Source organism: Tiliqua scincoides, chromosome 4 (assembly GCF_035046505.1).
Source record: "Tiliqua scincoides isolate rTilSci1 chromosome 4, rTilSci1.hap2, whole genome shotgun sequence".
In the NCBI taxonomy this organism is placed as follows: domain Eukaryota; kingdom Metazoa; phylum Chordata; class Lepidosauria; order Squamata; family Scincidae; genus Tiliqua; species Tiliqua scincoides.
The window spans coordinates 25,058,641-25,119,588 of record NC_089824.1 but is presented as its reverse complement, the minus strand read 5'-3'; the positions used below and the strand labels follow the sequence as shown (position 1 = coordinate 25,119,588).

Genomic DNA, 60,948 nt, shown 5'->3' with positions numbered 1-60,948 from the left:
TTATCACTCATGTACAAAGCAATGCACTGTTTGACTGGTTTTCATAAGTGATGTGTGCAGCTCATTTGTTCAGGAGAGACACTCCAACATGATTGCTAATGCAGCAACTAAGACTGCTCCCAACCACCTTCTTTCAAGTGTTGTGCCAGATGCTGCTGGCAGACATGCCTACCTGATCTCACAGGCTGATATTGCACATGCAAATAAGCACCACAAGTTTGCTCAGAATACCATGCCATCTTCAGATAAGTCTACTCCCCCCAAAAGGTTGCCAACATCATCAGCACAGAGAGTCCAACTCTCCTTAGTCCATTTGCTTGTAAATGGGGCTTCCAGCCCCAACCAGGTCAATCACCACAGCCTTAATGATTATATTTACATATCCACCTATAAAGGACCATTCATGACAAAAGGGCCCCCCCCCCAATGTGGAGAACAAAAACTGTTGTTTCATTTGGATGTCTTTGAGTATCTACTGAAATTTATACTACATGTCAGGTGAATTTATACTTCTGTGAAATTTCCAAAAGTCTCCCCAAAATTTTGTATGTGTGCTCTTTGTTCATACAAGTGCAGCATTCTTAAACAATGATCGGAACAATGCAAACTTAAATAATGGAAATACGAATAGAGCAGTTGAAATGGTAGTAGATGCTGGATACAGAAAGTTAGCTTCAGATATTAGACCTTAAGGCAGTGATTTTCAACCTTTTTCATCTCACAGCACACTGACAAAGTATTAAAATTATCAAGGCACACCATCAGTTTTTTGACAACTGACAAGGCACACCATTTTGTTGGTGGGGGGCTCACATCCCCCAATGGCCCCATCAGTTTTTTGACAACTGACAAGGCACACCATTTTGTTGGTGGGGGGCTCACATCCCCCAATGGCCCTACTAATAAATGACCTTCCTCCGAACTCCCATGGCATACCAGCAGAACATTTGCGACACACCAGTGTGCCAGTTCAAAATGGCTGCCTTAAAGAATTACACAAAAGGAAACACTGTCTGAACAGCAAGATATCCTGAAGAGGAACTCAGATGTACATGAAAACTACAGAGAAGGTAGTTGAAAAGTCCATTCATAAAACTTTTATTCCACTTACATCAACTTAATACACATGTTCTTAACAGTTATGCTTAGATTGTTCATGAAAATTTTTTCAGGAGACATTAAACAAAGCTAGCCATCATCTCAAGTTATTTCCCTGTTAACTATTTTTACAGCACATGCATGTTAGGCGAAGTATCAAAAAAAAATCACAAAAGCAAAACCCTAAAAAAGTTAAATACATGGGTTTTTGTTTTACTGCTGTGCTTGATATACAGTGTAATTATGGATATCAAGCATTTCATTTTTACTGCATCTTTACTTGTACATTTGTTCTTAGGTTGCCTAAACCATTTAAATACAAATAAATTGTGTAGCAAAAATAATGAAAGCAACAGCAGGTAACTTTACAAGTAATGGAATGTGAACCGTTTCTGCCCTTTCCTAGAGAAAGTTCATTGGGTTAGCAAACCACCTTAAGGAACACTTTTCTGCTGCAATCAGAGATGTATACTTGGACTGTAGATTCCACAGATTTACATGACTGACATGCAACATCCATGGGACATTATTCTCTTCTGCTGTGTGTTCCACTTTTGAAGTACCCACATTCACTATACCTGTGTGGTTGCAACCAATCATCCCTTTTTTTACCACTGTGACAGACCAATATGCAAGCAGTTTTCTCTTTGCTCAACATAGGAAGCTGTTTAACATTGGCTTTTGTGGGAAACCACGAAGTACCAAGAGTACTATGCCAAACATGTAAAACTTTTATAAAAATTCCACATCTCTATATTGGCCTCCTTGGATGAACAAAAATTCCCCAAATGTTAACTGGCTCTATTCCCCTAATATTAAACATAAAACCACATGGGAAATATAGAAATCCAAATAGAAGTAACATAAACCTGTCATAAATCGTAAACAAAACTATTTGTGGGACAGCATGGATGACAAATGGTCTACTGTGTAAATTTTAGAATGAGGCAGACAAAATTGGAAGGCTGGTTAATTCTCCCCTCCTTCTCCTGCTTCAGCTTCATCTCCTTGGGTATCCGATGTCCACAACTGTTTAAGAAAAATGCATCCTTGTGTTACTGATTAAACTTTTAGTTTTAGGAACATGTGTGAATAAGCAAGCACTCATCACCATTACCTCCAAGACAGCTAATTTCTCATTTCAAAGAGGATTTGTTAAAAGGACTACACAACTGAGGGAAGCAAACACACCATGTATTTTATTCCATAGATAGATTTTATAAAATCTTTTTATTTAATCCCTGGCTGCCCATGAGCCTAAAGAGTAGTCAATACCAAATACTTAGAATACAAACTTTGACAACTACCTTCCTCTTTGCTTGTATAAAGTGCTTTGCTTAGTACAAACTGTCTAAGTACTTACTGTCAAATTGTCTCTCAGTAACTGCATTATTAGCGTGCTGTCTTTGTATGACTCTTCGCTTAACGTATCAAGTTCAGCAATGGCTTCGTCAAAAGCCTATGATTAAAAAAAAGAAGAGTACATTTGTACATGTAAAACTTAATATAAGTTATATTTAGTGTAATAATCAGATTATTAACTCACAGTCTTTGCAAGGGAACAGGCTTTCTCTGGAGAATTCAGGATCTCATAATAGAACACGGAAAAGTTAAGAGCCAGACCTAATCTGATTGGATGTGTTGGCTGCATCTCTTTTTTGCTGATTTCAAAAGCTTCCTGATATGCCTGTTGTGATTGCTCCACTATCCCTTTAAAAAAAAACAAAGAGAACAATGCCCAAGTTAGCAGTTGCATTTGGGAATTTGTTAACACACAATGACTACTGCTTAGTTTCTAGAAATAAACCTCTATAGTTTCAGAAAGTGTTTTAGAAGCTATGGTATTTACCATGTTGAGAAATAATGCATTTATTGCATTTCAGATGCATATTTTCATGTACAGTGGTGCCTCGCAAGACGAAATTAATTCGTTCCGCAAGTTGTTTCGTATTGCGAAAATTTCGTCTTGCGAAGCGCGGTTTCCCATAGGAATGCATTGAAATTTAATTAATGCGTTCCTATGGGCAAAAAAAATCAGAACAAAGTCAAATTTGGTTTACAAAGTGTTTATTAAGTGCTCTTTAAAGGCATACATACTGTACAGAGGATTTCAAAAATTTCAAGCACAAAACTTCAACTTTTTAATTTTAAAAATTTGTCTTGCGAAGCACGGCCATAGAAAAATTTGTCTTGCGAAGCACCAGAAAAATCGCAAAAACGCTTTCGTCTTGCGAGTTTTTCGGTGTGCGAGGCATTCGTCTTGCAAGGCACCACTGTATATGCAAACTATTCAGGCAGAAAGGCACCAACCTGAAAACACTGACAGTGAACTTAAACTCATGTCATATAAGCCAATTATAGGGGATTTTAGAAATCTGATCAGCTTTACTATTATCATAAACCAAGGAATTTCTAGCACATCCCTGGTTTCCCTAGCCAGATTTTCGGGCTCAAACCTAGGAATAAGAGAAAGGAAACATCCTAACTTCAAAGTTTGGCAGTTAGACACACTCTCATACACTCATTAGAAAGACATAGGCCCGGAGGATTAGCTATCTACTTCTTGAAAACCATTTGGGTAGCAATATTAAGGCATAGTTCAAGTGTGCCAGAAATCCTGCTCTCACAAATTCTGAGAAACAGTAAGTAGGTTGCCCTTGCAATTGGTCCTTGCCCTTAAACATCTGCTTCTAAAAAGGCACAGAAGAAAAAAAATATACATAAGAACATATGAAGAACCCCGCTGGATCAGGCCAAAGGCCCATCTAGCCCAGCTTCCTGTATCTCACAGTGGCCCACCAAATGCCCCAGGGAGCACACAAGACAACAGACAGGAGTCCCAGTGCCCTCCCCTGCATCTGGCAATCAGAGGCAGCCTGCCTCTAAAACCAAGAGCTTGCACATATCTACTATGACTTGTAACCCATAACCAGAAATTTGTCCAATCCCCTCTTAAAGGCATCCAGGCAAGATGCCATCACTACTTCCTGTGGCAAAGAGTTCCACAAACTAATTACATGCTGGGTTAAGAAATGCACATGTAAGAGCCGGAGTACTTGTGTCTTCTTGTTTAAGAAACTGCTGTAAATCAAAATGCAAAAAGAAAAATGAAACGGAGGGGAAAAAACCACAAAAGGGTGGTTTTCTGACCACTATCAATACTGTTGAAGAGGACGATGTCAACTCCCCGACTTCCCTCTCAAAGGAGCAGCTCCACCTCCAAGAGGGTTTGAATAACCATGAGGGTAAGAGGAAATCAGACAAGCCCCTTCTCAATTCTAATCAGATTAGAATTTACTGGACAAGGTACAACAGAAAGAGGTAGGGCTTCCTGATTTCACCATCAGGCTAATTCACTTTCTTTTGCTATAGCCTTGAAGCCAGGTAGAGACTCTGCCTTGGAAACAGTCCAAAATAACACACTTACTGGCACACAGTCTTCCCCAGGTCTATGGCAAGGCTGGCTACAGTTTTGAGACTACCCTCTGGTCCACCCCAAGCTAGCAAGGGTTCAAGTGAACAGCTCTTGCCAACATCCCTGGCCATGCCTTTTCCTCTCTGACAGGTCTCTTAGGCCAGACTGACTTAGGCCAGTCTCTTAGATCCAATCTGATCTTCTAGCCTCCTTGTTCTTTCTGCCTTCCTCCTCTCAGTTGAATGTCCCACACTACACTTGGATAACTGCAATGCTGCAAACAAGTGAAACACTATACTGTAATTCACTAAAAGGAAGATAGCATCCAAGCCACATACTGGCAACTGTTCAACCATGACTGGTGTAAGATCCCAGTTTTGGCCACTGTTGTAACGACATCCAAGCACCTACAAGTTTAGTAAAGGATTTCGGGATACATATTTTGTGGAAACAGGCATGGCTAGCACAACTAGGGGGAAAGAAAAGAAGAGCTGGTAACAATCCAATAGTTCAAAAAATAGTACAATGGGAAAAAAATGAAAAGAAAAAAAGGGGGGGCTTGTTGAGCAAGATACAAAGGACACCCAAAAATACTTGGAACAAAAAAATGAAGCCATGAGTATTTACCTGAAAGAAAATGCACTCCAATATCAACAGAAATTAGCAGCTACTAGCAAGGTTTAGTTTGGGAACAGCGGTTTAAAAGCTCTTCTCTAGGTATGGGTAGTTGTGACAGATAAACTAGATTTCATGAGCTGAACTGGAATAAAATTGCATAGTAGTAACAGCACGCATTTGGATTACTCTTCAGCTCACATAGTTCCCCTTATCTTTTAAAAAGATTTAAGGTACAAAGAGTATAAAACAAGTTAACCACAGGACAATTTGACTGTAACAAAAATAAACTTAATTTCAAGATTAAGCAAGAGACATTTCAAGTAGCATTCAGGGAAACGCAACCTATACAAAGTACTACAGAGGAAAACTCAAATAGCATTCCTAAAATGAATTAGAAATTAAACAATAGAAGATCCATCACAGAATGAAAAATTAACAATGTTTAGGAGGTTCTCAGCCTGTTAGGATTAGAAAAAGATATCTGAACAGATGCAACAGCTATCTTTGAAGGGATAACGAGAGAAAATAATAAAGGTGGTTGGGACCAATGAAAACCAAAACATAACAATTTGCTAGAACCTAGTTTTGTTGATTCTTATCCATGAATTACGCCAATTGACAAGGTAATTCCTTATGCTATAGTTCAGCTTTATGCTAACATAATTATGCTGCGTTGTAACCTTGTCAGTGCAGCAGTTCGACCTGTAAAAGCATAAAGTGAAAAAAATGGAAAGAATCAGATACATCTAGTTAGAATCCTTATCCAGACTAAGCTGAGCCTCTCTTGTCAGTCCAAGGTTATGACAGTAAAAGTGAATATTATCCTGTAAGGGTTAGCAGATAACCCAGGACAACTGTTCCCTACTCATAAGAGAGTAAACTTCTATCTTAACAGCATATCATGGCACAATACCAGTAATATGTAGTCCAAGTAAGGGAACGCAAGGCACATGCCATGAAGCCACATCACTTTGCTCTCCTGTTTAGAGCTTGAGGTACATGACAGGAGATTTTGCAAGAAAGTGTGCTCCAAGCTCTAGACATAGGAGCACAAAGTTCCCTACTCCCTTATGGGGAGAAAGACAGAATAAGACCAAATAAAAGTATGGTAAATAAAATACTGTTAGCCAGCCAAGGAGAACAACAAATTTAGGAAGGTCATGTAAACCTAGTTACACAGAATCCTTATAGGTGCTCTTCCTCAAGGTCTGTTACACTGCAGCAACTACAGCTGTAGTAACAAAGCACCTATTCAGATAGGCAAAGGAAAAAGCAGCCATTTAGAGGGTTGAAGGCCATACCTAAAGCAGGAACCCCTCCCCGTTTAAAAAAATGGAATAAGTAGTGAGTTATTCAGAGTACAGCACTCAAATCTTTGTAATGACTTAATTCTTTCTTTTTCAAAAGTAGTTTCAATGTGTGGCAGGACACTTAAAGATGCTGTTTGCACAGTGGGAGCTGGGGTCTAGAGATTGTGTAAACTGAGGAGCATTCAGTTTGGTGGGGGTCCATTTGAGACACAGCCCCAACACAAGTTTATCACAGAGAGGTGATAAATCTGCAGAAGAACCTGGAGATATCAAATGAATCAAGCAGATTCTGAAGATGTTGCTTGCAATACTGTCTGATGGATGGAGAAGTATTGTCCTAACACATGAATCCTTCCACATAACCAGATCTCTCCAGACACTCACACAACACATGCACAGAAGGCAAGACTCCTTCACACCACACAGATCAGTAGAAAATCCAATTGCTCCTATGCAGAGTTGCTCCTTTTTGAGCTTAGCAGTTTCTAAAAGCTGCTCAATAGTTAATGCAACACATACAGCCATACCTAGAGCAGAAATGCAGTGATGAAGAAGCTGCATCCATGTTTCTACTACCTGTCACACATTTTTCAGCAATGAATCAATAATGCTAGAATAAGGTCCATTTCAACATTCTTCTATTCTGCTTTCAAAACTCCACTAGTGATGATGTTCAGTTAGAGGTTCAGCAGCATCAGCAGTGTCTGCACTGAGGGTTAGCAGACTGAACCCTCTCCCAACCCCACTTGTCACTCACCTTAGCAGTCTTCAAGATGAGACAAAGGGAGGAAAAAATCCAGGGTGTTCACCAACACTATAAGGCAGTGGTTCTCAAACTTGGAGGGAGCTTGACTTCCTCAGTAAGTCTTTGCGGGGGAGGGGCAAGGACAGGGAAGCAACCCCCAGGATCATATCCCTAAGGGGGGTGAATGAGCATGCTTTCACTTACTAGTAATCAGTGAGAGCTGCTGCGGGCTGCAGAGGGTATGGGGAGCCCAGCGCAGACCTTTGCAGGGCTAACTGAGGCTTGGAATCTTGAAATGAGGCAATAGCTTCAGTTTGAAGATCCGAAACCTCAGGAGCCCTGTGGAGGGCTGCGCTGGGCTCCCTGCACCTCCTGCAGCCCTCACTGACTACAAGTAAGTGAAAGCACCCCCCCCTTATCCCCCTTAGGGATGCAATCCTGGGGACTGCTTCCCTATCCTTCCTCTTCCTTAAAGGGACGGGGGAAGCATTACACAAACTGGTGGGTCATTACAGTGACTGGTGGGTCACTGCTCTAAGGTTTAGAGTCTGCATCATATTCAGTCTTGTCACTAGAGTCCCAGGCAAGGAAGAGTAGACAGGATCCAACAACCAGCTGTCCTCCTGAAACTTGCATTACTGTTCTGATAAGCCATGAGCTGGGTTGCATGGCACGGAGAAGGAATGGGGAAACAATACACTAGGTCCAAGTGTACACTGCCATTCACGCAGGCACAGTCTGTCTGATCTGGTGCTCACACACAGGCATGATAACACTGAGCCAGCTGTTTTGACTTCTGGACAAACCTCTGCAGTGGAACCAAGATGTAACTTACAAACTTAGTATAACCAGTAGAGGACTGGTGGGGAAAGGGAAGAAAGAGATTCCAAATGGAATTAAGTGGGCTGGGCAAAATAAAAGGGCTCTTGGAGCCCAGCTAAGGGAGACAACTACATGGAGTGAAGTCATTCATCTTTGCAGCTCTTCACTTGGATATACAGCATACACGGTATATTCAACGTTTTCAGTCTTCCTTCCTGACCATACATTGCTGTTTAAATACTGAGTCACTCCTCGTTGAGCCTGTGCTGTCCCACAGAGATACCATCTGATATACAGCCTGTTTAGTACCTCAGATGATACTGAACAATTTAAATGACAAGTATGGCAATAAAAACACCATGTACTAATTAACCATACATGGAAGGCACCAATATGGGGTAGTCAGCCAAGGCAAAGATGCAACTGCTGCTACAGTCTTTTATGAGAGAGCCTGTCATTGTCAGGTTGCCTCCCTCCTATGTTTTTGACATTGTTGCTGAACAGCACAGGATCATAACACAGGTATAAGCTTTAGTGTAGCTGTGGACATCATAGATGGATCACAGGACTGTTCTGCCTGCCCGGACATCAGGCAAGTGTCAACTATGTCAAAGCAAATGAGCCACCTTGAATGCCTTTAAGTGTGGGAGAAAGGATATAAATTGTTCAAATAAATAACCTCCCTGGTTTGATTCAAATGACACAAGAGTTATAGATTTACCAGATGCATAAATGGAAAACTATTAGCGGACCTACTATGTAAGTACCCACTGTTCTAAGCACAATTCAAGATAGACAAACCCGTTACCTTCTTCTGAAGCAAGCTTATCAAAAGGGAGGTTTCCCCTCACTCTCACATGGAATCCTTTTAAACAAAGCCAGTAACCTAGGAAGTTATTAGAAATTAACATAATCTGGGTATACAATAAGCTGAAGATCTATTACCATCCTTTACAGATGGTCACTTAGGGCCCAATCCTATATTTCTCAGCACTGGCAGAACACACGTACCACCAGCTCTGGGTATTGCAAGCATGCACATTTGCAGTATCCTGGGAGGAGGGAGTGCTGATGCTGAATCTTAGCACTGGGAGGATGCCTGCGCTGGTTAAGTAGCACCACCAGGTGGCAGTGTAGCTTTTCGGGGCATAGGGAGGAGTTCTGGGGCAGAGAGGAGGGTGGGATGAGGGGGACAGAGGTTCTACAAAAACTGCTCATAAGGCGAAAAATGTTTCCCCCATATGATCCCAAATTATAATTTCTAATTACTTCCTGAGCACAGAAGTCCTCCCCAAATATATATATTTCTACCCTATCTTTCCGTACTTAATGTTGATGCCCAAGGTGGCTTATATAAAAACAAGAACATGCCAATTACTGTGAAGTAATTATAGAAGTTAATTATAGAAGTACAATATGACAGCAGCTGCAAGCAAAAAGCTAAAAAGACTAAAAGCAACAGTACAAAATTTCACAAAAGCAGCAACAATAATTGTTAAAGCTATAGATATAACATACAGGTGCAAACAAACCAAATAAAAGCAGAACTAAACCAGCAGTAAAAAACCAAAGGTGGTAACAAAAGCAGGCATTAAAAATTCATCCAAATAGAGGAAAGAACAATGCAATTCTTGTTCTTATACATTTTGTCTCCATGCCATGGATTAAGAAGCGGCGGATGGCCAATAGGCAGAAGTAGATGGTCAAGAATCTAAAGGAGTAGTAGATTTCTTGGGACAAAGCAATGTGGACTTTTTTGTGGTTTTTTTATTGTACAGAATTCTTGGTAGTAGCCAAGGATGTCACGTAATGCATGCTTGAAACGAAAGCTTGAGTCATGTCTAGATGATTCTGTTATCTAGTACAGCTATTCTGAATATTTCATCTCATAACACACTAACAAAGCACTATAACTACCAAGGCACACCATCAGTTTTTTTGACAACTGCCAAGGCACACTATGCTGCTGGTGGGAGGTTCACACCCCCCAATTGCCCTACTAATAAATGACCCTCTTCCAAACTTCCACAGTACACCTCTAGACCATTTGTGCCACACCAGTAGGCCACTGCACAATGGTTGAAAACTGCTGATCAAGCACATCTGATTTGCCATTTTAATGTTGCTCTTTCACAAGTTCTTAATTGCTACATTTTTTCAGTTATCAAACCTTGTGAATATACTGCATCACTTGCTGTGCGTAAAGGACTTTGAAAGTAGCTATGACACATTGATCTATGGGTTGTAGGGTGGAGGTGGTATTAGGAGGCAAAAAAACTTCTCTTCAGTTTAATGCTACATCTTCCAATAGTCCTAGGATGTCTAGGGGCATTATGTATCCAAAACCAAAATTGCTTTAATTGCCTTGGCAAAATGTCCAGAGCCACCATCCTCAAATCTTGAAAACAAAGATATTTTCTTTTCTTGGATAATCTTAAAATGTAAGCATGAGTGATTATGAGTGTGGCTATCCAAAGTGGCTATCCAAAGTAGAGCTCTCCTCTACCTGCTCTAACATTGATTCAAATGAATGTGCTACATACTCAAAACATAAACCTCAAAGGATTGCACAACCCGCTTTAGTATTGCATAAAGAGCATTCTGACAATTGACAAAGACAAATTCATTTAAGAGATATCATCTGAATGGTTACCCTGATCCAGACATTTATGATATCCAATTTCTGTGCAGCACTTGATGGGCTTCTCGCTTTCTGCACTCCACTACCACTAGGAACAGGAATACATTTCCTGTTCATGGTGCTCACTGTATTCACATATGGTGCTACAGGTGTAGATGGACTGTGCATACTGAACGCTCACGCTGGCACTTGAGAAGATAAAGAAATGCAAGGAGAGTGGCTTGATCGTGTTAGGGAAGATCTATGCACCTTGGGTTGGCAGCAATTCAGGCAAGGCTTTCAGTCAGCCTGCCACCACTGTACAAGTGCAATCCTCTCCCCTCACCAGCTGTGGCATGCTCACCCCCACATGCACAGATGAGCAGATATACCACTCCAAGGAGGGAAAGGGATAGAAGGTGGTGATCCTGGCTGAACAAGTGAGGCAGTGAGCATGTGTTGTGAGATAGCAGCAACTAAGGCAAGGCACTAGAACAGGACCAAGTGCCTGCATCTCATGATCAAAAACTGCCCCTTTCCAGTCTCATATCTTCTCCAGTGCAAGTTTCTGGCAGCACAGCATAAACAGAAATCTCATGTAAATAGAAAATATGTTCATATACTGAATTACAACTTGATAAAACAAAATACCATAAAGCAATTGCTTGTGTAAAAGCAAGAGGGATCTGAAGGCCTTAGGGATGGACCTCAACAAGTGGGAAACCCTGGCCTCTGAGCGGCCCGCTTGAAGGCCTTTCCTGTGCAGCATGGCCTTTCCCAGTTTGAAGAGACACTTTGCCAACAGTCTGAGGCTAAGAGGCAAAGAAGGAAGGCCCATAGCCAGGGAGACAGACCAGGGACAGACTGCACTTGCTCCCGGTGTGGAAGGGATTGTCACTCCCGGATTGGCCTTTTCAGCCACACTAGACGCTGTGCCAGAACCACCTTTCAGAGCACGATACCATAGTCTTTCAAGACTGAAGGTTGCCAATACAAAATCTTCTCCAGTGCAAGTTTCTGGCAGCACAGCATAAACAGAAATCTCATGTAAATAGAAAATATGTTCATATACTGAATTACAACTTGATAAAACAAAATACCATAAAGCAATTGCTTGTGTAAAAGGGGATAACTGAGTAATTGAAATTGCACAATTTTATATACAGAGTTACAAATGATGCAGTTTAGACTTGATATGAAAAATTTGCATATATTTTAATTCCCCCATCTTTTGTTATTTTTGTGGCCTCATGCTTTTCAGAAATTGTATATCTCAACACTAAAATGTGTACAAGGGGCCCCTGTATCTGTGAATCAGGTTTGCCCCCCCAGCACGTGCACCCCTGGAGGGCTTCCCTGGCCTCCCAATGCTTTAAAAGGCATTAAAAACATCACTTCTGGTTTCTCTGTGAAACCAGAAGTCGCTTTTTTAAGCCTCAGAGCTCAGTCTGAGCTTGGCAGAGTTCGGGGATGGACAGCCTCTGCTGAGCGCAGAGGCCCCACTGGAGGCAAGGGGATGCACGCGCGGGGGGGGGGGGGGGTGACGGACCCAATCTGTACACAAGTGCATCTGCAGATACAGGATAAGCGGATATGGGGCCCCCCTGTAATGATATTCTCAGCATGCTCTGCTGTATCATAACACTTAAAAGATCAGGCATAACTTGCAACTAAATGCTGTTCTGTTTCTAAACTGAATTTTAGATGCTACTTGTTCAAAGCTTATTTATCAGTTTGAGATTAGCAGCTTCCATAGTTTTAAGAATAGCTGTCTTGATTGAAGGAACACTAGAGACATTGTACAAGCACTAGGAGCCTCAATCCACCACTTTACAAAGCTTTTAATTGCTTACAATTTAAATCCTTTATCCAGATGTCTTCAGTAAACCATCAAAGCAGTCAGACTACAGTAAAAATGACCGATGTAACACATTCCAAGAGCCAGATGCCTAAACACTATAGCTTAAATACCTAAACAGCAAATGTTTATTCATGTGTCAATATGAAAAATCTTATCCTTCGAACGAAGCTCTTATAGCAGTTGAATATATTGACTGCTTTAAAACTTAAAATGTGTCCTTAATTGAACTGAAGCTTAGGGCATAACACTTCAGAAATCATCCCACTCAACATGAGTTCACTGAAAAAATCAAACACTGTACCTTTCTTGTCATCACCAGCAGCAACCTCGGCCAAATAGCGGTAGTAATCTCCTTTCATTTTCAAATAGAAAACTTTGCTTTCCGCTTGCGAAGCATTAGGAATCAAGAACTTTTCCAACAGAGACTAAAAATGAAAAAGGGCATAATCAGTATAAACACTAACAATACCAGAGCATTTCATACGCGTTAGCATATGGGCATCATAGCTTGTTCTCCTCAAGGAACTCCACCACCCCCAATCAGTGGTAGTAGTCAAGTTACCAGGGTACTATGTCTTTGCTTCTACATTGTTGTTGTAAATACACATGCACCTACAATAATATCTAGCTAACTTTGTTAGACTGTCCATGCACACCAAAGATAAGACAAAGTCAATGTCTATGATCATCCAGATGCAATTCTTAGTATCCACAAATATGCAGGCTAGAGCAGCAATTCTCAAACTTTGGCACTGGGACCCACTTTTTAGAGTGACAATCTGTCAGGACCCACCGGAAGTGATGTCATTAACCTGGAAGTGATGTCATGCCAGAAGTGATATCAAGGAGAAGAATTTTCTAACACCTCCCAAATGACAAAATCAAATCCACTGTAGAAAAATTTATGCCTAAAAATAGAGCCCGAGATCCTGGGTTGACTTATACCCGGGTCAATGCAGTGAAGGAGGCAGGATTCTCTGGGGGCTTCTGGGAAGCTTATGGAAGCTCTGCAGCTGTCTGGTGAAGTGTGTGTGTGTGTGTGTGTGTGTGTGTGTGTGTGTGTGGAAATGGGCTAGGAAGCAGGTGGAGAAAAAGGAGAATTTTTACCAGTAATTACGGTATTCAGAGGCAGCTGTTTTAGCCTCTTCTCCAGACAGGAAGAGAAGGCGCTTCTGGGAATTGTAGTCTGTATGGCCTACTACTATGGAAGTGCAGCACATACTCCCACAAAGCCTCCCAACAATTCCCAGAAGCCCCTTTGTCTCCCTTCCAGTTTGGAGAAGGGAAATGCCTCCTTTTCTTCTTTTGCTGCTGCTCAGACATTCCTGGCAAGTCATTTGCAAAGAATTCCCCCCCCCCCCCCCAAGTTTAGGAGTCTGGTTTTTACAACCCCAGAATGTGATCCTTATTTCCATCTGAAACAAGGTCCCATAGTACAATGCACCATTACTTAAGAATAAGTAATGGAAAGCAGTGGGTCTGCTTCTGTGTAAAGAGGATTGCAACTGTGCGCAGCTCAGTCCTTGTCGCTTGGCTCCCTGCTGTGAACTGAACTGTACATTCCCAATTACATGTTTTATGTTGCATGTTATATGTAGAACCCCTGGTTTAACACACCAGGCACCTTAAAGATTTGCTTAATGGTTCTACTGGTATGTTGTTTACAGGCACTTACTCTGACAGTGTTTACACAAATGTTGTGAAGACCAGAATTTTAAAAGTAAATGAAAAAAATGCATCTTATGATCTTTTATTGTATTTTTAATAAATTAGAAACTGTACAGTTTTTAGGTAACAATTACTGGAAGGTTATTTTTCAGGATCTGGCTTCAGGAAAAATCAGACAAAATTATAGTCAGACCCCCCTAAGTTTAACCCCCGACTTATCTGAGGGTCATAGAAAATTCCATGATTTGGGGCTCAAAACCTGCCCTCGACTTATCTGTTAGATCGACTTATGGGCGGGTATCTACAGTAATTAAGAGTTTGCAATAAGTTTAAAAATTTAAAATAATGAAGAACCCTCCTAACTCTCCCAAGCAGTTGCTGATGAGTTAAAAAAATTCCCCAAATATCCCAAAGGCTTCGACCCTATCCACACTTACCTGGGAGTAAGCACCACTGATTATCACTGTTAAAAGCATATACCTAGTAGTTGTTAAAAAGTACAGTTCTGTAACATTTCCCCCAATGCAATCACATACCACATACATTAAAAATAAAATGCACATTGAAATGAATGGTAACCCACCTGAAATTGGCTCAGGACCCACAGTTTGAGAAACACTAGGCTAGAGGGTTTTTACACACTTGATTACATAGCCAAGGTCCCCTGCCAATCGATAAACCCCCCACTCCCCATACAATTAAGATAAAACAAGGGAAAGTTTGTTTTTCACATATTGTTTTACATACTATGAATAGCAATACCTATAACCAACCTGGCAGGCTGATCATATGATCCAGTAGCAGGGTGGGGAGATTTGCAAAACATCCATAATAATGGACTGTGATTCAATTTGCTGCCTAAAGTCCTAGAAGACTAGATTTACTACAGGTTAATAGTTCAGTGCTGAGCTGGCACTAGAACAAGTCTGCTGCAATCAGCTTCAGACTGCTGCAACACACCAGTGCCACACTAAAATATCATCTCAGAAAGAACTGCAAGTGCTACAAGTGACTCAGATTTGGTATGTGCCTCTTCAAGATGGGTTTTTCCTACTATTCTTAACCTATCGTAGTTCATTCAATTCCTTCTTCTCTTTCCCACTTCAGTAGACTTTCACCCCCTCAACATTTGTCAAGCCCTCTAATATCAGTACTATATACACTGAGGAACAAGATCTTTGATGCTGTTCTTCTCATCCCATACCTTTAAGTGACTGAGACCATGGTTTCACTCTCCAGACATTCAGTCAGTCCTAATGTTCCAACTAATCCATCTCAACAGGAAGCCAGTTAACAGCCCTTTGAATATTATGCAAGAGCTACTTTTCCATGAATGACTCCCTCACACCTAGAACAATGTTTAAGTAAGCCAACTGCACAGGTGGGTCCTGACCGCACAGATGAAATGGGCTCCCTCTTGGTGGATGCCAATTCCACCCATATATTTGGGTCATTAAGTATTAAAACAATTGTGCACAAGTAACACATGGAAACTCCCCACACAGCTAATGTTTACTCATCAGTCACAAATTAAGATAAAATGGAAGAGTCATGAACATTACTTCTAGCATTGTTATAGTCTCAGTACAGGTCGTGCATCAGTATCTACTGATTTAGTATCCACTGATTTGACTCACCACTGATACCTGGGTCACATTCAATTGCCATACAAGGAAAAAAAGCACAAAATCAAATTTCCTTTCTTCATACTATTAAATTGCACCAGTTGCAAGCTTCTTGGGGTTAAAGATAGCTTTAAAGACCCACTTCCAAGTTCCTTGCTCCTCCATTTTCACTCCAGAATGCATCGGTATAGACACTACACTGCATTCAGTCACTAGGATGGGGTGAATAATGGAATGAAATTATTCCATTAGGAGCAATGGAGGAGCAAGAAACCTGGAAGTGGGTCTTTAAAGTTATTTTTCCACTGATTTGGTATCCACTGGTTTTTTTTATCCACTGGGAGTTCTGGAATGCACAACCGGTAATATGATAAAGTTTTAAAACTATGTTGAGCAGAATCAAGATGTCATGGCTGGCTAGTCCAATAAATACCAGTATGCATTTCCAACTTCCTAATGTATGAACCTGGAAGTACTTCTGCATTAAGCAGGACAGTACATCTATCATGGATTTAATCTGAACAAAGTATGTTTGACCATCATTACATTTTTCCAACTTAGGCATTCAATTAATTTCAGCAAAGTTTGCCCCCAAGAATACACACCCAGTCGCACACCCAACTGCATACTGATTGGAACCAGAGTTTTCCTCACAGCAGGCACCCCAAGAACCTATAAATTAAAAATTTTAAAGCAATTTGACAGTCTTGAATAAGAGGTGCTACGAAAGGAAAACTGCTATAGCCCTGTCTTCATAAAGGTCACAAGCAACCCCTCACCCTCCCTAGCAGTGTGATCCTGGGGATTGTGTCACTGCCCTAGCCCCTCCCCCGCAAGAACTTACTGAGGGAGTAAAGCTCCTTCAAAGTTTGAGAACCACTGTAGTACAGTACCTCTGACACTTGAAATTGTAAAAATGCTCACTGAGATATGCTTTTCCTAAGTGATAGGTTTTAGAAGGTACCTAAGCCATTCAAATTTCAGGTACAAATGCAAACTCATGGAATTTTCACTACATGATGTTTGACACCTGAGCCCAGTAGAGGAACAAGAAATTACTCTTGCAGAACAATGTTTGCACTGCAAGAAGCAAAGTTACAAGGGACAAAAATGGTATGTGAGAATGAGAAAGGAACTGACAGAATCTGTAGTATGAAGCTTGGGGCAGGGGAGAGAGTGACAATGAAACTTAGCAAACACATCACGGATAGAGAAACATATTTCATAGAGACTCTTCCAATTCTAAACTGGATGCACAGACTTCTGCAAACTTTTTTTCTGGCCACCTATGTCTATTGCTTCTGTTATCTATGACAATACTAGTCTTTGTCTAGTTACAGAGTCAGAACTCATGAAGTTGTCATGTATATTAAAGACCTCAAAGGTGGATCAGCACCAACTATAAACAGATAGCACTCCATGCCATTTGCTGCCACTGCAATTAGAAAGGACAAATTCACTTACCAAAATTTTCTTCTCAGTAGTGAGAGTTCATCAAGGACTCTACACAACTGGAAGTAGACATGAGATCTTCAACCACATGTCAGTATTGTATGAAACAGCAAGAGTTATTTACAGGAAAATGGCATCTGTGCATAACCTTGCTCCTACTTGCTATCTTTCCTCAGCTTCACCCCACTTCACCCTCAGCTTTTCCCCTGCTTCACCCCACTGACTGACACTTCTCTGAATTGCTGGCTGGGAAAAGCAGCCAGAAAGAAGAGCTACATAATGAAAACTGAGTTTTCATTATATAAATAATGTCTCCTTGTCCCTAATATTGGAAATTCCATTTGCCACCACCAAATGTGTAATTCTGTTCTAAGTTACCCTCTTATGAATCTAAGCAAAACGCATGTACTCATCATGTGGCTTCAAGTTCACCTTTCCCTAACAAAATACACACACATATAGAATGGTGAGTGGCACAGCCATGGTTGTCATCAATTAAACTATATCATCTTTATCAGTGACTGAAACTCCAGAGTTTTCTGTCCAGAATTCTGTAACTGAGGGAGCCTAACATTGAGAACATAAGAACCAAAGACCCAAATCTCATTTCTGTGTCGCAGACACATGCCAATTAAAATTCTGGTTCTTGTGCTCAAATAAATAGGTTCCTTCAAGTATGCTTTCTTCCTCAATGATAACATCACATTACTATTAAACAAAAAGCTGATGCACTGCAGGCACATTTAAGAATTACATACCAGCTCATCAATATATCAGAATCATGTGAACATTACAGCTATAGAATAAACCACTAGCCATTCATTTTTATTTTTTTTTAAGAAAAGGAGCAAGAAATGTCCAACACAGGTGGGGATCACTTTATCTCCTCCATTTCAACTGATATTTTAGAATACTCAACATCTCTTGAGTTTTCAGTTCCTAGATTCTATGCAGAATCATCAGTAGTGTTGACTCAGTTCTGTTTTAATCTACATGTCAACTCGCATGTCAACTTCTAAGTCACGGATTTGTTTACTGCTACCACTCTTTTTTTCCTTTCTCCTCACCATCAAGACTCCAAATAGATACAGATAAAAAAACACTGCCCAATCACATTCTCAATTTAGAATACCAAGTTGTGTCCTTACTTTAGATAAGTTATTCCATTTTCCATAGATAAGTTATTCCATATTCAAAAAACTGAAATCCTATGAATACAGTTCAGTGGGTTATAGGAATACTTCACATTGCTACAGAGTTTTCTTCTTTGAGGCATATACCGTACAGGTAAGAATGAACTTTTTACAGTAGACTGCCTAAAAGTTTATTTGCAATGGTTTCAGCCTACCTGAAAAATTTAACTAGTCCTTTTAACATTCACTTTCCCATACACAGGTGCCAATAACGTGTTAAGTTATCAAGGGATTTCAGTAATTATACTATGGTAAACACCAATATTAGTGTTCCATTTCCCTTCTGACAAACTGAAATAGCTCACTTGTCCCAAAGAGATCAGATGCTCATTAACTGCAAGACACCTAAACTAAGTACAGTATAAAAATGCATAATGTTCTTTAAAGGTTATTGTTCCTTACACCAAAACAATAATCTATTAATGTTTAAAGCAATGTGGAACATTCTTTATACACTAGGAAAATACACACACATACAGAGAACTCCACTGAACCTAATTTGTTTTTAAAAGACTGGCATAGCTATCTTAAAGTAAAATGTTTGCAAAAAAAGTTAGAAGTGTATGTGATTATTAAGGTACCAAGGAAAAAAGCCAGGAGTCACAAAGTTGCCTGCCAGTGGGGAAACATCCCACCACTTCCCAAGCTGCCTCCTGCAACTGGAGTTTGAGAGGATAGGGGCTTGCTCCCTTACACTGGGCTTTGTCAGTTGGTCCAAGAAAATGCTTTGAGTGGCTACTACTTAGTGAAAAAAATTCTGCATCTTTGTCTTAAGTATTTTCCCCAACACTATACAGAAGCAGTGCTTAAACTCAAGTCAGTGGCTGCTACACAGCCTGTAGCCACATCCTGCCACTGCTAATCAAGTTCCTTGCACTTCATTCCATAGCAGAATGCAGTTATTGCAAAAACCACCACAAAATTACAGTTTCAACTGATCAACAATACAGAACTTTAGGAAAAAAAGATTCAAAATTTTATTTTTATATATGATAAGTGCGGTTAGAATACTTTATCCACAATATTGGAAAACTACAGAAACTGTCAATAGAAGAATGGTGGACGAAGGTTATGGACTTTGCAGAAGTGGACAAACTGTCGACCTTACTTAAAGAGAAATCAACAAAATTTAATGAAGAATTGGAAACCAATTATTGACTTTCTGCATGAAAGAGAACAATGAGTTAATGAGTTGTGGATCTGAAGATTAAACTTTAAAGGGAGATATAACGTATATATGGGTGGGAATTTAGATTAAGATTTAAAGATGTAAGTAATTAGAATATTCAACTTCGCTCATGCTACGTTATTAGAGATTTTCTTTATCGGCATAATTTTAAATGTTTATTTTTCTCTTCATTTTATTATGTTCTTTCTTTCATTATAATTAAGTTAAAAAATACAGAATTTTAATAGCTCTGGCAATGTTTTGCACTTGGAAATTTCGAGATTTCCTATTTTGAGAGAAGCTGTACAGGTAGGACCTTGGTATTCACCATTTGGTATCCACTAATCAGACTCAACATTGATAGCGAGGTCCACCTTTAAATGCCTTGTAACGAGGAAAAAAGCACCAAAATCTGATTTCCTACCTTCAACTGTTAAATTACAATTTCATTCCATTAGATTCCACTATTTACCCCATCTAGTAGCTGAATGTAGTATAGTGACTATACCAGTGGTTGTCACATTTTTAGCATCGGGGCCCACTTTTTAAAACGAGAATCTGTCAGGACCCACCAGAAGTGATGTCATGACCAGAAGTGACATCATCAATATTTAATTATCGTAGGCTGCAATCCTATCCACAAGTACCTAGGTGTAAGCCCCACTATCATTGTTAAAAGCATATGCATAGTAGCCTGTTAAAGGTACAGATGTGTAACATTTCCCCAAATGAAGTCACACAGCATGGTAGCATCAAGTCTAAAATATTAAAAATAAAATATTGAACTGAATGGGGACACACCAGAAATTGGTTCATGACCCACCTAGTGGGTCCTGACCCACAGTTTGAGAAACACTGGTCTATAACAATGCATTATGGGGTTACAACTGAGGAGCAACACATCTGGAAGTGGGTCTTTAAAGCAATTTTTCCACTGATTTGGTATCCACTGATTTTTTTATAATTTGGATCACCAAATGGCTTGTTCTCATAACACAGAGGATAACAAGGCACGACCAGTATAGGGAACCTTTTAATAAGGTTTGAGTACAATGATGTACTTGAGTCACTTTGGTTTATGCAATTAAGAAATATCCTGCCATGAAGCTTCCTTACATTATATTCTTTACATTCAAAGACTGCTCATCTAATCCATGTTTTTGATGCCCAAGATTATCTGTTTCATCTTACAATGTGGGTATTGGAAAAGAGCAATTTTACAAAAGTAACAATTAAACATCTAGTTTAGGAAATGCACTTTACAGGTTCAGAAGACCTGTGATTTTGTTTAAGAAAAAAGGTGGACTGACTGATTAGTTTTTCAAATAAAAAGTATCTGTCCGAAGGCCACACCATGAAGTCTGGCAAACCAAAACACATATTTCAATTCTGAGAACCACTTCAGCAGAATCATTTTTTTCCTTCCAGTTTAATTTTTCTATTATACTTTAGTTCAGTGTTTCTCAATCAGTGGTACTTGAGGTGGTGTCTGGTGATAAGTGCAAGGTCCCTGGCAGCAAGACCAGCAATGTAATGAGACAAGAAGCAGTAGGAGGTTCAGCAGGCAGAGCTGCAGCCTGCACTTTCAACATGCTTGAAAAAGTCCTTCCATCCATCCTGAGCTTCTTACTGGTGTTTGTCACATCACATCTGGTCTCCCAATAGGAAGTAACTGGTGACATCACCACCAGTTACTTCAGGTGGTACTTCCAATAAGTGAACCATGTGAAGCAGTACAGTGGGAGACAAATGCTGAGCTGCTCTAGTTTATTAAACAAGAGCCATCTTGAAAAGCTAAACTACTTTCACCACACAGCACAATCAATGTAGTTAATCACAATCAATATGGTCAGACAGTTAATGCTAAGAACTGCGAATACACTGATGCTTTAAAATTTCAACCACATCAATTCCTCTGCAACAAGGAATCTGCAAATGATGGCCACTGGACACAGTACAAGTATCTGATTCAAGACAGGACAGAGCTAAAACTTAGAACTGCTTTCAAGTACAAAGACTGAACGAATCCTAGCAATTACAGATTTTATTATTGTCAAGGGAAAAGTGAGCCTGATCTCTTGAGCTAGGCTCACAACAGGGCGAAAACATAGTTAACCCCGAATTCTTCCTAAAAAAACACATTGATTCATGCACATCTGGTGACTGCAGTACACAAAAGCTTACATGGAAACACAGGTCGTGACTCATTATCCACTGGGGTTTCATTCCAGAACCTCTAGTGCAGTGTTTCTCAAACTGTGGGTCAGGCCCCACTAGTTGGGTCGCAAGCCAATTTCAAGTGGGTCCCCATTCATTTCAATATTTTATTTTTAATAGATTAGACTTGATGCTACCATGGTATGTGACTGCATTTGGGGAATGTTGCAGCCCTGTACTTTTAACAAATTACTACGTATATTCTTTTAACAATGTTAGTAAATGTGGGTAGGATTGCAACCTGGGATTACAAAAAATTTTCCTGCTTGATGACATCACGTCCGGTCATGACATCACTTCTGGTGGTTCCTGACAAATTTTCATTCTAAAAAGTGGGTCCCAGTGCTAAATGTGCGAGAACCACTGCTCTAGTGGATAAAAAAGAGTGGAAAAATAAAGACCCACTTCCAGGTTTCCTGCCCCTCCACTGCTCCTAATAAGATCATGTCTCGACATTCATAGGGGTTTGATTCTGGGATTCCCTGCTGATACCATAAAATGTGTATCAGCAGCAATTTTTTAAAAAAAGCAATTTTTTAAAAATTAAAAAGTGCACCCCTTTACAATTGTTATTTAAAAATAGCTTTTCTTGCTGTTGGAGAGAGGTAGCCAGCAATTAGAAATACAAAGGACCCCCTCCCTTTGCCTGGCTCAGCTAAATAATAGAATGATTGACTGCATAACTGTCTTTCTACAACAGTAAGAAAAGCAGTTTTTTTTAAACTGTGATTTTAAAGAGACACATTTTTTCCCTTCTCCAGGGATTAGCACATTCCTTCTCATTTGCAGTGGCCATTCCTGTTAAGTCAAATCCATGTATAACAAGGTTGAACCTGTAGATGCATTTAATCCTGAAGAGGTACTATCATTTTTACTAACCAACACAGATATCCCTGTGGAATTCAAAGACTACTCATATAATTTACACTGAATCCACCTAAACAGATAGTGTTAGATATAAGCTTCCTGGTACATTTTAGTTAAACTACTTAGTGAATAGTAAGAACATGCTTTTCTCCCCCTTGCCACATAATGAATTGTATATTAAGAAGCCTTAGGTTTCAATTCTCATCTGAAGAAAAAATTAGGAAGTTGCCTAGTATGGCTGCAGGTTGATTGCAACAGGTTTAACTTGCTTAACAGTAACAGCTGGGTAAATTAAAATGCTTAACTACTGCAAGATGCATTTAAAGTTCTATCCAACTGGTATTCAGACCAGACTGCAATATAGTTTGAGGAAATATTTCTAAAAATTGAGCATGTTAAAGACATGTTTCTGCAGTTTAATCACCAAATGGCTTGTTCTCACAACACAGATAAAATTTGGGATAAAAAAAAAAAGATTATAAAAAATGAGTCAAAAATTGCAGTTTCATTGTCTCTTCAAATAAACTTAAGTTAAAATGAAATCTAAATACAGACATATTGATATCTACATATCCACTAGGACTCCTACCATTACCTTCCAGCACACAATTTAAGCTTTTTTCCTCCAAAAAAAGAAAAAAAAAACATGCCTTTTGCTGTGGCATAATAGGTCATGTTTGGTTATGACAAATCATGACAAGTCAAAAATTTATGACTTCTGATCCAAACAACACGAACATTTCTCCACAGTAGATACACAGTTCTGGACACTTATGACACTCTTTGCTGCATTGTGGCCATGTCCACTGGCTTCAGTGGGCTTTGGGTACACACATTTCTGCAAAAGGTTGATCCTTCAAGAACATGATCTGGCTTAATAAACTGTCCTTCCAAGTGCAAAGACAGAGCCAAACAAAAGCCCCATGATTCCCCAATGGCTCTCACATCTAAAGAGATATAATTCCATAGAGCAGGGCTCTCCAAACCCTGGCCCCTGGGCTGGATACAGGTTTTGGAAAAAGCCCCCCCCCCCACAAGCAGCACTTACTGCACTGCATTCCTGTGCCAAATCAACTTGATAAAAATGTGGCACCGCGATAGAGCAGCAAGTGCTGCTCCGGAGGGGGAGGGTTTTTTTGGGACACAGTGGTTTCTAGTTTGGAGACCTCTGCTACCAAGCAAAAGGATGTAGGCTATAGGTATCAAAGGTATCTTGGATTATGCTCCAAGATAAAGACTATTTGGTTGCAAACTGATTGTTGCTACAGCAACTGCTCATTATGTGTTCAGAAACATGAATCACACCATGGAAATCTGATTTTAAATCACACTGGGGAGGTTATTAATAAACCCTGCTACTCGTTCCCCTCTTTAAGCAAAATGCATACTTTTACACTTGTGTTGGCATCACATACAAGTATGGATTGTACATCTCCATGCAAGGCTACATAAGCAGCTGCCACATTCTACATGAGCAGAAGCTAAACTTCTGAACCAGGTTTATGGAATTAATGGCAGGGCTGAGTCACAGCTGCGTTCCACATGCACATAGTATTTTCAGCTTCCCCCTTCCTATAGCAGCCCTCATGCTTATCCAGTCAGGGCTCTTTTGAAGCGATACCAATGAAGCATAAGAGGCTGTCACACCAAAAGGAAAAATCCCCTCCCCCATGTGTGTGCATAAGTGCTTTCTACTGGCATACAGACCAGGTTTGGATTCCTGCCACTGTGAACAGGCTGTAATCTGGGATACAGTAGAGGAAGCAAAACCTGCTTTTTGCTCAGGAAGACACTGGCCCAAGGAACAGTCCAAACACATAAAATATGATTCAACTAAGGCACATCTAGCCTGATCAGCATCTGCATAGATCACCTGGAACCAAACACAAGCTGGTCCATCCAAGATCTTTGGAAGAACAACAGGGTATAAATATAACAAATGAATAAGGTACCAGAGGCAAGTGTTTCCTTCTCCGCAACCATGTCTTTGACTACACAGGTTTACTTTCTTCAAGATAAATGCATTGCTGACACTTTCCAATGGGAAGTAGTAACATAGTACATCAGCAATTCCCATTTTTATTGCACCATGACCCACCTTGTCCAACACAATGCTCGTAGTGGTGTTGGGGGATGCCCCAGAGATCTCTTCTGGATCGTGCCAAGTCAGCAATCCACTCTATAGGCCTCTGTGGGCCTCAGAATGGCCTGCAGAAGCCTCTGAAAGCTACTTCCAGTTTTCAGAGGCAAACCAGAAACTGTGTTCCAAAAACAGAAATAGCTCTCTTAGGCTTCTGCAGGCCATTCCGAGGCCTGCAGAGGGGGTCACCAGCATGACCCATGATTTGGAGGGTCCCAGATTTGGAGCCAAACAGACAAGGGTAGGTGGGAGGGCCCATGTTGCAACCCACCTGGCAAAAATTCATGAGCCTACAGTGGGTTGCACCAATACTTTGGGAAACCCTGTGCTATACTAAACGATAATACTACAAGGAGGGGAGTTAGCCTTCTCCTTGGCCACAAGGAACCCCCTTCCAATCATCTGAGATCACAAATATTACCTGAAAGAGGGACTGTGTCCTAAACCCTCCCCAACAAACACTTCACTACTATAGGTTGTGATGTAACAATTCTTATCTCATTCATAGCCTTGAAGTTATTTTGGTCTGTGAGAAAAAGAGAGAGAGGTTTGGGAAAGGCAACACTAATCTCAAGAAATGGGTGGACTGGATCAGGGGTGTCCAAAGTTTTTGGCAGGAGGGCCACATCATCTCTCTGACACTGTATCGGGGGCCGGGGAAATAAAGAATTAATTTACATTTCAAATTTGAATAAATTTACATAAGTTTACATAAATGAATATATTAAAGATGAACTTATATGGATGAATCAAGGTCTTGCAATAGCTCAAGGCTTATAAGAGGCCTTGCAAAAAGCAAGGCTGACCTTTCCTTAGCTGCCGCTGCTGCATCACAGATGTGAAAGAGCAAGCAGTGAAGGGAGCTCTCATCCCACAGCTCACATGAGAGGTCAAACAGTCGCCCTCACACTGAGAGAAGTTGCATTGGGCCAGTGTGGGCTTCAACAAATCTCCGGAGGGCCAGAAGCTCATTGGAGAATGGGGGCTCCCTGAGGGCCGCATTGAGAGGCCTTGAGGGCCGCAAGTGGCCCCCGGGCCGGGGTTTGGGCACCCCTGGACTGGATTGACAACATGTGTTGAAAAAAGACTTTCATACTTTCCCCACTCAAACCTAACAGGTTTATAGCTAATGTTTAGCTAATATCTAAAAATCAGTTGAGGGGTTTACTAGAATGTCCAAGAAGTGAAATCAGGAAGGATTATGCAGATAGGTGGACTCAATTGGTAAAAAGACAAAGAAAACTGACTAATGACACGATTGTCATGGCAGGCATTTAGGAACTGAATATAGCTTTTCATCCCAATAGTGTCCCAAAATATCCATTTATTTTCTCTTTCCACCTGACAAGTAACAGTTTTTTACACTCATACGGGAAAGAAAAGGATTCTAACATGGAGATACTATGGGAAGAACCTACCCATTCCCCAATGGAATTCCCACTTGGAAGGGAAGATTGCCATAGATAGCAACTCCAAGTAAAAAGAGAAAGACCAACACTCACTCAACAAATCGGCTATCCAGTGGCCCTCATCATCTATAGCAGGGATGGCCAAACTGTGGCTTGCGAGCCACATGTGGGTCTTTGACATATGCACAGCTCTCAGAAATGTGTTGGCTGAGCTCCATTTTGCATCGCACATATAAACGGTGAATAAGAAATTTTCAAGCTTTATAATTATTTTCTGGGTGTGAACTGAGAACCCATTGGATTAAAACATAAATTTAATGTTCATGCTGAGTAAATATATTATTTATGAGCTTCTTAAATACTGTGGCTCTCAAATATCTGAACTTTATCGTATGTGGCTCTTATGTTAAGCAAGTTTGGCCACCCCTTATTTGTAACATGAGATTTCAGAAACTAGAGGGAACTAGAGGTTTGTTGATGTTGCAGACCAAGTATTCATGACATTAATTCATGACAAAAATGAGCACTTTGCATCAATGTTTACAACTTTGAAATTCAATGACATAAGTCATCACCAAGAATTCAAAAAATGACAATGTAAACCGAAAGGGTCTTTCAAAAATCCAAGATACATATAAATCTTAGGCAAAGATTCTAAGGCATAGGTGCTACATTAGGTGCTGGTTTTAGCAAAAAAATTTTATAAATTCAATAAGACTATAGATATATGCAATTTTAACTGACTTATGCACATTTCTTCCCAGAACCTTTCCAGTAGAGTTCTGTAAGCTGTACAGTTACTGTAAAGTATTTTGTTGTACACCGAGTATAAGTTTTGATTCAAGATCCCCAATGAATCTCTCAAATGTTCTCTTAAGAATACTTGAAAACTTGTGCAAAATTTGAATATAGGATTGTGGCAAGTGTGGTAATTGCAAGCAGGATTCTTTTAGCAAGATCACAGAAGATCATCTGCCGTAACTTTAGAAAAGTAAACCCTGGAATTCTATGATAGGCTTATTAAAGAAAACTCAATGGAAATGGAAAATTAAGTAGGGATATTATGCATTTATACAATATTGGAACAGAACAATGACAACTGAGAATGTCAGTCAAATATTGACTGCAATCAGACTCACTGAAATTGACTGAGTAATATTTAATATATTGCTCATTTAAAAAACACAATTAAAATATCAACCCCACTAACATGTCAGGACCATAATAGTGGTGTTTGGCTAGCTTGAAACCAAGATTCACCAACATAACTATGTCTGCTAACCCAAGGTTTCAAATTCTTATGCATTCTACATTTCTTCTAAGCGGTTATCTCTCCAGTTTTTCAAATAGCTCTTATATATCCAAGCTAAATAACCTTCAAATGAAAGTTTTTTTTAAAGTTTGGTCTCAACTATGCTAGTCTTTGAAAACACTTCAGGTATTTGCACAGTTATTTTCACAAAATGCATGGTAATTATACTGACTTTACTGAGAACACTTTGAAGGATCAGCATTTAATATTAATGCTGAAACTCAGCTATTTGTAATATTGGACTTTTCATCATCCAGCAAAACTGAACACTAGCAAAGAGCAGACTAATGTATGAAGAGTGAACTACTAAAGCCAGTAAAAATAATTTTCTAGGGTTTCCTTGTTTAGGAAAATTTTTACAGGCGAAAACCATACTGCAAGCCATAAGCAGTGCAACTAGAGACTGCTCATTTTAGCAGTTTCAAACCATAGCAGCTTCAATATAAGGTAGGCCCCTAGCAATGTTGCTACTTCCTCCTCCCTCTTGCAGAGTGCTCTGCATGGGTGAGTCATAGCTAACATTACATCATCTTATCCAGGGAGGGGCCTGATTTCTATAGTGAGAGTTACAACCTCTCAGAAAAAGCACATATATAGCACCCTCTAGGCTATGCAGTTAGCACATTTCTTGCAAGAAAACTAGGCTGAAAATCCATTACTTCTTCCAACTGTGCCCTCCTTTAAACAAGCTAATAGAACACACCCCAAACTTCACTGTAAAAGAAAAATATCAATATAACTGAAACATCCTGTAAACCAACTTACAGATATAACATGTAAGAAAAGAAAATTACCCCGCTATACTATTTCCCAAAGCTGGAAAAGCAATTAATTTTAATGCTTTATAGAAACAGTCTCATGCTTTCAGTACACGTAAATGTAACATAGAACCATCTATCCTTGAACCTTCACACAAAAAAAAATTAGAAAGACTTAATTCTCACCAGCACATCATTGCAGATGTCCCGTAGTTCAGTTTCAATTTTTTCTCTGTATTCGCGGGCCATTTGCTGCTTTTTCTCAGCACCTTCCGTCTTTTGTTCAATGCTTGAGACAACCCTCCAAGAGGACCTACGTGCTCCTACAACATTTTTGTAAGCAACGGAGAGAAGATTCCTCTCCTCGTTGCTCAGTTCTGCCCCTTGCTCAGTCACAGACTTCATCGATGCTGCCATGTCATCATATCTCTCAGCCTGCTCAGCCAGTTTGGCCTTCTGCACCAGCTCGTTTTTATCCATGCTGATTTCTCTGAAGAATGAAAAATATCAAAGTATTATTTAAGCACTAACAGGCAAACGCATTAAACGCAGCTGCCTCTTATCATCATATGGGGGTGCTCTCTAACTACAATTCTGCATGCATTAACTTAGGTGGGAAAAAAACACATTTCATTGGCTTATTCCAAAGCAGGTGGTAGGACAGTTGCCTTACTTTCCACAGTTCTGTCAGGATGTGAATCAGAATAATTTGTGTTCAATTGTATTAAAAATTATATCCTAAGAAGAATATTTAGGATATCTACAACCTCCCCCCCCCACACAAAAAAAATCTGTCCAAGTGAACAACATGAACTATTTCAGATGTCTTGGGCATCTAATCTCTGGATACTCCTAGCTTTTCATTTCATGTATCTAGTACAGTACACTTCTATTTAGAGAAAAACTGCAAGCTGATTTAGAAGTTTCACAATATTAAAATTTCACCCTAAAGTTTGCTGCTACTATGAACTATTACATTTTCTTTTAAAAGCTACTCAAGTCTGCTATTACCATTTTCTGTCTCCAACTGTACACTTAAGCAATATGCTTAAATACACTTAAGTGAAACAATCAGTTTCAAAATCCGTTGGTTTGAAAGCAAACAACTTAAGAGTTACCTAGTTGGAGCAACAAGATTTACTCTCAAGGTACATTTCCTAAAATCATGTAAGTCACTGACTCCAATGGAACTTGTGTCCACTGAATTAGCTTAGAATTCAGATGTCACACTGTAATATGCAAGCCACTTATATGGAAGCAGCTTCATTACCCTTGTCTTGAACCACCAAAGTGAGGAAAGAAGACTTTGAACTCTGGCCTACAATCAAGACCTTCACCATACAAGACCAGGAAACACTTTCAATTGTTATTTTGACTTCTACAATTCTTCATCCATAACATAATTCAGAGACTGTACATTTAACATAAGAAAATGAAACTAAAAAAATTCTGCTCTGGCAACCAAATGCCACCAGATTTGCAAAGGCAGACATTGGTAAGTTGGGGAGGAGAGTCTCTGTTTTTCTGCAGAGAGGCAGTAAGCTCTGTGTGTGTGTAAGCTGGGGGGGGAGAGTCTGCTTTTTTGCAGAAAAGCAGCAAACTCCCTCTGTGTGTGCCTTAAGTTGGGGAGGGGTCTCTGCTTTTTTTGCAGAGAAAGAACAAGCTCCAGCACTCTTTCTCTTGCTGAGAAGTTGGGGAGGGGAGTCTGCTTTTTTTGCAGAGAAGTAGCAAGCGCTCGGGCGCTCTCTCTCTCTCTCTCTGTGTAAGTTGGGGATGAGAATCTCTGCTCTTCTACAGAGAAGCAGCAAGTCCTCCCCCCTCTATGTGTAAGTTGGGGAGGGGTCTCTTTTCTTGCAGAGAAGCAGCAAGCTCTCACTCTCTCACTCTGTGTGTGTGTGTGTGTGTAAGTTGGGAAGGGGAGTCTCTTTTCTTGCAGAGAAGCAATAAGCTCTCTCTCTGTGTAAGTTGGGGATGAGAATATCTGCTTTTCTACAGAGAAGCAGCAAGTCCTCCCCCTCTCTCTCTATGTGTAAGTTGGGGAGGGATCTCTTGTCTTGCAGAGAAGCAGCAAGCTCTCCCTCACTCTGTGTGTGTGTAAGTTGGGAAGGGGGGGTCTCTTTTCTTGCAGAGAAATAGTAAGTTCTCTCTCTCTGTGTAAGTTGGGGATGAGAATCCCTGCTTTTCTACAGAGAAGCAGCAAGTCCTTTCCCCCCTCTCTATGTGTAAGTTGGAGATGGGTCTCTTTTCTTGCAGAGAAGCAGCAAGCTCTCTCTCTCACTCTCTGAGTGTGTGAGTTGGGGAGGAGAGTCTGCTTCTTTGCAGAGAAGCAGCAAGCTGTGTGTGTGTGTAAGAAACAGCGGAGGAGTTTCCTGCACGGAGGCTGCGCCTCGGTGTCAAAATGGTGCTCCCTGCACGGCGGCCAGGGCGTGTTGCCGCAGCTGGCACAGCTGTCGAGGGCAGGGGCTGTGAGTGCGAAAGGGAGGGCGATCAGGTGCGGGGGAGGAAGCGAGGCGGAGGAGCGGGCCAGACTCTCCCTGCCCAGGCGCGTCCCCTCTCAGCGCCGCAGCCGCCCGCCCGCCCGGCTGGGAGACGCGAAGCGCCTTGCCTGGCTCTTTGTCATGGCGGCTCGTGTCAGAGCCCAGCCCACTTCAGTGCGCGTTCATCTCCCTCACCTCCGCCCAGCGCCGCGCCGGGAGGGGATGCAGCATCCCCGCCCCGACCGCCCAACGCTGCCCACGGAAAGGGAAAGCCCGGGCAGCGCCTCGCCTCGCCAAGACCGGGCTGGACACGCCCGCCCGCCCACCTGCCCGCCCTGCGGCTGCGGCGCCGGCGCCCCCGGGAGCCCCGCCGCCTCCGCCCCGCGGACCACCACTGCGGCGGCTCGCACCGGCTCGATGCGGGCGGGCGGGAAGCCACACCCTAAGCCGCCCGCACTCAGCCCGGCCGGGCGGCCATCCCGCTCCCCAACATGGCGCCCCTCAGCAGCCCCCAAGGGCTCGCCCCCTCCCGCCGGGGGAGAACGGCGCTCCCCTCCCCCACGCCGCCTCACAGGTGGGGCGCCCGCCTCTCCACCTCCCCCGCGCCCGCCTAGGCGCGCCTCACCTGCCCTCGCCCGGCCACACTGCCCGCGAGTACGCCCCGTCCAGTACAATGGGACGCTCCCGAGCAGGCGCGCCTGGGCCGGGGCTGTGCCGGGGTGCGTGGGGCAGCACCTGTGTGGGACCGGGCGCAGCCGCCGCCTCAACAGCGGGAGGGAGGCAGGCAGGGAATGAATGGCTCTCGCCCGCCCGCCCGCCAGCCACCTAGCGCGGGGAGGGAGCCGCCCTTCGGTTGTCCTCGGCCGGCAGGCGACCGCCGGAGCGCCGCTCCTTCCCTCTTCCCCGGAGGAACTCCTGCCGCGGCCGCCCGGGGGGAAGGGCACCGAGACCGTTACCTGCGGGGTCGGCGGCGCGACTGACTGTCTCTGGCGGGTGACCGGGGCGGGCGGGCGGCGACTGACTGAGCCTCTGCCTGCCTCTCGCTCCGCTGCAGCCTCGCGCTCGCTCTCCCAGCGCCGCTCGCACGGGGTCTCCGCCAATCACCGCGTCGCAACGCACGGGCAACAGAAAGCCCGTGACGTCAAGCGGCGCCACGGCAACCGCGCGTGCCCGCGCCCGCGCCCACACTTTCCCCTCCTCAGCCTCACCTACCTACGCCGGGGCTGCAGCACCAACCGTCGCAGGCGCGCGCCCGCGGCCCTGGGCACGCCTAGCCCCTCCCTCCCGCTCGTGCCCGGGCCACCCTCCCGCTACTGCAGAGCGTGCCCGCTCGCGCATGCGGGAGAGCCGCGCCTCCGGCCTCAGCCCCGCCGGCAGGGCGAGGCTGCGCGTCAGCCTGTGCTTCCGTCTTTCTGCCTCCGCTCCTCAGGCGCCTCACGCCCTCCCCCCGCGCCCCTGCACTGTCCCGGCGTGGGAGGCGCGGCGGCTGGCCCACCGCTCCCTCCACAGCGCTGGGGCGGGGGAGAGCCAGGCAGCCTCCCCGCCTCGCACCCCAGACCGAGGTCCCAGTCTTCTTTCCGGTCCCCAGCCCCTGCAGGCCTGAGCCAAGGCCCAGTCATTCAAGGCCGTGGAGGAGGAAGTTCTCGCAGCCTGGTGCAGGGACACGCGGAGTCCTTTGAAAAGCGCCGCCACCCGAGCACCCCCAACCCAGGGCAGAGCGGCGCTACTTTCCAAAGGACTCCTGTGGGGAGGCTGTCCCTCACCTGCCTCCCTCCCACTGGAGTTCTCTGGCTTGGTGCCAAAGCTGAGGCATCCTGGTGCAGGGACGTGCAGAGGGTGGGGAGGCAGGTGAGGCACAGCCTTCCCACAGGAGTCCTTCAAAAAGCACTACTGCTCTGCTTATGGGTTGTGGGTGCTTGGTGACTCACACAGCAGAGGTGCTTTTCAAAAGACTCCTGTGGGGATGCTCTGCCTCACCTGTCTCCCCACCAACTGCAAGTCTATGGCCTGGTGCCAAATCTGAGGTGCCAAACCTGAGTTGCCAAATCTTCGGTGCTGAGGTGCCAGATCTGAAGTGCCAAAGCTGAGGTGCTGCATGGCTTTCTAAAAAGTGCTTTTCTAATGGCCCCTTACTTTGGGGAGACTGTACACACCGGTTTTACTATCTGTTTGAGGTGCGGAGCTTTTCTGGAAAACCCTCTGATTCCAATATGGCACCCACATTCAGGAGGTGATGTTTGTCATTTTTCATATGTAAGTCTTTTCTGTAGCATGTGAGAATGTGGATGGTGTCACTTGTGTGGTATTTGTAGTTTATTGAAATGCTGCAACTTAGACTGCAATCCTATACACACTTGCTCGGGAGTAAGCCCCATTGATTATAATGGGACTGACTTCTGAGTAGACATGCATAGGATTGGTTTCTTGGACTGCAATCCTATGCACTCTTGTTTTCTCAACCAGTAGTATAGGTACCACCAGTGCTACTTGGAGGTGGTGCCTGGTTGTCCTCACGGCCACCTGGCGGTGTGACGGAATGTGACACAACAAACAGTGGTAGAAGGCTCAGTGCTGTGGGCAGAGCTCTGAAGCATGTTTTTCCACGCTCACAAAAGCCTTCCTGTCCACCTTGATCCTCTTACTGGTGTTTATTGTGTTGCATCTGGCCTCCCAACCCAGAAGTAACTGGCGATGATGTCATCACCAGTTGCTTCCGGTGGTACTTTGAATAGGTGGACCATGTGAAGTGGTACAGTGGAAGACAAATGTTGAGAAACACTCCTATACACCAATGACCACCCCTGTCTCGCCCACCCCCCACCCCCGTAACGAATGGGCAGCCAATGTAGCCCCCGGAGAAGCGGACTGACAGAGTCAAACCACCTAGCTCCAGTGACCACACGGGCCGCCGCATTCTGCACTGATTGCAGTTTCCGAACCATCTTCAGGGGCAGCCCCACATGAAGCGCGTTACAATAATCTAACCTCGATGTCACCGTAGCATGGATCACTGTGGCCAGGTCTGCACGATCCAAGTACGGCCGCAGCTGGCGCACCAGCCGAAGCTGAGCGAAGGCCCCCCTAGCCACAGCCGCCACCTGGGAATCCAGGAGCAGCTGCGAGTCCAGGTGGACCCTCAAGCTGCAGACCTGCTCCTTCAGATTGCACAGTGCTCCTACTATGATATTGCACAGTGAAGCTACTATGAAGCTGCTCCTACTATGATATTGCACAGTGGTAGATCGGGCAGGGTGGGTCAAAGGCCCATATTCATCAGAGGGCCTATGTAGCTGGCCTGCCCCCAATTCAGGCAATAGTACTCAATGTGTCATTAGGGAATGGCTTTGGGGGTCCCCTGAAGGGCCTTGGTCCAGAACCCCCAGCAATTTAGCACTGGGATGCTAGGTACTGTGCTTTCTGTGTCAAAATCTGTGTGACAGCATTTTGTGCTTCCCTGCAAATAACACTAGTGCAAATTGCATCATGAAGTTATTGTTACTTTTTATGTATAGTTGGATTGGCTAACCATCTCAGAAAGTTTAATACACTGAAGTGCTACATAAAGAGCACTTTATTTACATAAATCTGGATAATTGTTTTGAAAGCTCTGATGGAATAAAGCAAACACTTCTTCAAAGAAGGGTTAGGCAGCACAAAAATATCTTAAAATTGGAGAGAGCAAGAAAAAGAAAATGGATAGAAGAGGAAGGTAAATAACTGACTTCAACAAATGATCATAAATCAGTCAATCCACATTCCCAAGCACTACTTGGTATGTTGAAGATAATTCTTTGTGGTTTTTAAATAGAAAATGGCAGATTATTACTCAGCCAGCTCTCACCAATTAAAAATGCATGTGTTGTCCTACAAATGTTTAGCTTTACCTCATGATCCATTATTTAATGTTACAACTTTTGATGCTGACAAGAAAATCCAAAAATGCTTACTTGAACAATTTCTTTCCTAGTTAAGCTCTGGTGACACAATAGCACTAGAAATTAAGCATTTGCGATTGGGCTGTATAACAAATCCAAGTCAAATAACTCTGAGACAAAAGGGAAGAGCAGTTCAGCAATGTGTTTGCTGAATTAATATGTAATATGGAAGATATTATAAAAAAAGATGTAGCCAGTATTCAAAGTAATTGAAAAGCGTGGTGTTCTTATCGCAATGGACTAACAGCCCAATCCTGAGCTGCCCGGTGCCAAAATGGCTGCCACTGCATCCTATGGACATTGGGCAGCCAGAGACGGCTCCTCCGGGGGGGGGGGGGGACATTCATCCTTTTCCCCCAGGGAAGGTAAGAAGTCCTGCAGTGGAACTACTTCTCTGCGCTTCTGTATAATTGAACATAGAGGGCCACATAGACCTTTTGTCTGTAAGGAAGACCCTTGGTCAAAACACTTTGGGTATTCTTCACAAGCAAAATCACTGCTTTTTGCACCTGCTTGAATCCTGCCTCTCCATTGTTTGTTTTGTGGGGCTGCCCCCATGTTCTTTGTTGATTTTCTGTCATCTAGTGCACAAAGCTCAGTTGCTGGAAAAATATTCTCCCAGCAAATAATAGCACTCTTCATCAGTGACTGCCATTCTGATTCTGACTACACAAATTTCACTGGCACCTACTGGATATCTGGCTTGTCAAGCAACTATTGACACCCCCTTACCATCTTCACCATGTACTCAGCAAAATTTTGCTTGTTCTCTTCATTTTCTTTACTGTTTAGCACTTCCTTTCTGTCCACCTTCATCAGAACACTCTTTTAGCAAGCTCTTCCTGTATTATATTGAGGAAAATGAGGAAAGCAGTATTGAATTAGGAGAGCTACAGAGATAGCCTTGCTGTACGAATACAACCAGGCAGTGACTACTTTTTAAACAAAATGTGGGACTATATGGAATAAAAGATAGTGGAATAAAAGATAGTTAAGGAAGAGCTTGTTCTTCAGTTAGCATGTGTGCATAATGTACGTCTGAGTTACTATTTTCTAATTTCAAAATTGTTAAATTCAGCAGCTTTTTGATAGCTATAGTCAGTCATATTCAGTGGATAATGTCTGTATGAGGAACAAATGCAGATAATGCTTCATGTAAAATAATATGCCTCCTATCATTTTTATCTTCATTATGGCTTGCAGGAGGCTAGCCACTGGATGTGCCTTGTAGCCCAAGGCAGAGGACAGCACACTATGGCCATTATAGTTCCTTTAGATCACCAACAATGTCTGATGCAACAACAAGGTGTTTTATCCTTATATGTTGTGTACTGCTCCATTGACTGTTACAAGAAAAGTCAAATAGTTAATGATTGCCTTCTCAGTTAAGCATTCATTCTTATTTTAATGTTTTAAAATTGTGATGCTAGGATTGTATTTCATTAAATCATTAAATCATTAGAATAAATAATGAGCATATATGCTCTTCTGCTGATTAGTATACAGTATAGCAGATAATGAGACTAGGAAATAAGTGATCAGAGTCAATATGAATTATGCTATTACACACAGCAGCTTGTCAGAGATTCATTGAGAAGTGTCTGCAGTATACAGGAAGGTTTGTGGCATAGTGTTCATACCAAAGGGATTGCCTAATGATTCATAGCCAATAGCTTGGCACATATACAAATACAAGCAATTTATATGGGTAGCAATGTAACAGACTTAAGGAGAGAGCAAAGACCAAGGTTCAGAGCAGATAGTTGATTCTAAGGAAGCTGGAAATCTCAAAGACCATTTGTTTATTTTTGCTGAAACTACTTTGGAGTTATAGTTACTTCAAAGACAGGGAAGCCTTTTATTTGTATGAGACCCTTGCAAATTCTCTCCCCCCCCCCCATGCATCTGCAGACTCACAGAGGCATGTGCATTTGTAGACTTTCCTCCTTCCAAGGTGAAAGCTCTGTTAAGCATGGGAGGGTGTGCTTTCCTTTGGTCCCCTTGCTTTTCTAAAGAAAGTAACTGAGCTAGTAACTTTGGTCTTCACTGAGCTAGGCATTTAGGCATTCCATTTGTGGCTGACATGGGGCGCTTGACATGTTTGACAGTTCCTAGACAGAAGGTAGCTCTGGAAGAATGAGTGTGAAATTTGTGTGTAGAACATATCTGCTGAACATATGCGTGGGTTTTTATACCATATGTAAATGTACTGGGAACCTGTGGATTGGGTGAGGTTGTTAAATGTGATTATTATTTACATGTGGTTTTCACACTGAACATGTGAAGTAGCCCTGAAGTGGTTCTGAGGCTAGATCAAAAGCACTGAAGAGGTAAGATTACGTGGGACTGTGCAGTAATTGACATGAGGAGAAGGCCATATGGATAGAAGTTTCACTTGTTTTCTGCATATAGGAGCATCTTAACAGAGACTGTTAATGTTTCAGCAGTTCAGTAGTTACTAATTTTGTAATAGTACTCACAAAACAAGAAAATCTCAGAATTTGTAATGAAAAGATAGAGTAGCAAACAGGTAAATAACACTTGCAAGAACTCAAAAGATATTCTGCTTAGCTCAAGATAAGGCAGATATTGATGGTTTAGGGGGTAGGGAGTCCTGAAAAGCCAGCTGAGACATTGGCCAAGGGCCCACCTGGCCAGGCTGACTCCTCAGCACTGGTGGCAGTGGAAACCCCTAACGCACCATCAGAGAATAAGGTATGGGCTTTGCTCCAGGGCTTCCAGCCATCTGGTGTGAACATGGGGGTGGTAATTTTGTGGCCAAAGGGTTGGCCATATCTGCATTCAAATTCTGTCTCAGCTATGGAATGTTTTATACATAACAACTATATTAAGATTCAAGATTGGAGTAGGTGGATAAAGGCATATGTGAAAAGTAGGTCCAAACATAAGAAGAACCTGTTATTCCTGGCTGCAGCTTTAATAGATAAGGCAGATTAAAAGCTTGAACAAATTAATGTCAAATAAGTAGCAAAATCAGACTTTCTCCTAGATTGCATTTGGCAGCTTCCCACTGTTTTATTTTTATTTCCACTTCTCATTTTCCACTTTGAGGTTCTCATTCTCTAAACTTCATCAAACCACATTTTAGAGACAGAAGATTGCCTGCTTTGCCATACATAGGTATTGCAGATGGAAAAATTAGACTATGTATGTTATATTAATGGATGACAAACTTGTGATATTAAGGGATGGTGAACATCTTGCCACATTTTGGAGTTCTTTGTAAAGCTCACTAAAGCTGTAGGTACACAGCATTCTGCAAAGAAGGGTGCTTGATGAAATATTAAACCACTTGCATCAGAATTCCTCTTTGCATTCTTCAGAATTAGTTAACCAGCTGTTTTGAGGGACTTTAATGTTCAAGAAACTTGCTGGATCAGCTGCTTAGGAGACTAAAGTCCTTTATTTAGCTACAAGGCATATGAAGCATTTGTTGAAGTGAAAGGCAATTTTTGTATCCATGATTACCCCATACACCAAACATTTCTTAGTGTCTGTCTGGTTATGCTGCTAGTATTAGTGTTTGTTAACAGTGGTCTCACCTTTTTGTCATTATCTTTAGAAAGGAAGACCAGAAGGTAGTAATAAAATCAAGTAATAGTCCCTGAGCAAAGCAAAGGGCCTAATGGGTTTCAGCAGGAGATTGTGTGGCATGTACTAGAAGTCTGCAAAGTGGAGACGGCTGTGCACAGGTAAAACCATTCCCAGTGCAAACAGAGCTTACCATTCTGCTTGGGGGTCTCCCATTCGTGTTGCAGATTGCCCCCAACCTTCACATCAGCCAGCTACATGTGTCCAGAAATCCAAGCACAACACCTGCTGGGGTGAAAGACCCCAGAAGTGGCTGGTGAGTGCGAAGATTGGGGGTGATCTATGGCGCAAAAAGGAGGCTCCCCTGCAGAAGAGTAAGTGCTGTTCATGTGAGAGAGGGATTATGCAGGACGCTGGTTCTGGCCTGCAGGCTGGAGTCTGTGGGTGACAAAAGAGAACTAATCAGAAGGGATTATAACCAAAGAAAGCCATGACTAAATCTCATTGAATTTGATGATACTTAAGTTAGTCATAACTAGTATGTCTTTTTGATTTCCATAGTGCTTAATTAGGATTCATTTTCACTTTCTTAGGATACAAGCCATTGTGATCAAAGTTGAAATCTGGCACGAGCTGCAAGCTGAACAGCAAGTTTTCAGGTAGTATTTTTCAGCACCAAGTAAGGGAGCATTTGAGTTTCCTGTTTTTATCTCTGGGCTTTATATATGTTATAGCTTACCATATTGCCCTACCTATTAACAACTCTTTAGTCATCTCTTCAAAACAAACCCACTCCCCTTACCCCAGAGAAAGTTGACAAAGAAAGTTACTGCCACTTAAGGAAAGTCTAGTATCATTTTTATGCAAGGGTGATCACCTTCTAATATATCAGAGGTTCTCAAACCTTTTCAACTGGTGGCTCCCTTGACCTAAGGAGCCATGACCGTAGCCATTAGTGCTACAATCCTATACATTGTATAGGGCAGCAGATTTTTCACACGGATTCCACAGCTCCCCTAGCTGGTTTTCATGGCTCCTTGGGGAACCATGGCTCACAGTTTGGGAACCGCTGCAGTAGAGTCTGCTATATGTTCTTGAGCCCAAACAAAATGCCAGGGGAATAGAACTTTGCATCTATAACATTTCACAGGCCTGGCATGGAAAGGTTTGGCCTCAAACAATTGGCAATGCAAAACTGTGTCACAGTAGAATGGGCCTAATTGCCAATCAAGTACAAAAGCAAAGCTGTGCAAGGATCTCCTGAGAAATAAAGGCAAGCAATCTTACATATTGAGTATTTCATATACCATCTTAATTTTTTTTCTTGATGGAACCCTTTAGCTAGTTGTTCACTCTCTCTGCTTTGTGTCTGAGATGTACATAAGGGCAACTCAAAAACCATAGAGACCCAGAAAGGCAACAATGTATTTGTGAGAATTTAGCTAATAAGTCCTTGAGGGATCATGCAAGGAGTGTGTGAATAATAGCAATGACTGAGAAGCAGTGCTTCTTAGCCATAAATGCACACTTTTTTTTTCTTTAATGGATGAAGAAAGAACATGAAAAAGATTTTTTTTTGTTTGTTTCTAGTATGTGAACCTACAGTACAAGACTCTTGTGACAAATGCCTAGAACGTTTCCTGGAAATCATCTCAGAGGAGCTGTAGTTTAATTCCAGGACATGCAGGGAATCACTTGGGTATTCAGAGATTGGAACCTCATGGAAGGACTTATTGAAGTATTTGGAGTTCCTGCTACTAGGTTCTCAGTGTACCACAAAAGAGTTAATAGCAAAGTCTTTCAAATCTTCTCTTCATATGGGGGCTGGATTAGGCATTGTTGCTTTGGGGTATCCTTTCTGGTGAATAGAGTTAGGGTTAGGGGTATAAATACATGATAAAACTTTGGGATTCCATATGGCAATGGTCAGCTTTGGGGAAAACAAATGTGCCCATATCCTCACTTGTTCTCTCAAGGTAGGATTGACCATAGTAGCAGCTTAACTGATTGTGGGTACAGAAAGGATATGATAGCTGAGCATTCTGCCTTTCACTATTCTAAACTAAGATAGAAAGTGGGAACCATAGCTCTAGCATGACAGGGATGACCTGAGGAAGTACTATGAGGCCTGCCATGTTGGGTTGTCATTCTAGCTCACTGTGAGCATGACTGATGAGGGCTGAACCTCAGAGTCAACTTTTAATTCAGGAAAAAGAAGAAAGCTCTTAAGTATACCTAAATCAGAGGTAAGAACTGGATTTATAGCCCACTGTTATGCATGTCTACATACTGTAGAAATAATCTTCACTTCACTTTACATTAATAAAATGTATATGAGTGGTTTGGACAGATGTTGGAGATGATAGCAGTGGTGGACATGCTGTTAGATAAGGCACTTTTTGGAAGAAGGTATGTTTTCATAAAAATAGTGTTCTGTAGTTTTATGTTATTGTTACCTGGATATTTAGATGATCAAAATGTTGCAAACATGTTTGGAATCTACTGATTGCAGCAAGGATTTTGCTCACGAATAACATCCCCTGTACAGAAGTATTGCTAAAATTTAGGATAACATTGATGGTGTTCATTCAGTCGTAAGAAGGGAGAAACAGAACTGAGACATTTCAGAAAGTTCAGGTTGCTTTGGACAATTGTATTAGGAATTATATCCTAGGACAGAGGATGTTTGCTGACCTTCCCTCCTTCCTGCTGCAGATGCAGGAACCCATGCCACATACCACCCTATTCTGGAGGGTCCCTCGTCCCTCAGGAATCCATTTTCCTTTGTGGGTGCAGTGGGCTTCAAAGGAAAGGAAGGGGTAGAAAAGCCTTGTTCTGCCAACTGAACACTTTTCCATTGGTGGAACCCACATTACAGTTCTAATCTTTCTGACTACCAGCTTCAGTATTGACACTAATAGATATATGATGCTCATTTTACTATAAATGTATTTATTGGTTATTCTTATCATGCATAGTTATCAGATTATTAACTTTTGTTTAGATTTTTATTTCATTATGTTTTTATTGGATGTTTTAGACTGCAGTCTTGTACACACTTACATGGGAATAAGTCCTATTGAATTCAGTGGGACTTACTTCTGAGTAGACATGCCTAGGTTTGCACAGTTAAAAGCCATTTTTGCCCATTGTTGCATTATACGTAACAGGGATCAAATGTGCATACCTGTGGGCTGGGCAGAAATAGGATATTATTAATGATGTTAGTCACATAGCTTTCTTGTTAAAAGAGGAAGACAGGACAGAAGTTTAAAAAAAAAATTAAAGTATTAATAATGAAAAGAAGAAATCTCTTATACAAGCTTATGTCTCTAAGCTTTTAATTTAGCTAAAGAAATTGCTCCCATTTTTAACATTTTCTGTTTCTGTGTACACATCAGTCCCCCACAATAATGACACATTTGCTTGTGAAATGATGATTGTGGTAGTAGAAATGCACTGTAGCTGGAGGGAGTGTGTGCAGTCCTTTGGATGGCATGAATGCCAAGTGATGGCACATGGCTGGGCAGCCTGCACAAAACCATTTCATGACATAAGTAGTTTCTAATCAAGACAGACTGCTGCAGGTTGTTCTGTCAGGCATGTTAGCTTTTGGCCAGCTGATGCTTCTCAATACCGCTATTGAGAAGCATTTCTCACTTGTTGGGATTTTGAGTGGCTGGCAACTTTTCCAGCTAGATCAATGTGCTTCATCATTAAAGAGACTCCTTGTTTGGGGAAAAAAAAAAACACAGAGCACCAGCACTTAGGCCCAGAAAGAGTTTTCTTTGAAAAAGCAGTGTCAAGAACAATAGAGAGTAAAACATTTTGCAGGATGAATATCCAGTACATTTCATTCATACAGATTATTAAGGTAATTGAGGGCAAGAGTGGAATGAATGGAATGTGAACAAGGAAACAAATAGTATACAATAGAGATGTGTGGAGAAGGATGCCTCTTACAGGGATGTTCACCTTGCTCCATAGTGAGAATTAAAATGGAAGCTCATTGTAAGCCAGAAGCCCGTTGCTATATTATTGGAGACATTTCATTTGTGCTAGAGTAGTGCTTCCCAAACTCCTGCAAGGGAGTTGGGAGCACTGTAACTGTGTGCAGGGGAAGGCAGCAACATGATACCCAGATTCACGCTGCTGCTGGGGATGAAGGGTTTTTTTTTTTAAAAAAACTTATCCTTCATGACTGATTTTGTCATGAAAACCAGAAGTGCCAGTTTTTTTCCTTTTTTAGAATTTTGCAGGCATGGGGGGACCCTTCGGAGAGCCCCCCAAGACTGCTGAGCTGGCTGCACGTAAGTAAAAAATCCCTGGCAGCAGTGTGATCCTGGGGATCGCATTGCTGCCTTCCCCCCTTCCCATCCCTTAAAGGGGCAGGGACAAGTGGTTCCGTGGCTGGTGGGTCGTGACCCACTGCGCTAGAGTATTCTTATTTTGAACATTTAATCAAATGGGAAAAACAAGAGTCAATGCTTGTAACCATTCTGGTATGTTAGATGAGCAATCATAAACACCACAAGATATTGTCCAGCTCCGTGTTTGCACACATGGAGGAAAATGTATGGAGGCTTTGGTTGTTGTGTGAAAACAGCACTCCCCCAAAAGGTAGGTATGCATACTAGTAGCAACTGCATATTGGGCTCTGCAGCATCCAGATCCAGGGTCTCCTTTTGTCTCCCTTGTGTTTATTTCTGGATTGTGAGCCCCTTAGGGAAGGAACTTGTCCTCTTACCTGTTGTAATGCACCATGTACATTGATGGCACAATATATAAAAAAAAGCTGATCCAATCATCACTTTCCTTCTTACTGCCAGCTCCCCCCAATGTTCAAGAAACACGCCTTGCCAACAACATTTGAGAACCTCCTATCTATGGAATGCCACCTCTCCTCATTGTTTTTTCTGTTATGAACAAACCAGCATTCTGGTATTCCCAGACCATCTGTGGAACAATAGTGCGAATAAAACATTTGCCTCCCTTGGAGGCAACGGTAATGTGATGAAGTATCTAAACAAACAGCTCCAGACAGGAACATATGTTGCCAGCTAGTGAAATTCCATTATCAACCAGTGAAAAACCTGCAATTTCATTGACTTGAAATCCCGCAGATTTATTCTTCTAAGCAAGTCCTCCTTGGATAGTGTGACATTTAAATCTTTCAGATCTTCTATGCAGAACAGCTGGGCAATTATCAACTCTGTTTGTTGTGTAGATTTAAGAAATGAGACTGTAATCTCTCAGCGCTTGCCCAGATATTGTGGACGCTTCTTCTCACTCTGTTGTTCAGGAGGCTAGAGTGTTGCCTTAAGAAGTAATTGCAGTCAAGATGGGCAAATGAGCTTTACCCAGATTAAAACAGGGGTTCTCTGTGTTTCATTTATTTTATCTTTAATAACTGGTAACAGGAACACTCCAAGAGTAGCCTTTGTTTGTCAGTCTGTCCATGTAACTAATGTACAAATGCCCCCCCCCCAAAAAAAAAGTTGAGAAAAGTTCCTTATTTTAGGAGTCTTGAGAATGAGAAGGCATTATACAAATTATATATATATAATTATAGCTTTATAAAAATTATAGCTTATTGGCACAAGATCACAGCTTGAGACAACAGCTCTGTTGCTTGTTCAGCCTAAAGGCTGTTTACATTAAGACTGCAGTTCAGATGGTCCTGTCTTTTCAACCACCCCTGCATGTTTCTTACCTCCACTCTACTCACAACACACTCATCTCTTGGTCCAATTGTTAACCTTACGACAACCTTGCTGTAAGAAGAAGACTCCTGCCTTTAACCCTAACTGTCCACCCATTAGGTGAGAGGATAAAGTGAACAATAGGACTGAGGGAGGAATAGAGCAGGAAAGGCCTCAGTTGCATCATTTATTGCAAAATCAAAAGAATCCCTTTTGTTTGTGAAGGAGAAAAATGTAAGCAAATTGAAAATAACTATCAAGCTAGAGTTATTCTGAAGATTTGTACAGGAGGCTGAAGCAGTTTCAAGTGCTATTTTTATCCATAGACATTAAGTTCTTATGGGAAACAACTTTAAAGGACAATTATAATTAGGTTAGATACTGAGCAACTTATTACACTTTTGCTAAACTTTATCCCACAGGAGCATCATCTAGTGATTTTCTCCATCAGGATGCAGTCAGGGTCCATCACTTTTCCATTTTGAATTCTTTCAAAGTATAACACTAAGGCCCAAATCCTAACCAATTTTCCAGCACTGGCATAGCTGTGCCAATGGGACATGAGGTGCATCCTGCAGTTGGGTGGCAGTCATGGAGGCCTCCTCAAGGTAAGGGAATGTTTGTTCCCTTGCCTGGGAGCTGCATTGCCCTTATGTCAGTGCTGGAAAGTGGGTTAGGATTGCGCCTATGTGCGATAAAGGTGGGGGTGGCATTGCTAAGCACATCAGTTTCAGAGCTTTGTAATGAAAAGCAGGGGTCTTGTCTCAGCCTCATGCAGAGACCCTCGAGGAGTGGCGTGGTATGATATGGTAGATGGAGATGCAGAACCTTGGAGAGCTCCAAGGAGGCAACTTGATTGGAGGGAATCTAAGTTCTAAATGAGCTCTTTCATTTGTCCTGGCCCAGACTTCCTTCCTCAGGCTCCATTCCTGCAGAGTGCGCATCCTTCAAGGGGCAACTTCTGGATCTGGAACCAAGCTTTTCACCACTTCTTGGTCACTTCTCACCTGACATGTTCCCTGCATTAGCAGACAAGGCTGAGATGTTCTCAGCATGTGAGGGCTGAGAGACCATTCTCTCAGAATGGGGGGGGGGGGGGCCCTGCACCTTAGCAGCTGGTATAGAAACCAGATAACTTAATGGCTTCTCCTGCTCTGGGTCTTGGCTGTGATTTGAGGTTGGGGTCATGACCACAGGAGGCGACCATAGTTCAGTTGTGTAACTGCACATGCTTGATATGCAGAATGTCTGAAATGCAGTCCTTAGTATCTTCTGCTAAAAGTGTTTGAGGTACCAGTGCTGGAAAAGATCCCTCTGTGTGAGATCCTAGAGAACTATTGTAAGTAGACAATACTGCATCAGATGGACCAATTGACCAATGTTCTGATTTGGTATAAGGCAATTTCATAGATGTACCTACTGGTTTTATAGTTTGATCCTATGCATGCTTAGTTTGTTCAGAAATCAGTCCTTTTACATTCTGTGGAGCTTGCTCTCAAATAAGGGCTGCAGTCTACAGTGTCATTTTGTGCAAAAGCATATAGGCCTGGGCTGACAGTTGCTCTCAGTAACACATTATATTAGACTGATCAGTGTTAGATGATAGCAAACTTAGAATGTCAATTGTCATCCATTTATTCTTAAATCCCACCCTATTCTGGACATTCAGGGTTGGTGATAGATATGCATTCAAATCCTATCTGACCTTCCAGCACTGATGCAACCACAATGCAGCTCTGAGGAAAGGGAACAAATGTTCCCTTACCTTTAGGAGGCCTTTGTGTCTGCCCCGCCACTGCAGAATGCAGCACATGCTGCACTAGTGCTGGAAAGTTGGTTAGAAGCAAGGAAAATATATGATGCCTTTTATTCCCCCTCTCCCTCTATGTATGAAATAGGTGAACTGTTGCCTGTGCAGCCATATATTAGCAATGGTCACACTACCAAGTAAAGCGTGGGCTCGGGTAATCCACAGGACACCATACCTGGAAGTAAGTTGTCATGCATGCTGAGGAGAAAGGTAGAGAATATTGATGCAGGGAATGTGGCCTAATGGCCTATGTAAGAAGGAGCATTAGACAGGGAGTAAGACCAGAGTCCTGCACAAGAAGCAGCAGCACTATTCTGTCTAGCAAAGCTGAAGATGGCAGGCTGAAGACCTGAAGACAGGCTGTGGATGGCAGAGTGAGATTAGGGAGAAACCTAAAGGCAAAGCGACTGGGCAGGGTCAGGAAGAGTCAAAGCAGGGCAAGCAAAAGAATCAGAAAGGCGTTGTAGGCACAGCCAAGGAGCAAAAAGCAGTAGCAACTCTTTCATTTTATAAGGACTGCTGGGAACCAAGGAAAGCAGAACAGTGTAAATGGCCTCAGGTGAGTTTGCTTTCTCAGCTAAGGTTGAGTTGAGCAATGATTCCTGATCCAGGGCCAAAAGAGACATGACACAGGAGAACCATGCTCTTTTGTTGTTTTCGTTCAAAGCAGCTATGGGGGCAATGGTTTTGATCAGAGCAGGGGTAGTACAGTGTTGTTTAATCTTTTTCCCTTGCATAATTTTCCCAATCTAAATCCTTCTGCCTGTTGCTATTGACTCTGATGTACTGTGCCTGGATTTTTTTTTCCCCTCAGTGGGCCTGTTAGCAACCTAGGGGAGGAGCGGTTTGAATCAGGAAAATGGCACATGGGAAAAGAGTTGCACACCCACTTCTTCAGGTGCTGTGACAACTCTTGTCAAAACTGAAGCCTCCCTGCCCCTGCAATGGCTGCTTGCTTGAGGATTTTTTGTTTTTTGTTTTTTTTTTAAAGATCAGAAGATCTTTCCTGTCCCAGGTTGGGGCTCTGAAATTATTCCAGTCCCAAGGTCTCCAGCAGTACACAACTTGTTCTCCTTGTGATACTTATGCCAGGCATTGAACCTGGGCTCTTGAAACACATACCATAAGAGAAAGTCTGTTCATCTGCTACAGCAAAACCCAAAATGGGTCTCATGGTACTTTTAAGGACTAGGGTTGTAAACTTGTACACACTTACATGGGAGGTAGCCCCATTTGTGTATTGTCTAGAACAGAGGTGTCAAACATAAGTCCCATGGGTTGGGTGTGGTCCCCAGAAGCTCTATATCTGGCCCTTGGGCTCTCCCAATACCACCATCTGTTACTGAGCTGTGCTGAGGTGTCACTGCTGAAAGGGGACCCCACATGATAATTGGGCTGTCCCATTTCTTGAAAATATGATCAATATTGCATATTTTCTGTCAGTTGCAGGTAAGAGTTCATTAGTGAGAAAAAAGTGCTTATTTCTGGTTATGGCCTGTTTAATGTCCTCACTTCTGGCTCCCAGCAGGCATCATTAATGCTATTCGACCCTCTGTATGTAACGACACTCCTGTTATAGAATGACCTTGAGAGTCACTCCCATTTATTCATTATTAGTAATAAGAAATATCCCATGTTTTAGGGCAGAGCCCCTACTACTCTAAACAGGCCTGAACATGGGCTCCAACTAAGTTTCCTGAGGTTAATTGAGTACTCAAGACAAATTAGTGAAATTGTACTCCATTTGGATGCCAATAATGGCATCATGCAGGGTAGAAAGAACATTGTAAGCTCTTGGTTCCCAATATAAATTAGGTTAGCATTGAGTTGAGAACAGGACCTTGACTTCATCTCTCTGTACCAGCATTTGTAACAGGAATAATGAAGACAGTGAAGTTAATTCTGCCAGGCTCAACAGTCTTATATTGCTTAGCCAATGGAGCATGCACTGCAAATACACACATCAGAGACTAATCCCTGGGCTAAAGTTGCCAGATCAAATTTCAGTAACAAGTGATGCTTTGGAGCTGTAGGGTCTGAAGCAAGAGACAGCTGTTTCTTTCTATGGAAGTATCTGGTCATGGAACACCTATGGCAGGGGTGCTCACACTTTTTTGGCTCGAGAGCTACTTTGAAACCCAGCAAGGCCCGGAGATCTACCAGGGGGGAAGGAAGCGTCTGACAGACACCCCCTTTAATGTATGGAGCCCCTGCTGGAGTCTAGTCAGTTTTGTCAGTTTTGTTGCTGCATGCCTGAAGAGCAGCTAAAGTGTCAGTTTCAGTATCAGTTTAGTGTCAGCTAAATATGTCAGTTTCGTCTAGTGACTAGACGAAACTGACATATTAACAGTTTGGAGAGACAGGGCTCCGCGATCTACTCATTTTGCCTTGCGATCTACCGGTAGATCGCGATCCACCTATTGAGCACCCCTGACCTATGGTAATCTAGAGGACCAAGATGTTTTGAAATAAGGAACACCCTTTGAAAATACAGGCCGCTTGGCAATCCTCAACCTCCAAAATGCATCTTTATGCATTAGTAGAAGTTGTCCTTTGGTAAAGAGAAGGGCAGGAGGTGTTGTCCAGTAGTTGAGCTGTTGTACTGCCTGAAGCAGGAGCAACTCAGGTTGTGCCCTTAGAGGTGAGATGCAAAGCCAAGCTGACAAAGTGCAGTAACCCATTGTGAATGGATAGAGTTGCCAGTGGCAGAGTGTGGAGAGGTCAGCTGGCAATAAGACCTTGAGAACCTGCCTGGGCTTGATTTACAATTGCCTGCAGAAGCGCGTAAGCTGAAGAGATAACCACACTGCAAAGGGAAAAATCTGGTGACTGAGGCTTCCGTGAGTACACAGAATTCCTCACAGAACAATATTGTAAAAACCCCTTTGAAAGATAGTGTTTTAAGATTTGCCTGCCAATGTAAACCACCTTGAGTGCTGTGTAAAAACAGAGAGACAGTATATAAATACTTTAAATCAGTGTTTCTCAAACTGTAGGTCTAGGTGGGTTGCGAGTCAATTTCAGGTGGGTCCCCTATTTTATTTTTAATATATTGGACTTGATGCTACCATAGCATGTGACTGCATTTGGGGAAATGTTACATGCCTGTACTTTTAACAGACTACTATGTATATGCTTTTAACAATGATAGTAAATAGGACTTATTCCTGGGTAAGTGTAGGTAGGATTGCAGCCTAGGATTGTTAAAAATGTCCCTGCCTGATGATGTCACTTCCGGTCATGACATCACTTCCGGTGGGTCCCGACAACATTTTTTTCCTAAAAAGTAGGTCCCAATGCTAAATGTGTGAGAACCACTGGTTTAAATAAATAAAGCCCAGTGTTTCTTTTTTCTGGGAAGTTATCAGTTAAAAATTGTGGTAGTCATACCTCTAAGAACTTGGGAGACGGTGTCACTATGACCTGATGAATGACAGTAGTTCAGAGACAAGCTTGACATGTTGGCAGCAGATCTGTGTATAATTTACCTGTGATTTGTAAGGAGAGGGTGGGATCCATGTTAAACACAAAAGAAGTATACAGGTGAGGAGTATACAGGTGTCTTTTCTCCCTTAAGTGAGAGAAAAATTAAAATTAGAATCATTTGCTCACCTGGAAGATAGAAGACCTTGAATAAAATTCATTCCCCAAACCTGGGAATCAAATTCACTAGCAAAAGCAAAATACTAGGGAGTTTTGTGCCCAAGAAAGGATTAAAACCTGGGAAGCTAAGCTTCATAGTTCTAGTCTAGTATTCTAACCACTACACCATGCTGTCTTTCTAACTCCTGAGGCAAAGGAACCAATTCATAAAGCAGGGAATGAAAAATGGGAGAGATTGCTTTCTTAAGCAGGGAGAACAATCCAATATGCAGTGAAATCAAGCCTGCTTTTTAATAAATAAATTTAAGTTGAATGTCAAATTTATTTAATAAATAAATTTAAGTCGAATGTCCTGCCTCTCTATGAATAGCTTCTGTTAAAATATCTGCCTTTTGCTGGCCATATCTCCTCTCTTTGCTCAGTAGGGGCTTGAATAGCCTAGTGGGTTAGTGCGCTAGCTAGAGAGTTCGAGAGCACAGGTTTGAATCCCTGCTGGTTTAGAAAAATTAAAAGTGGGCACATTGCATCAGGGGCCATGATGCAATGCAAATCTAATTTGAATCACCAAGACCTTGCAGAGGATCCCCGGGGAACCCTGGTGAAGGGGAGAGCCAGTCCACGAGGAGCTGGGGAGCAAGAAAAGTAGGAAGCCACTTCTCCGGAGCAAAACAGAAGTACCTGTTTAAAGGTTCCTGAATCAGTGTGGAGCCCTCTGGTCATGTGGATCTTAGGGCATCTGACCCTCCTGCTCCCCGTAGCTACGCCACAGATGGAAACCCAGTTTAAATGCCAGATACAAACAGCTGAAAATAAAAGCATATACTGGGTGACCCCCAAAAAACACAACCCATAAAAATTTTATTAAATCCTACAAAGGTCCAGTAATGTCTAAAATGTCTTTTCCTTGGTTGACCAAGACATATTGGGGAAGATTATTGTTCCAATATTTCATGCACAAAGTCGATGTGTATACCCTGAAAGAAAAAAGAAGAAAAATTAAAATTAACAGTTTTATTCAAAAATTTGTGGGTTCTGTTTTTTTTTTTGGGTCACCCTGTAATTATGGAGAGCACATATCCCACAATATGTTAAGAAAAAACAACTGTTTAATTCACAGCAAGGTTATATTCATGCCATTCACCCCACAAGGTGAGGCAAGTGAAACCGAGCCCTAGATTGGGTGAGTGCAATTCCTGTGTAAACAAAGCATTGTCTATGAAGGTTCAAAGAGCTAAACAGTCCACAAATAAATTCAATTGGTCCAAACATATAAATTTAAGATCACGAAGCTCAAGTGCCCTTAAGCCACTCATTCTATTTATACCATGTATGGATGTTATTTAAGTAGGACAGAATATGTTAAAGAAATCCAATGTGCATTGTCTGTTGATTCTTGCCTATTGAATCCAGGCTCCACACAGTTGTGGGTAACAATATATTTATGTACAGGATTATATACAGCTCCTTGTCAGGGCTCTTAATATAGGCCTGCAGCAGATTTCTCATAGGTCAAGGAAAGGGTGGGGAGGGGGAGATCTGGAGGCTGGCTTATCCCTAAGACAGGGCACAGTTAATTCACTGTGCTTCAGTACAACACATCATGCACATTCTGATCCATGGGTGGCTAGCCTGTAGCACAGATACCACAAGTGGCACAGGCAGCAAAAGTTTGTGGACAGGAGCAGAAGGCTCCATGCCTTTCTTGTGCCTCTCTCTGCTTACTAGTCTACTAGTCTAGCAACAAAACTACCTGAAGGCACCAGGGGAATGCATGTGTGCTGGAGTGCACATAAGACTAGTAATAATATTCTTTATATACCGCCTTTCTTGGTCGTCAGATTTCTCCTCAGACTTTAATTCAAGGCGGTTTCCATAGGCAGGCTGTTCTAAATCCCCCTAGGGATTTTTACAATTGAAGAAAGGTTCTGTCTTTCAAGAACTGCACAACATTTCAGATGGCTCTTTTATGGTCTGTTATCACTTTCTGGCCTCCAGATTCCTCCCACGCAGGCTGACAAGCAGTTCCTTCATCTCTCCAAGAGCAGGTGGAATAACTCGGCTGGGCTTGTCAGCTGCTTCAAGGTCTCGCCATTCATGGTGCAGGTGGCCTCAAACTAGTGACCTTCGGATGTTATCTTCAGGCAAATGGAGGCTCAACCCTCTAGACCAGACCTCCTGCCTGAGATAGTACTATCTCATACCTTCAGGTTAACTGCTGGATCACCTGCCAAAGCTTGCCTACTGCTGCTCTAGTTAACAGAGGTTTTACATTTCATTACTGATGGATTTGTGGAAAAGTCAATTCACCAGACATGTATTTAAAAGCCCAGAGGCAGCTTTGTTTGATTGAAGCTAACCTGGAACCATGCCAGTTCAAGTAGTTTAGGGATCACAGTTTTTCCCCTTGTCTGGCTGTGGACTTCAGCTAAGGTTGCCAGATTCTTAAAAAACATGGGCTATTCGGTTATTGTTTTGTCTGTTCTATTGAGTTGGAGCTGGAATCCTCCTGAATAAGAGAAGGCTTAAATCCATGAAAGCTCTCACATTCTTGAAGTAGGGCCCACTGCACAACCCTAACACTTGGGAGTGTGTTCTCCTGCTGCTTGTTCAGAATGCCTCTATTCCTCAAGCCAGTCCACCTTCATCTTTCAAACCCATTAGCTCTTTGTTTCCACTATCTAGCACCTTTGCCTCATTTTCAACTATGATGTTGTAAGCAAATCTAATCAATTGGTGATTGATTTCCAGTACAAGCAGCTGAGCTTTGCCTTCCATTCAACAATCTAGCATTAGCCGAAGGTTACTGGCAGTCCCTGTGACAATCTAAAGGTCTACCAGTTCAAATCTGGGAGTCCGAGCAGACTTGCCTCCACTTTACTCCTGTTCCCACCCAATCCCAGCCTTGCTTGCATTTGCAAAGGAGGGAAGTGATGGAATGAGAAGTATGGTAGGCTAGGCTGTTTCCCCATTGCTTAACACTCTTTTCTTCTGTACTCCCTTTTCCACTCTGTTCTTCTCCTTTTCAAATGCAAACAAGGCAGAGGATGGAATGTACTGAAGCTACTGCCCCAACTGACAAAACCTATGATGTAAATTTTGCCAGTTTGGGTAAATAGCAGCTTTGATTTTATTTTAGTAGCAATTGTCTGCTGAAAAATCAGATGATTTGGATGGGTAAGATTTTTGGTGGGAAACTGCACACAGGAGCAGTCTAAGTCTATTTGTGCCTGAACCCCCAAATTCTGTCATTTGTCCACCAGCACATGTGCATTATCTCCCTCATCTTACTGTCTTTGTCCATCTTCTTGATCCTGCTCTGTTGTCACTTTTTGTGCATTGGCGTGGCTGGGAGAATCTTGGGACTGGAACTTCTCTGCTCCCAGTATTATCTTCCCTAACCACTTTACAAGAACAGGTGTGCAGGAGGGAAGTAAGATTTCCCCATCTTCCTCTTCTGCAGTCTCTGAGCATGCAAGAAATGGATGGGGAGCAAGTCAAAGGAGATGGCAGGCAGGCAAGGGAGCTGGGAGGCATGTGTGGGATGCAGAGCATCTCCCATGGTTTGCCACCTCTCCTGATTTGCCACTCAGTCAATTGCTGTTAAATCCATGTAGCTCAGTATTGCCTCTTGTCCTGGCAAGCACTGGTCACCTGTCACACCTTTCCTATAGGTGTGATAGCAATGCATACAAAGCATAAGCTCTGTTGTTGCTGCCCGATATTCACATGTAGAAGTTAAAGGTCCAGGATGATGATGTTCGTGGCACACTTCTCTTGCCCTCCCTCTAACTAAAAGCAATGTTTGCAAAACATTGCTAATGTACCCGTCTGAAGCCCTTGTGATCAATAGACTGGCATTTGCAGACCAAAGGGCCAGCACAATTTTTTTTAAAACAAGGATTACCTGAATTTATTGGAATGAAATAACCTGCAGGTGCACCTCTGCTATGTTTATCAAGGATTTAATGAGTGTGGACCAGGTTGGATATATCAAAATTTAAATAACAAATTACTGATTTGAAATTGTTTCTTCAGACAGAATTTCCAGATTCTAATTCACATACTCCTGAACAAGCATGTATGTAATTGGTGGCTATCACAATTAAAACATATTTCTTTGCAACTAAATAAAGCCTTTGTACTACCCAGGGATGTAATCCAAAACTTCTACTTTTCGGCAAGGCCTGAAGAATTTTTTTTCAGGCAAGCCTTCAGAGTTCCTGGCCTTTTTAACATCATTTTAAAACATTTTTTAACATCTTAACATCTTTTAACACCTTTTAAACACCTTTTTACAGGCCTGGGTCTTTTTTATAAACTGCTGCTATTTGCTCTTTTACACTTTTTTCTGGTTGCTGTTTTTAAGATATCTGTCTATTACTATGTTTTGTCTGGTTTTTTTAAATTATGTTTTTAATTTGTGTTTTTAATCATTGTTGTAAGCCGCCTTGGGTCCCTGCGAGGAGTAAGGCAGGGTATATATAAAGTAAATAATAATACATATTCAGGCCACGTGCCTTTTGAATTAGAGAATTTGTATCTGCTTGGACCGAAATGGTAGGATTCAAGTTTTCTGTCTAGGTCTCTCTCTACACACATAAAGACACCGAGCAAGATCTCTTAGGGCCAAACTAAACATGATAGCGGCAGAACCTTTAGTAAAAACCAGGGTCTGCCCCCAATCACATCAAAATTTCATTTTCAAAATTGGATGGACATGCACCATATTCACCCCCTGCTTGATATAAAGCAAGGAGTGAAGATGGACTGTGTCTGTCCAGATTTAATAGAAAAAATTTCTGCTGCTGCTCTGAGAGCACAATCCTATGCAAGTATACCTAGAAGAAAGTCCCATTATGTTCAATGGGGCTTACTCCCAGGAAAGTGTGCACAGGTGTGCCCTGTTAACCCCCCTCAGTTAAGTGAAACAGCAAATACCAGTGAATGTTTCCCCACCCTCTGGAGGTGAGGGGGGCTCTACTTCCTCATCTCCAGAGGGTCTTCTGAACCCGGCAGAGACTGCACATGTCCACCTGTGGCCTCTGCCAGGCTCAGAATGATGATTACAGAGGAACAAAATGCAACTTCTGCTTTTTTAAAAAAGTGACTTTTTAATGCCTTATAAGGCATTATGAAACCTGGGGAAGCCCTCTAGTATTAAGGCATTAAAAAAGTCACTTTTGGTTTTTTTGGGGAAAAAACCTGGAAGTTACTCTTTTTACTTCTGGAGGAGTGAAGAAGTGGGCAGGGGTCTGCAAATCCAATCCATGGATACCTGAAACTGTGGATATGGGTTCTGTGGATAAATGGGGTCCCCTGTCTGCAATCCTATACACCAGTGGTTCTCAAACTTTTAGCACTGGGACCCACTTTTTAGAATGAGAATCTGTCAGGACCCACCAGAAATGATATCATAACTGGAAGCTACATCATCAAGCAGGAGTATTTTTAACAAACCTAGGCTGCAATCCTACCCACACTTACCCAGGAATAAATCCCATTTACTGTCATTTTTAAAAACATATACATAGTAGCCTGTTAAAAATACGGATCTGTAACATTTCCCCAATGCAGTCACATGCCATGGTAATACCAAGTCTAATATATTAAAAATAAAATATTGAAATGAATGGGGACTCACCTAGTGGTCCCAACCCACAGTTTGAGAAACACTGCTATCCACTAATGGTTAGTTCAACAAGATGCAGGACATGATTATGTTGTGAATTGCCCCATCCTAGCAGTCAATGAAGTAAGGAGAGAGAGGGGCAATGCAGAGTACAATGAAATCATACCACGTTATGTTCAACTGGAAATTACAAGAAAACCACGAGTGGGCACAGAGTAGGGTGAAGGAGACATGGAAGAGAAGGAGGAGTTCAGTGTCCCTCATACTAGTAAACTAGAACTTCAGCCATTCACTCCCCGGTTTTGGCTAACAACAGAGAGTAATAAGGAAGTCACAGGACTTCCGCCAGGTGCAACCACTGGAGGGTGAGTGAGTGAGTGAGTAGCAGCTGTGCTGAGAGGGGGTGGAAGGAGACTCACTGCAGACACTTGACTGACTAGCCTGATAGTTACTGCTGCAATGTGCTTCCCAAACTCCTACACAGGAGTTGGGAGCACTGTAAGTTTTTGCAGAGGAGGGAAAAGACAGTAACATGATCCCCAGGACTGTGCTGCTGCTAGGACGAGAGGAGGGTTTTGCACTTACCTGCAGCCTGTGCTGCAGTCCTGGGTGGTCTGGGGAGCCCTCTGTAGGGCTTGCCATGTCTTCGAAAGTAAAAAAAAGGAGGGGCACTTCTGGTTTAATCCCAAAAAACTGAAAGTGCCTGTTTTTTCTTCTTTTATTTTTGAAGTCATGGGAAGCTCTGCTCCTGTCCGCCCAGGACTGAGCACTGGCTGTAGGTAAGTGCAAAACCCCCTCCTGCCCCCAGCAGCTGTGTGATCCTGGGGATTGCTTTGCTGCCTTCCCCCTGCAGGGACAAGTGCTTCCCTGGCTGGTGGGTCATGACCCACTTGTTTGGGAACCACTGTGCTAGAGACCTTTGAACCCAGGCCACTGTGTAAACTAGGCATAACTCTCTCCTTCAATTGGAGGAAAAAACTTAGCACTCAGGTTGTTTTCTTAAAGCAGGGGACAAGATGCTGGGCTGTTTACCAATCCAATCCTATCCAATTTTCCAGTGCCGGTGTTGCTGTGTCAATGGGGTATGCACCGCTTCCTGTGTTGGGGAGGCAGAGGTCTCCTCAAGGTATGGGAACGTTTGTTCCCTTACCTCGGGGCTGCACTGCAGCTGCACCAGTGCTGGAAAGTGTTGGGCCCTTAGTCTGCTAATTTTCTTTACCCACTTTACTCAAATGTGTGTTTCATCAGCATTTTGGCATAACCTGAGGGCTGCCAAGGCAAAGTTCAGTCATACACAATGCTTTAGAACAGGGGTGTCCAAACATTTTGGCGGCGGGGGGGGGGGGGAGAATTAATTTACATTTAAAATTTGAATAAATTTATTTAAATGAATATATTAGAGATGGAACTTATATGAATGAATGGTCTTGCAGTAGCTCAAGGCCTCTAAAAGGCCTTGCACAAAGCAAGGCTGGCCTTTCCTTTGCTGCCACTGCTGCATCACAGATGGAAACAGCAAGTAGTGGAGGTTGCCCTCATCCCACAGCTCAGGTGAGAGGTTGAACAGTCACCCTCACATTGAGAGCAGTTGCATCGGGCCAGCACAGGCTCCAGCAAACCTCCGGAGGGCCAGAGGCTCATTGGAGACTGGGGGCTCCCTGAGGCCGGATTGGGAGTCCCCGAGGGCTGCAAGTGGCCCCCGGGCCAGGGTTTGGGCACCCCTGCTTTAGAATAGTGGTTTCCAAACTATTTAGTGTCAGGACCCATCTAAAAAAGTATAACTTACCAGCTGCTGAAGCCTCTGTGGTGATTGGGCAGCAGATGCCCCCCCACCCACCCAAGTAGCAGGTTGCTTAACTCTTGAGGTACACAGCCTAATCTACCCTATCAGTTTTGTGAACCACCCAAAATTGGGTCATGACTCACAGTTTGGGAACTGTTGCTATAGAATGTTTTCTTGGGGCACTTGGTAGTACAGCCATAGGACCTTGGATACATGCAGGCTATTGAGCAATCAGTTTCATTTACATATTTACCTGTTTAATTTCAACTCCAGGGTGCTGAGTTTTCACTGTTAAAATGGTTACCAGCCAAACTGTCTACAGCTCTGACATTTGGAAGACAATGCAGCAGCAACCTGCTCTTTCCTGGCTTTTGCAATATCAGCAGGCCATTCTTCACAGCCAAACACAGAGCTCCAAATTCAGATTTGGCAGGTATGTTCATCTTTCTGTTCACTTTCAAACCACTGCTTTTCTCTGATAGCTCCCAGGGTGTCCAGTAAGATGTATCCCTGGTTTGGGTTGGGATTTTCCCCCCTACCTGAGTTAAATACTCTCACTGCAGCAGAGAAATGGGATAAGATTGTCTGGAGGCTGAGTCAGCTTCAGCTTAATGTAGTTTCTCTCCAATGAGGTTAAATAGTAAAGGAGAGTGGAAGAAATATTTGGTGCTTCTGCTGGTTTTCTTTAAATTAACCAGCTTCTTCTGGTTAACTTTGACCCATTATTCATGTCAACCCAGGGAAGGCACATGAAAAAGAATGAAGGTGACTGCCCCCACCTTCAGTTATTTCTTTGCTCCCTCCAGAAATAAGGTGTATTCCAGACTCGCTCTGGTACATGAGTACATCATGCTTATTTCAGGACTGTGTACACTCCTCCTCCCCACATTTGCAATGGGTATTGGTTCCCACTGTTTATTTCTTTCAATTTTATTTTATTTAAAATATTTATATCCAACCCTTGAGGACAAATCCTCCCAAGGAAGCTAACACTAACAAACAAAATCAGCCCATTAAAGATATAAACAGGAAGAGAGAAGCCAATCAGAATTCCAGCTAAGATTGTACTGAAATTTGTGCAATAGTAATGTTTTTACTATTTACTCAAAAGCAGAGAGGGAAAGAGTTTAGCCGTTATACAGTACTTGGGGAGGGAGATCCCGAGATGAGACACCACCACTGAAAAAGCCCTGAACCTGGTATTTCATGACACCTGCCCTGAATTCAGAGCCTAACCAAGAGGATGGGGAAACAGGCAGATCAGAAGGACCTGTTCCACACCCTGTCCCAGGCATTATGTCCAGTTTGGATCCTGGGCCTGACACTCCTGAGCCATAGACAGTGGAGCCAGAGACCCGAGAGGCAGCACACTCTCAGCAGTCTACCCACTGCTCCATATCCCAGGCAGACCTGGCCTCCTCTAGGGGGATCTCAAGGCAGAGGCCAGGACTACCCTTGGCTTTGAGCAGCCAAAGGTGAGGTGGTGGGAGCAGTCTGCCCTGGGCACTAGTGGTGCTAGATACACCACTGCCTCAGTGCTATCTTCTTGGATCTATCAGCCAAAAAGGACCAGAAGCATTACAAATCAGTGCCACTCCAGCCCCAATCTGGCCAGATGACCAAAAAGGACACCACTGTCGATAATTTGGTTTGATCAAGTTCAATGAAATTTATTCTCAAGTACATGTGCCCAAATTATAGCCCAAATGCTATACTGTACAAACAGAGTTGCCAAACTTTGTTCTTCCTTTCCTTCCTTATGCCCAACATATAAATGTTATGCAGATTAGGTCCCACCTTCTTGCACATCTCTAGCATAGACCTTGGTGCTGAATTAGGCAATTAAAAAATTAATTGTATAATAAGCTTGGGTAATATGTAGAACATTTCTTGCATACTTTGGAAGAGGCATATAAATTGCTGCACCATAATAGTTTTGTTGCTGTCAGTCATGCACATCTCTAGGTATTCTATTCAGGGAAGTCAGCTGAAGCTACTTGCCTGGGGGAGCACTGACCCCCCCCTTGCCATCTCTGCAATGCTTCCTATGGTAGCTGGTTGGGCCAGCTGTGTATCACTTTTGGTCAGCCCCATCAGCCAGGTTGACCAGAAGGTACCTGTGTCAACCTTGCCTGAACTATGTGGATTAGAAGCTCTAGAACAGCACTCCGCTTATGCCAAATGTTTCCCAGATTCTCATATGGAGAGAGAGATAATGGTTCTGCCTGTGCTGGGATCCTTTTCATCACTGATATTTTATGGCAAGTGTCCTGGCTCCCAACAGGGGGGCCCTGTTTTCTCTTTATGTTTTGAGAACCGATGTAAGGTAGTATTTACCACAAAATGTAAGAGAGACTTCTGCATCTGTCACTGATTTTACTTTTATTTAAGGAAATATTAGACCTACATATTCTATACTGCAACATCTGCTGCCTCCCCAAGTCAGTATGAAGACGGACGTCTTGACCCCTGCTAACTGGTTAAGAGGCGCTTTTTCAAGTGGGTGCTCCTCTTTTATTTAGCAGGGGGAGAGTAACTGGCCCACCTCACCCCAGCAGTGTCTTTTCTAGTGGCTGTCTGCTGGTGTTGCATCTTTTTAGATTGTGAGCCCTTTTGGGACAGGGAGCCATTAGATATTTGATTTTCTCTGTAAACCGCTTTGTGAACTTTTTGTGGAAAAGCGGTATATAAATACTGTTGTTGTTGTTGTATGCACTGGAGGAATGAAGGCTGTCCCTGTGCTTTCTCTCCAAAAGGCAGCAATAAAGTCAGTGCAACAACTGACTAAAGGAGTGAAGAATTCCTGCAGATTGTTCATAATTACATACTTACAGTTGGTGTGGGGGAGGCATAAAATCATTAACATGGAAAAAAGTTAGTTTAGTAGCAAATTGGTTTCAAAATCCAATATAGTGGGCATATGATCCTCTCCTTTTTTTCAGTATGTCACACCAGTCAGCTGCATGGGTTTAGACTCAGTATTATTTTCCTCTTACTGCCTGAGAAAAATAAAGATCCTAGAATCCAATATAATGGAGTTTGATAGTTTATAAATCATCTTTTCATACTCACATTTCACAGCATTTACAAGAATGAATCAGAAATAGATAAGGTGGACACTGAGCCCCTACAAGCAATTTCAGCCCAGCAAGGTCTGACATATTCTTCCTCCTTCATTCATTTCTTTCTCAGGTAAGATGTTTTGTGTGTCTCTCTCTCCTGCAGGTAAGAACATAAGAACATAAGAACAGCCCCACTGGATGAGGCCATAGGCCCATCTAGTCCAGCTTCCTGTATCTCACAGTGGCCCACCAAATGCCCCAGGGAGCACCCCAGATAACAAGAGACCTCATCCTTGTGCCCTCCCTTGCATCTGGCATTCTGATATAACCCATTTCTAAAATCAGGAGGTTGCGCATACACATCATGGCATGTACCCCATAATGGATTTTTCCTCCAGAAACTTGTCCAATCCCCTTTTAAAGGCGTCTAGGCTAGATGCCAGCACCACATCCTGTGGCAAGGAGTTCCACAGACCAACCACACGCTGAGTAAAGAAATATTTTCTTTTGTCTGTCCTAACCCGCCCAACACTCAATTTTAGTGGATGTCCCCTGGTTCTGGTATTATGTGAGAGTGTAAAGAGCATCTCCCTATCCACTCTGTCCATCCCCTGCATAATTTTGTATGTCTCAATCATGTCCCCCCTCAGGCGTCTCTTTTCTAGGCTGAAGAGGCCCAAACGCCATAGCCTTTCCTCATAAGGAAGGTACCCCAGCCCCGTAATCATCTTAGTCGCTCTCTTTTGCACCTTTTCCATTTCCACTATGTCTTTTTTGAGATGCGGCGACCAGAACTGGACACAATACTCCAGGTGTGGCCTTACCATAGATTTGTACAACGGCATTATAATACTAGCTGTTTTGTTCTCAATACCCTTCCTAATGATCCCAAGCATAGAATTGGCCTTCTTTACTGCCGCCGCACATTGGGTCGACACTTTCATCGACCTGTCCACCACCACCCCAAGATCTCTCTCCTGATCTGTCACAGACAGCTCAGAACCCATCAGCCTATATCTAAAGTTTTGATTTTTTGCCCCAATGTGCATGACTTTACACTTACTGACATTGAAGCGCATCTGCCATTTTGCTGCCCA

The 60,948-nt window shown here is 42.5% G+C and overlaps 1 protein-coding gene across 2 annotated transcripts; it reads right to left on the bottom strand.

Annotated features, from left to right (window-relative positions):
- Positions 1 to 1,074: 1,074 nt before the first annotated feature.
- On the bottom strand, positions 1,075 to 32,009 carry YWHAZ (tyrosine 3-monooxygenase/tryptophan 5-monooxygenase activation protein zeta). Of its 2 annotated transcripts, none has more exons than XM_066622919.1 (6): positions 31,988 to 32,009; positions 28,485 to 28,788; positions 12,791 to 12,914; positions 2,645 to 2,808; positions 2,462 to 2,557; positions 1,075 to 2,127 (listed from the first exon to the last, which is right to left on the bottom strand). In XM_066622919.1, the coding sequence occupies exons 2-6, from the start codon at positions 28,776 to 28,778 to the stop codon at positions 2,068 to 2,070; spliced, it is 738 nt and encodes a 245-aa protein (XP_066479016.1). In that variant the 5' UTR covers positions 28,779 to 28,788; positions 31,988 to 32,009; the 3' UTR covers positions 1,075 to 2,067. The 2 variants fall into 2 exon arrangements, with proteins under 2 accessions (XP_066479016.1, XP_066479017.1); XM_066622920.1 differs by lacking the exon at positions 31,988 to 32,009 and adding an exon at positions 31,732 to 31,884.
- Between the last annotated feature and the right edge of the window lie 28,939 nt (positions 32,010 to 60,948).

Bases quoted from the DNA above. Each gene is read 5' to 3' on its own strand.
- YWHAZ (XM_066622919.1), bottom strand. From the start codon at position 28,778: ATGGATAAAAACGAGCTGGTGCAGAAGGCCAAACTGGCTGAGCAGGCT. The intron at 12,915-28,484 runs GTGAGAATTAAG...TTTCATTTTTAG, and splicing joins ACATCTGCAATGATGTGCTG to TCTCTGTTGGAAAAGTTCTT. The intron at 2,128-2,461 runs GTAAGTACTTAG...TTTCTTAAACAG, and splicing joins TACTGAGAGACAATTTGACA to TTGTGGACATCGGATACCCA.